Source organism: Urocitellus parryii, chromosome 1 (genome assembly GCF_045843805.1).
Source record: "Urocitellus parryii isolate mUroPar1 chromosome 1, mUroPar1.hap1, whole genome shotgun sequence".
Classification (NCBI taxonomy): domain Eukaryota; kingdom Metazoa; phylum Chordata; class Mammalia; order Rodentia; family Sciuridae; genus Urocitellus; species Urocitellus parryii.
The window spans coordinates 42,703,446-42,775,534 of NC_135531.1; the positions used below are offsets into that span (position 1 = coordinate 42,703,446).

The 72,089-nt window shown below is 38.2% G+C and overlaps 2 protein-coding genes across 2 annotated transcripts; one reads left to right on the forward strand and one right to left on the reverse strand.

The window, feature by feature from the left end:
* Positions 1 to 21,955: 21,955 nt before the first annotated feature.
* Positions 21,956 to 29,499, reverse strand: Esm1 (endothelial cell specific molecule 1). The gene is made up of 3 exons (XM_026385946.2): positions 29,036 to 29,499; positions 25,599 to 25,748; positions 21,956 to 23,434 (listed from the first exon to the last, which is right to left on the reverse strand). The coding sequence occupies exons 1-3, from the start codon at positions 29,334 to 29,336 to the stop codon at positions 23,334 to 23,336; spliced, it is 552 nt and encodes a 183-aa protein (XP_026241731.1). The 5' UTR covers positions 29,337 to 29,499; the 3' UTR covers positions 21,956 to 23,333.
* A 20,953-nt stretch (positions 29,500 to 50,452) lies between these two features.
* On the forward strand, positions 50,453 to 60,737 carry Gzmk (granzyme K). Its single transcript, XM_026385950.2, has 5 exons — positions 50,453 to 50,563; positions 50,812 to 50,959; positions 56,489 to 56,639; positions 57,377 to 57,646; positions 60,344 to 60,737. The coding sequence occupies exons 1-5, from the start codon at positions 50,503 to 50,505 to the stop codon at positions 60,503 to 60,505; spliced, it is 792 nt and encodes a 263-aa protein (XP_026241735.2). The 5' UTR covers positions 50,453 to 50,502; the 3' UTR covers positions 60,506 to 60,737.
* Positions 60,738 to 72,089: the final 11,352 nt, after the last annotated feature.

Below are 72,089 nucleotides of genomic sequence, written 5' to 3' on the forward strand. Positions count from 1 at the left end.
TAGCTTTAGCCTTCCTCTCCACAATCAAGTGTCTTTCATTTTATGAAAATTGTTCATGGGGACATTTATCTTGCTTTCTTATGTCATGATATCTTTTTTATTTTCCCAATATATGTGTTTATAACAGAAGAGATTACTTAACCGTGAACTTATTGAGCCCTTTTAATGATAGTTTTTGCCACTTTTATATTCAACAACAAATAAGCATATTCACGTTTTTTTTTTTTCAAGAAGTAACATATTCCTCTTACATCTTAGTGCTACTAAGGGAAAAAATGTGAACTGGGAGCTCAGTTTAAATTGTAGAAGATAACTTTATTTGGATTTTTGAATGTTTTTCTTCTGTTAAAGTTTTTGTTATCTCTGGAGACATTTCTTAAATGTTGGTGGCAATGTGGTTACACAGCAATTTTGGTTCTGGACTATTAAGTTATAAATATATCACATTTAAAAAAACATTCAAACACAAAATTTTAAAAACTGTTCTCTCAATACACTGTTTATGGAGTAAATACTAGGCTGAAAATTATAAGTATAAAGTTAATGACTAGTTTAGAAAGCCACAAAAATATATGCCAAATCTCCAATTAAACTGGAGGATAGGAAATTCAAAATATGTCTATCATTTGGCCAAACTTTTTCTAATACACCATTCCTTTGGCAAAACTCCGACTGGGGAAAATTTGAATGTACTCAAAAGAAATATGAAAAGACTTTATTTATCTTTCTATTTGATAACAAATATATTTCAAGATTTTACTTTTTTATTTTTTCTTCTTTCACATTTTTTTGCAAAGTCAAACAAACGCTCCAAATCAAAGAGCAGAATTTGGAGCCAATGACGCCTATCTTTTTTTCAATGAAGAACTTTATTCTCCCCTAGGATTTCTGCTTTCTTTATTCTGTTTAGCTTCACACTCTCCTTCTCCCTAATCTGGAATCTTGTTAAGGAAGACTCTGTAATTTTTCATGCATATCCAATCAAAATTAACAAAGCCTGTTGAAGATGACTGAGAGTATCAGGAATCCACATGTCTGTGGTCATGAAGCATTCCTGACATTCCTTCAGTACTCCTGAAGGTTAGGCCACCCCATGGGAGTGCACCTCCTGTTTGGGGTTGTTCCTTAATGAGTCTGCTAACCCAGTACCACATTTCTACAGTTACTATAGCTGTGCAGTGTAAAAGGGCCCACCTACAGTTCTTTGCCTTCCTAATAGATGGACCACTTCCAGCAACTAGAGATTTCCCCAGAGAGAAGATACCTGCCAGAAATCATCAAGCAATTTTAGATGTGCTGTTTAGATCCCTAGAGCCCTGGGGTAAAGATCTTTGTCCCAGACCATCTAACCTGTTGTTAAGATCCAAAACCTACTATATTTAGAAGAGTTTTAAGGACTATAGAATTTTCTCAACATGAAAGAGTATTATTGAACAATTATTTGCATTTATCCAGCTCTGGATATAATAAACAGCCCTGCCAGTTATGAATATGAGGTCATCTCACTCCATAAAAAATAGCCCAATAGCTCAGACATCCTCACTGTTTCATTCCTGGAATCTAGTTACCTTGGCAAAGTTCAGAGAACACTTTGTCACCTGCCATTTTGTGTCTGCTACATTAGTACACATGGTTGTAATTGAATTCATCAATATACTGAACTTTCCTTATGTCTTTGGAAACAGAGATATCACATAATAAAATCAAGATGCATTTAAAGAGGTCCACAGTGATTTTGTTTTTTAAGGGGGTAGGGGTGGTAGTTCATGTAGCTTAGGAAAAGTATCTCATCACACAAAAATCTCCACAGGAGGACAGCCCTTAGAGTCATCCCTGCTCCATGGGACTTAAGTCTCAGTTTTGAAGGTTGTACATTTGACTCTGCTGTCCCTGAAATGCTGCCAGGCTTTAGAGGACTGGGTCCCCTTCTCAATTCAGAGTAAACCAAGGATTTAGTTAAGATGATTTGTGCCACAATTAATAGAAAAAAAAACACAAACCAATTTACAATAATTACAATATAATCTCCATCTGTTGAAGATTAAAAGCTGAGGCAGAGCAGGCTCCGGCTCTTTTCCTCTACCGTGGTCTTTGTCTCTGCTCACTTCTCTGTGTGGACTTTGTCCTCAGGCTGGAACAAGATGGCTGCCACGCCATCTTGACTACAACCAATGGAGAATTGCAGCTTTTCTTTCTTATAACCTTTCATAGGACTCCTCATTACCACACTCCTAGTAAATAAGTTTTTCACATTTCATTTGGTAGACTTGGGCAATTTATTCACCCTCAATTAATATTTGGCAAGTAGAACAGGATTATCATGAGTGGTGTGTACACTCATCAGCATTTTCCTCTGAACTGATATTAGGGTCATCTTCCTCGAGAGTGGTTACTTGGGAAAAATGGGATTTTACTAGAAATTGAGAAGGGGGATATGGTTTCTAGGTAGACAACAAATAGCATCTAAATTGCTGATGTTTTCATCCAGAGAAATAAGGAGAAATAAAACTATTGAACACCAAGCATTAATTTTTCTGGTCAGTAACAAATTCAGATTTGTAGCCACAGTCTCTACTGGGTTACAGACCTGTGTTGCTAAACATCTCCATCTACATGATCCATAGATTCTTACCATGTCTAAGACAGAATTCATCTTGTTTCATTCTCATTCCCCAATCTACATCCCCTCAATCATCAAAACATCCTTCTACATTCTCCTGGTACTCAAAATCAAAAATAAAAGCCATCATCAAATTCTTGCCACCTTTGATCTACATCCAATTGCTCACCAAATTCTGTTGGTTCCAACTCTTCAGTATCTGTTAAAAAAAAAATTAAGGACCAGAGTAACACCAGTGGTCCTCAAAACTGGCTACCTGCCTTCCTTTCTGATTTTCTTTCCACATAGACCATTATCACCATTGTCACCACCATTTCATTCTTTGCTTCCACCTGCTTTCCACAGAAGAAAATCTTGATCATCCATATAGTTCCAAAGATTTTCCACAATCTATCTTGAGCCTTCCTCTACAGCTTCATCTTCAATTCCTCCATCTTCTACACTGATTAGTCATAAAAATTACTTGAAATTGCTCATGTGCCCTGTTCTCAGAAATCTCCACGCCTTAGCCTTTGCTCTTCCCTCTTCCTTGTATTTTCCTTACCTATATTGTTCCTTATCAACCCTATAAAGCTATTAGAGATGCTTCCCTGAGACCTGGTGAGATGTGTGTCTACCTCCCTTCAGAGCTTAATCCCACTCATTTTTCCTCTCTGTAAAATTGTCTTTCTTCTCAACCGTAAGCTTCCTTTTTTCATCTTTATAGATCTAGTATCTGGTTCATAGAGTTGTTAGTAAATTTATTGAATGAATAAATCAGTAAAAAGACATCTTGTAAAAAGCAGGATTTTCACTGCATTCAGAAGTAAACACTCACTGCTTTTCTAACACGTGAGTAACGTGGGACCAGGTTCATCAGGGATACAAAATGATCTCCCCTGTTCTTTGAGGAGTTTATGTTGTTTGGGTTAGTAATGCACACAAATCACAACTCAAGGTAAATCTTCAAACCCATCTTGCTGCTCTCAAGTCTGTTTTACAAAAGAATTTTTCTATTTTTACCATTTGGACACTTTGGATATTCCATCTAGAGTTTCTTTTACTTGGCTTAAAATTAAATTTAGGTACTCATGATGGAATTGTGGTGCCTTTTCTTTCTCTGGTTCCTGTCTATTTTTTGTCAAGAACCCATGGGTGAGCTATTGCAGTATCCAGGAGATGCACAACCCTGAAAAATATTTTTTGATGATGCCTAATAGCAAATAGCAATAGATTGCTTGGGCATTTTCCTGTGATCTCAGGAGCTACCTTTAAATATGAAAAGTTATTTCCATTTTCCCTTTTTTTACTCCTTCAGATTAACAAAAACCCAAGGACCTGGGCTCTAATGAACCACCTATGCAATTTCCTTTTAATTTATTTTTTTCCCTCAAATTCAAGATACTATGTTTCACTTTCGTGTTGAGTTTTTTTCCTCAGAAATATTTTTATCTTCTTTATAGTTTAATCCAAACACATCATAGACCTGCTCCCTGGAGATATGGAGCTTGATTTGGCAAAAGACTCTTTCTAAAGGCTTAATCCAAATGGTAAAAGAATAACCTCTAGACATATAAATTACAAATGTGGTTCCTCCCAAATGATGAATTACACAAAGATGCCCCCTCCAGGAAGAGGCATTGCAAAAAAATTATATACTCCAAGTAAATGATCATGAAAAGGCGACTGTTACAGTCTCCACTGGGTTACAGACCTGGTCTATAATGAAACCCCAGTAGCCCCAAGGTGGATGCTTGTCTCAGCCTAGGTTCCCTGGGAAGCCACTTGCCGTAGTTTAGATATTGAATGTCCCTCCAAAGCCTCTGTGTTAAAGGCTTGGTCTCCAGCCTATGGTGCTATTGAGAGTTGTGGAATCTATAAGAGGTGGAACCTAGTGGGAGAAAGTTAGGTGCCCCCAAAATATGGAAGTGTGCCCTTGAAGGATAACTTCCAACCCCTTTTTCTTTCCTTCTCCCTTCCTACCCACTCCCCTCTGCTTTCCAGGCACCATGAGGTGAACAAACCTCCTCTACCATGTGCTACGGTCACGATGTGCTATGCCACCACAGGCAAAGCAACAGCAATGACCATAGACTAAAACCCTTGAAACTGTGAGTCCAAATAAACCTTTCCTCTTTTAAGTTGGTTGTTTCTGGTATTTTATCACAATGATAGAAAGCAGACTAGCACCCCTACTCTGAGATTGAGATTGGCAAGCAGGTGGTTTATTAGAAAATATTCTTAAGAGTAACACCTGTGAAAGAGAATGGAAGAAAGGGAAGGAGCAAGATGAGCAGAGGTAAAATGTGAGCCGTGATGCAATCTCCACAGGGGCCTCAGGGGAGCCTGCTGGAAGTTCAAAGCCAGGGGAAGACCATTCCTAGATGTTCTGAGCTGGAGCATGGGAACTGGGTCTTTAGATTCCCATGTTGGTTAATCTCTGGATGCAGGCAGCTCTGTAGAAAGACTCCCTCCAGCAGACACAATCCTAAAAGGGGAAATGAGGGCATCTGTCTGCTCACAGCACACCCAGAAAATGGGTAAGTCCTTCATTCCTGAAGGGGTCTCTGGGCAGAGTGTGGGAGCTTTCACTGTAGAGCTGTATAATCATAGTCCCTCATTTTAGCTTTGGATGGCCCTCCAGCACTGCCTGTCAATGTTGTCCATATTAGCGTGTTCCTTGCCTCCAAGAGCCATGACTGTCTCTGGGATATGTCAGCACCACAGCAAGTAAAGACAGCCTCTATATAAACTTGCTCAATACCAAGTGAATACCAAGACCCGCAATAGAAGTACTGCGCAGAGAAACCGCAGCTGAGTGTGGGGAACCTGACTTGCAAACTCAAAACAAATAAATCACAGCCTAAGTGTCTTGGAAACATAAAGGAGAAATGAAACTCAAATCTCAAGTGTCTTGGCCAGGAGGAATTCTAGGGAAAGGCAGGATTTCCCATTTTTCTAGTGGGGAACTGAAGAGACACTCATTCTAAAAAGAAGCCAAAGCTAACCAGGGAGGCTGGAGGAAGGGGAAGGTCTTCACTCAATTGCTGGCTGAGTTGGGTGAGACAGAGACCGAACTGGTCCCAAGGAGGTGCAGCTCAGGGACCAAAGAAAAAAGAAACCCTAGTTGAGGTAGGCTGTCAGATGGGGTAAATTCTGGGTTATTCTTAGAATGAAGAGAGTTCCTGGGCCATGCACGTGAGAAGGAATATAGAAAATGAAGTTTTGTGTCTCAGAGGCTGAATCTCTAGGCTACAACACCAACATCCACATTGGATGTTTAGGACCACAGTAGGAGCCCTGAGAAGGAGCCCGGATGCTAACAAGCACTTGAGATTTAGTATTTCATAAAATACTATTTTATGGATTGTGACTCCAGCCCAGGTCATGTTTAGTATAAATTACTACCCAAGCATATCCCCAGGCCAACATTTGTCCTTACATTTCAGATATGAAAACCTCAAATACAGAGGAAAGAGCTCTGAGGGATAAAATCAGGATATGTAGGAAAGTAAAGATATGCTTGAATGAAAGGGTAGGTGTGTGATTTCAGCAGGAAAAACACAAAACTAGCGTCAACTGCAGCTCTCAAAAGAAGGGGCCTCTTCCACTAAGAGAAGCCTATGGGTTCATGCCCACTACCACTAGAGACAGCAGTGTCTCTCTGAGGTGTGCTTAGATTCTGAAGATGGAAAGAAATGAGGCAAGCCCAAATATCGCCATCGCATTCTGCCTTTGTGTCTCTTTTTCCGATGGCACTGGTTTCAAGGATCCAGAGGTTACAGTTCTTGTCTGTACAGAGACATGTGGATGAAAGGCTCTGTCCTGCCTCTCATGGCCACCATTAGCAACAGCCCATTTCTAGCTTTGATCACAAGCACCAGCTAACACAGAATCACACCCTAGTATTGTGAAGATAGCCTTTCACGTCTCGCCAAAGGAGGGCTCCATATGGTGTCTCCGATGACAGTCTTACAAGATCATTGGAGTTTAGAGTTTATACTGAGTTAGTAAATCTCAAAGGAAAAATCCTGCTGCTCTTGACAAAGTGGAAGAGAGCGAGTTCCTGGAACCGTCTTTAATCATCTATTACTTTTCTCAGTCAATTGTAGACCACACTTGTGAAGTTGAGGAGGAATCCACAGAAGAGAAACGTTCCCATGCACAATTCTCTCTGATGTTCAAGTCACCTTAAAAATAAAAAAAGTCACAAATGTCTGGGTCCTTACTACAGGCCAAGCATGTGTTTCTTCCCCCAGACAAGTGGGACACCAGGTTCCTCCCTTCATGGTGTCATGAGAAGACCAAGCATGTGGGCAAATGACACAGGCGCAGCTCCCCTGGACGCCAGCAGAGGACATGCATAATGCTTGGAAAGCAGATCAGAGAGAGGTTTAGCCAAGACTTGGAGGCTAGCAAACGTTTCCCTAAGAAATGAACGGTTGGGTTGAATATGAAGAATGACTATGAGATACAGGACAGGAGTCAAGGGGACATAGGCAAGAAGACAAGAGGCACTGAAGCCAGTGTGAGTGATTAGGGAACGCTGGATAAGCACAGTGGGAAATAACTTGTATCTGTCCCAAAACCCAAACATGCAGCAAAGCTAGAGTGTCAGGCACTGTGACAGGGAAAGAGATTTAAGGTCAAGTGACAGTTATGTTGTCACATGTGCTGTCTTGTGTGTCCAAATTGTGTTACATGGGAAGCCAGCAATGTAGTATATATGCTCTTGAGTCCACCCAGCATATTCCCTGGACTCAGCCCTTCCCCTCTCAACCAGAATGGGCAAGATCATTACAGCTCAGATGGGTACAATATAATTTAAGACCCACAAGGTAGAATAATAAGAGTTTTACAACTGAAAATGATCCCTAGAGATCAATTAGCTATACTCATTTTTTTGGAAGAGAAAAACAAGGTCCTTGAGATTGAATTACTTGTTCAGGCCCCTTGTTAGTTGTGCAATAGACCAGATTCATGTCTCTTGGTACCTAGGAACGTTCTTCCTCTCAAAGTCAGATGCCTCCATGTACTTCCCTGGAAATGCCATGCCGCCTGTCAGGTGTGATTTGGCCATTTGCCCCACCTAATCCCTCCTATTAGAGACTTTTCCTTCTGGCTACAGCTCTTCACCTCCTCCCTTCATTTGGCACCATATAACCTGTATTCTACTTCACTACAGGACAGTGCATTTTGAGAGTTGGAGCCCTAGAATTAATGAGCATTGTCTCTGCTGCTCTACATTCTGACACCCTTCCCACTGTCCTTTCATTTCCAAGTCCTTCTTTCCATGGAAAATTCTTTCATCACCACTACCAACCCTGAACTAGTCACTGATGCTATCTATCCCATCAGGGAACTTCCTAGGACTTTTCTGCTGTAACTATTGGGAAAGTTCTGCAGTATGCCAGACTAGATGGGCGACCTACTCCTGGGAGCCGAGGAGTGCAAACAGAACCCTGACAAGGGAAACGGAGCCCCTGGACTCAGCCCAACCTGAAGCCAGCTAGACACACCTCAGTCACAGGAGACAATACGGATGCTCAACTTATGATGGGATCTTATCCCAATAAGCTGAAAATATCTTTAATTTGAAAAAGGGTTGAATATATCTGATCTTCCAAACATCTTAGCTTAGCAATACAGTACACCATAAGAAGTCAGTTGTTTCCCCTCATGATCATGTGGCTGACTGGGAGCTGTGGCTTGCTGCCACTGCCCAGCATCACAAAGAACACCATCCTACCAACTGATAGTCCTGGAGAAAATAAAAAATGGAAATTCAAGGTATAGTTTCTACTGAATGCATACATTTTTACACCATTGTAAAGTTGAAAAATTCTAAGTCAAACTGTTGTAATTTGGAAATGATCTCTTAAATTTCATTAAGGCAAATCTAAAAATTTACTTTTGTCTTGAATTTCAGAATCACAACCCTGGCAAACCATACAATCATATTTTATGTAAAATGGTTTTTATATTGGGCTTCACCTTTTGATGTCACCTTGCCACCAAAAAAAAGTCTTTGAACATACAATGAAAGAGCCACGGTAGATGAGCTTTTTTTCAAAAGACAAACAGTAAAACTTTGTAGTAATGCAGCCAGAGGCCAGGTTTTAGGCAGCCAGTGTGTTAGAAGTCAGAAGATAAAAAGGTTATGTAGGTCTTAGGACAAAGTCACTGCTGGAGCATGGCAAACCTGTGCAAGCCTCAAACTGCGTAGAGGAGCAGGTCAGCAGAAGAGAAGAAAGGAAGGAGCAGGCTCCTGGCATTACATTAAGGAGTCCTCATTAACATTAACTGGAAAACATTAGGAACCCCACGTAGCCACAGATCAATGGTCCTTTTGCAAGCAGGTTTTGCCTTCTCACCCTTCATCAGAGGCGAGGTCTGAACCTCAGCGCTGCCACACACTGCCATCCTCAGCAAGTTGCTCTACCTCCACAGGCTGCAGAGTGCCCATCGAGAAATGGATACAAAACTAGTATCTGCCTCATGGGGTTGTTGTGAGAACGGAAAAAATGAAGACAGGTAAAGTAATTAGAAGAGAGTTTGTGCAGATTAAATTCTCAATAAGTGTTAGCTATTATAGGAAGTATGCTGTCTTGTTGTTGTTGCCTAAGCAGAAGAAGCCAATTGATAAAAAGGAAAAAACGGTGACAGAATCCCGGAAAGTAGTGATCACCTCGCTGATTCCCACAGGCCAGCCATACTTTCTATCTCATTATGATACCCACCTGTCCCTCCCTACCCCCCCCCCTTTTCATTTCAGTCCTTTGGAGTGGATTTCCTACTTCTTGCAATTGCACAAACCTAGACAAAAGCATTGTGTCTGCAGAACACAATGCAGCCCAGACCAGATGGCACTACCTGGTCAACACCCTGGGTTGTTCTGAAGCCATGCCACCCTGTTCCACTCAGGATATGAATCCTCCAGTGTGTCCATGCTGTGTATGCTACCTGCCCATTAGTCACTTAGCAACTGAATCAATGATTAAATTGACTATTACAGTGTTGCATGCTTATGTTTAGATAACCTCTATTTGACTTAATAATGGGCCCCAAAGTGCAAGAATAGTGATGCTGGCAATTTTATTATAGTATATTGTTAAATTATGTCATTTCATTAATTATTAGTTACTGTTGTTAATTTGTTACTCCACACAATTTATAAATTAAACCTTGTCCTACATATGCATTATAGGAAAAAGCAATGTATATATTGGACTCAGTCCTATGAATGACTTCAGGCTTCCACTGGATGTCTTCAAACGTATCCCCAGTTGTTAAGGGGGAGCTACTGTACTCTTTCCTCTCAAAATTCATCTTCTGCAAAATAACTTAAAAGCAAATACCTCTCTGATAATAGGCACCAACCTCACCCCTGTTTTTGGACCAGGAATTCTGGTCCAGTAGTGTGTGGGAGGGTAAAAGGGAATCCTTTCAATTTCCACCTTCATAGAGCAGGTAAATCATTTCCTTTACAAGGATCAGGCATCCAGGATTGCCATTCGAATCCAAAGTTGTGTCTCACACTCTCTGCGCTGAGTTCTATTCATAGAAAACCTTGGCCTGGCTCCAGGTCCAAGTCACATTGTTTGTGTGGAATGAGGATGTACTCTGCTTTTTCAGAATAACAAGCCCATGTTTTCAAGTCATTAAGGGAAAAACTTCCCACAGCTTAATGGGCAGAGTCCCCTTCATCACACCCAAGGTGTGTCATTCCAAAAATCACAAATAAAATGTGCCCCAAGAAGAAATCCCAAAGCCACACACATTCCAGCTCCCTTGTCAGTAAACAGGGTGCCTGAGAAGACTTGCCCCGATTCCCCTGGCTCCCATCCTTCCCCAGGAAATGCACTCCCTCTTGTACATCTTCTCTCCTTCCTTCAAAACACCCAGAACACTAAACAAGGGCAGCAAATTCACCCTCAAAGAAAAGAAAACAGACCCTAGATGAGTTGATAACTTTGGGCCCAGATTTTTTTTTTCAGTTTTCTCCCATCAAACAGTCAAACTTCACTAAGGCAAGTCTAAAAATTTGCATTTGTCCTGAATTTCAGAATTACAATCCTGGCATGACATATAATCTCTGTAACTGCCATCAATCCATGAAGATGGAAATCGATAAAACTGTTACCCCATCAACCACAGTATGTCTCTGAATATTGATCTTACTTGAATAGGAACAATACAAAAAGACGTAGTTAATTGATTCTTTTTACTGCCTGGAAAATGATCACACCAAAAAATAAAGACAAGTATTGACTCAATGTGGTGTTTTACAATGAGTCAAGGATCATAGGGTTTCCGTCTACTCTGGAAACTCTCCCACCATTCCTGTTGTATTTATCTCACCTGGGCCCTGACACTTCCCTCTAATCCTTGTCTTTCTTCTCTGCATGTATCAGAGTCAGTTCACTTGGCTTTCATGGATCCTGCTGCACCTCTTCCTGCAATAGCAGGTGCTCCAGAGTTTTGGTGAGGTCCTGGCTTCTCCGCTGTGTCTGGGTATTGCTCCTGCAAGCCCATGCAGACTCAGAGATGGGGGAGCAGAGCTTGAAGGGCCTCTAAAGTCTGTCTGCATGTAACTGCTCCCGAAAGCACAGGTCATATAGGAAAGGGACAGCACCATCCCGGGCACATTTCCTAAGAGTGGCAGCTTCTCAAGAATTTTCAGACATGAGGTTGACATGATTGAAAAGATGGCCAAGGGAGCAGCATGGAATGGGTAAATGAAGTATTAATGACCATTGTCTTACAAATTTAATTTGACTTAAGTTTAGACCTACAGAAAGTATCAAGAATGAAAGCAGGGGAATCCCATACCCTTCATGTAAATTCCCTAAATATTGACCTTTTTGACACATTTATTTAACCATTGTCTTTATATAGATAGATAGATATAGATGTAGACATGTATAGATATATTATTTTTCTGTGCCTTTGGAGCATAAGCTGCAGCCATTTAGATGATGTTAAAAGGAAGAAGGATTTAAAAATATACTTTAATTGTAGAGTCACTGATGTTAAATAACTGGATTTTTATTTTTTTAAAAAACATTTTTACCTTTAAGCAATCCTACCTAATTTTAGGCCTTTGACATCAAATAGTCATATGAGATTTGTAAAAACATCAATGATCAGATGATGAGACAAGTAAAGCATGACCTCTTCCCTCACCCCACCCTGAGCCCTTGCTTCACATGGCCCCTCCATGGTCCCACTCCCCACTGAGGAGCTTCATCCAACCCAAGGACACCTGAGGAACACACCTTGTTCTTCTCCCAAAGTGCCAGTGACATAAATAACCTACGTGAGCCCCCATTTCCTAATTCCACACCAGAGGGTGAACCCCTGACTTCCCCCCAAAGCTCCTTCCTGCCCAAATGCTGCTCCCAGTGGTTGTCAAACTACCCCAAAATATGACCGCAGGAGATGAAAGCATGCCTCCCCACATATGCATCTTGTGCGTAAGGACTGCTTTGTGCTGATCATTTTGGGAAATAACAGACACAGGATTGGCTCTGAAAAGTTGCCATTATGTGAGGGAAATTTCCATGTATAAGGTGTATCTCTGTGTGAGGGTGACTTCCTTACTCTCTGTGTAAGGGTCTCTTCCTCTCTGCAGTAGGAAGAAAAGCCTGGCTAAATCACAACAGACTCTTCCATTTAACTTTCTTTCTGGCAGTGCTAGGGATCAAACCCAGAGAGCAGCACATGCTAGGCCAGTGCACCCAGCCACTGAGCCACACCCCAGTCCTCAGTGTGGGCTCTCAATCAATAGGGAAGGCACTGACAGCTCTGCACATACTTTTTATGGTCACCTTCTCCCCTTGCTTCAGCAAATGATGTCATTTAAGCCTGAAGTCAAGGACAACCCTTGAGATCTACTCTAGAGATTTACTAATTTCTGAGGATTACTTTCTATGTACACATGAAGTATGTGTGTTAATAAACTTCTGTTTGTTTTCCTTGTTAATCTGTCTTCTGTAAGAGGAAGACCTGGCTACGAAGTATGAGGAGTAGAGAGAAAATTAATTTTCCTTTTCTCTACACATCCTGGTTTTCACCAAAATGGTATGGCCCATATTCACCAATATATCATTGGCCAGACAGAACTCTGAATAGCTTTGGCTACATTAAAAAAAATGAAATCCACCTACAAGGGAAAGATATCAGCCACCACTGAGGTCTACTCTAAAATGGGCCACAAGACTTGAGGCCAGTCTCCCAAAGAAGAGTTTTCAAGAGGCTTGGAGCAAGATGTGGCACCAAAAGATGATAACAATCACCACACTTTGTCTCAGAGATGCCCTAACAAGGATGTCAACCAGCTCAGCCACCTGCACCTCCCAGGCTTCCCTGCATTTTCCAAACCAGTTAATTCAAAAAATATTTTGTTTTCCATTTTTGTGAGGCATCCTATGTCCTACCAATAAATTTAAGTCAGTTGTTTTTTTTTTTTTTACTTGCAACCAAGGAACCATAAACTACCACACATGATTAAACTCTGCAATTATGTGTTTCAGTTTTGTTTATCCAACCTCTGCGTTTTCTCTGTAGGGTTCCTTAGAGACAGAGACCCTGTTTTTTACCTCACTGCTCCTGCTGTTACCGTGCACATTGACACATCGACACATCTACAGTAAGACTCACTGTGCAGAGAGAAAAGGTCTACTAGCTCTAGACATACTGGGCTTTTTTCATTTTTAAATCGGAACATTGCTTTTATTAATCCATCAGTTCATTTTCAATTCCTCCAGATCCTACTGGAGTCATGAAACAATTTCATGAAAATGGTATTCCAAATCTACTTGTCTCTAATCTCCGATCCAAACAAGAGCTCTGATACATTAAATAACTAGAAAGTAAACCAAGATCCTGGGTTTTCTAGGTTGTTTTCAAACCAAGAACTTATCTGTTGCCAAGACTATCAGGAGTTCCTGAACTGGCCAACATTCCTTGGGTTTCCTCTGAGAGGTGGAATTTTTTTAAAAGGCAGCTTAAAATGCATTATATAAGAAATAAAGGTATGAACAAGTCAAGGGGAAGCCAGAAAGGAAGCGGGCCAAGTCCCAAAATAAAAGGCAGGAATAGAAAACTAAAAATAACACACAGGGAAGTGTGCCACATCTGTAGGGCTCCCTTGCAGTCTCCTGAGACATTGTACCTTTTTTTTTTTTTCTTCAGGAGCATGCTAATAATTGTTTAGAGATTTAAATAGAACTCTATTATTTGCTCTTTAAAAATAGTCACTTCTTTTGTAGAATTGTGAGAGTTTCAGACGATGTTAATTGAATTTCACTCATTGCTATGTACCTTTTATGGATATAAAAGTTTGGTTAAAAATTGCTTTCCTTTAATCTGTTTATTCATCTTAAATAGAATGCATGAAATATTTTTTAATATCTCAATCTTGCAGCAATTAATAGACAACAAAAATTTGTAAAAGACCAATGAAGTTGGCTTTTATAACAATACAAATTATCTACCGCTGTCAATTGGAAGGCTTAATGTGTGCAGACGCAGTGACAGAATCTAGTGGCATACACAGAGCACCTGCAAAGATTCTCATATCTTTGCCCAAAGCCATGATACCCATTTTACACAGAGGACTTTGAGGGCAATCAAGGTTGAATGACATACTTGAGGTCAATAGTTATCAATTAACATCTGGCTCCCTCTGACTCACAATTTTAGGGTCCTTGTCCTTCCATGGTACTTTAAGATGATCAAAACTACCTTTAAAATAGGCTAACTAAGGGTAGTTAGCTCAGAGCCATCAATACAATATTTATTACTTCCTTAATCAGTCCTGCTTATTTTGGAATAATCTTATGCTTCTAGGTATAAGATTGATCTTCCACCACTCAATCAAATCTCTAATTATTAGAGATTACAGGCGTGCACCACCAGACCCGGCTGCTTTTTTTTTTTTAAGTGATAACTTTATTATAAAGTTTTCCCTAAAACATTCATCCTCAAAGTATTATGACAATTACTTTTCTCCCTTAAGAGAAGTACTTCATGGCAGATTTTAAGAAAATGGGTATCTCTCACTGGGAACTGCCTATATAGAGGTCGTCCACGTCAAGTTTTCATAATTACCTCCAAGTTGTTAATTCCTGTTTTTTCTAGACACAACAAAAACAGGAAATATTTACCAACTTCACAGGTGTCAGGAAATACTTTTAAAACCCTAGTGGCTTGAGCCACCTGCTTGAAGCACATAGCATTTCTGTGCATAGGTGCAGAAGGTATATTGTAATTTAAAATGTGTACATTTATTGTAGAGTCTAGAAGTCCCAGTAAATTTTAAATGGAAATGGTGCTAATGAAAATTGTGGTCTTATTCCTGATTTCAAAATTTCCCCATGAGTTATGTTTGTTGTATTTTATTTACATATTACAAATAATATAAACATTGTTATAAGCTTTATTAGAATAAAGAAGTTTTCTTTAAAAAAATAAAAATTTAAAAAGCACACTTTGATTTGGAAAATTTTATCCACACCAAGAATTCCTAAGCTGTGCTTCTGTTGAACCAAAGCTTTTTATTCCAGAAAAGAGCTACCATTTGTGCAAATGTGCTCTATAAGAAAGTACGATTATCCGTATTTTCTGTTTAAACTCCTATTTCCATATTTAACAGAGTTTCCAAATGATAAAGTACATCTCAAAACAACAGAAATATAGAATTTTAGTAATAATCACTTAAGTAGTAAATCACAAATTTGTTTTCATGATGCAATTTTAATTTGCACAAATGGTAAGAACTTTATTCTTTTTTCCAATTATAAAGCTATAAATTTTTCACAAAATAGCTAGACATATAAAGAATAGGTATCCCTGTTAACATCTTGACTAATAGTCAAGAATTTGTTTCTTCACAAAAATTAGATCTATTTTTATGGCTTTATAACATTTTTTCCCACTGAATATGCAGTATAAATTTTCCTCGGCAAACTCCACTGAAGTATCTCACTGAAATCACCATGTGTCTTCATGTATCACAGAAAACTCTAGAATGTGTGGGCTGGGGTTGTAGCTCAGTGGTAGAGTGCTTGCATTGCAGGCAGGAGGCACTGGGTTCAATCCTCAGCACCAAATAAATAAATAAATAAATATATTGTGTCCATCTACAACTAAAAAAAAAAAAAAAAAAAAAAACTAGAATGTTGATATCCATAGAGTGCAATGAATAATCCAGACAGGCAGACCTTCCTCTGGGATATACCTGACACTCACATTACCACTGGTTGAATTAAAAAACATACTAAGAGTCTGTTCCCTTTATTCCCAAACCTGTTTGTGCCAGTTACATAACTTAATTATATATTATATAGATCAAAAGCTAGCAATTCAATAAGAGTATTGCTGTTCCTACAAAAATGAGGATGAATGTTTTAGGGAAAACTTTATAATATAAAGTTATCACTAAAAAAAAAAAAAAAAAAAGCAGCCGGGCGCAATGGTGCACACCTATAATCCCAGGAGCTCGCTTGAGAGGCTGAGGCAGGGGGATCCTGAGCTGAAAGTCAGCCTCAGCAAAAGCAAGGCCCTAAGCAACTCAGTGAGACCCTGTCTCTAAGTAACATACAAGATCGGGCTGGGGATGTGGCTTTAGTGGTCGAGTGCCCTGAGTTCCATCCCTGGTACCCCCAACAAACAAACAACAAAACAAAAAACAGCTACTCTCAAATCAGGGGAATGGGGAGTCATGAAAATCTAGAAGTCTGTACCATGATTGAAGTTTAGTCATGAAAAGAATTGTGTGCTCCATTTAGTTGCCAACTCCAAGAAGCACTTATATTGTCTGTCATAGTTTGGATCCCAAATGTCGCCCAAAAGCCCTTTTGTTGAAGCCTTAGTCCCCAACCTGGCACTATTGGGAGATGGTGGAAACTCTGAAGAGGTCAAACTAGTGAGAGCTGTTCCAACCACCAGCAGAGTACCCTCAAAGGTGATGGCAGGGCTCCAGTCTCTGCCTATTTCTCATCTCGGCCATCAGGCGAATGGTTTATCTATTCTGTATGCTCCCACCACAATGTGCTGCAGTCCCTACCCCCACAAGCCTACAAGGAAAGGATCCATCTGCTCATAGACTGAAATCTCCAACACTATGAGCCCAAATAAACCTTTTATATTTATGAGTTTATTTATCTCTGTTTTTGTTACAGTAACAAAAAGCTGACTAACACATTGTCCCTCTAGCTTTGGAGTGAACACCTCCACATTAATCACTATACATGCACCTCACCATTTTTACTGACTATACCATATTCAATTCTCAGTTATATTGTCATTTCTTCAACCAATACTGTATTGGTGACTTTTTCAACTTTTTTACATTTTTCCAATACTCTAAACCATTGCAACATTTGTTGTATATACATTTTTGCATGCTTTAAAAATCATTTCCTTAGGATAAATTCATAAAAGTAGACTTGTAGGGCAGGGGATATAGCTCAGTTGGTAGAGTGCTTGCCTCTCACGCACAAGGCCCTGGGTTCAATCTCCAGCACCACACACACACACACACACAAAATGACTTATAAACAAATCAAGGTGTATTGTTGCTGCAGAAAGTCTTCATTGTTTCTTACAGATAATCCTGAGCTTAGAATGGTATCTCTCTAATCTTAGATGGGGGATAGAAACAAACAAGTGCCCTCCTAGTAAATATGGTTTCCCTCTTGCTGCAAACTAATTGCCCTGCCTCTTTCCCATACAACCTTTTAGAAAAATGCTCACCCACCATGCAGTTCACACCATTCAATTAGGCTTCCATCCCTACTGTGATCACCAGAGAACACTTAAAAACTCTTCAGTTCTACTGTTTTCTCTTGATGTTACATGACATTACTTGTCACTCTTCTTGAATATCTTTCTGTGAGAACACATTACCTGATTTCTTCTTAAGTCTCCAGTTCTTACATCTCCATCTTCCTTTTATGATCTTCTACCTGACCCTGCTATCCCTTTAGTTTAAAGTTTCTTTGACATTTATCAACCCTTTCAGCTGCTTAAATAATTAAAGATCTTCTTTTATTAATTTTTTATTTATATATGACAGCAGAATGCATTACAATTCTTATTACACATATAGAGCACAATTTTTCATATCTCTGGTTGTACACAAAGTATATTCATACCAATTTGTGTCTTCATACATGTACTTGAATGATGATGTTCATCACATTTCACCAACATTTCTAACCCCATGCCCCCTCCCTTCCCCTTCCTCCCCTCTGCCCTATCTAGAGTTTGTCTATTCCTCCCATGCTCCCCCTCCCTACCCCACTATGAATCAGACTCTTTATATCAGAGAAAACATTCAGCATTTGGTTTTTGGGATTGGCTAACTTCACTTAGCATAATCTTCTCTAACTCCATCCATTTACCTGCAAATGCCATGATTTTATTCTCTTTTATTGCTGAGTAATATTTCATTGTGTATATGTGCCACATTTTTTATCCATTCATCTATTGAAGGCATCTAGGCTGGTTTCACAGTTTACCTATTGTGAACTGTGCTGCTATAAACATTGATGTGGCTGTGTCCTTGTAGTATGCTGTTTTTAAGTCCTTTGGATATAGACCGAGAGAGGGATAGCTGGGTCAAATGGTGGTTCCATTCTCAGTTTTCTAAGAAATTTCCATACAGCTTTCCAGATTGGTTACACCAATTTGCAGTCCCACCAGCATGTATGAGTGTACCTTTTTCCCCACATCCTTGCCAACACTTATTGTTGTTTGTCTTCATAATAGCTGCCATCTGACTGGAGTGAGATGAAATCTTAGAGTAGTTTTGATTTGCATTTCTCTAATTGCTAGCAATGATGAACATTTTTCATATATTTGTTTATTGATTGTATATCATCTTCTGAAAAATGTCTGTTCAGGTCCTTGGCCCATTTATTGATGGAGTTATTTGTTTTTGTTTTTGTTTTTTTTTTTTTTGGTGCTTAGCTTTTTGAGTTCTTTATATATCCTAATTAGTGCTCTATCTGATGTGTGAGGGGTAAAGATTTTCTCCTAAGATGTAGGCTCTCTATTCACCTCCCATATTGTTTCTTTTGCTGAGAAGAAACTTTTTAGTATTAATCCAACCCATTTATTGACTCTTGATTTTAATTCTTACACCAAAGGAGTCATATTAAGGAATTTGGGGCCTAATCCCACATGATGGAGATTAGGGGCCTCCTTTTTTTTTCTATTAGATGCAGGGAATAATTAAGGATCTTTAAAACATTAAATGTACAACTGATTAATAAATAAAGCAAAGTATTCTTTTGTAAGGCCAAAAAATGATTGTCGTTCATACTCTTCTAGGCAAACCTAGCTTTCCCTGTATGGATGACTCTTAAAGTATGATCCCTGGATCAACAGCATCTGTATCACCTGAGAACTCGTTAGAATATTCTTGGGCCCCATCCCAAAACCTACAGAACCTGCAGTTTGTATTCTAATAAGGCCTCCAGGTGATTCTGATGCATGCAAACATTTAAAAACCACTACTCTATATAATGCACCCTTTTAATGTGAGGCATTAGTTTAATGACTAGGATAACTGAGGGAATCAGAAATAATGAATTCTACTTTTAAGTAGCTGTGTAATGTTGAATTACATACATGGATCCTTTATTCCTAAGGAGATCAGGGTAAAAGAAAGGACTAAAATGCAGGATAGAAATAGAAGTCCTCCCACATCGCTTCTCACAAGAAATGAGACCCTAGTTTGGCTACATGGGAATTACCTTACCCCTTTTGCTACCACTGGTGACGTTCCCCAGTACCTGAGGGGGAAGTGCTCCCTTTGTTGCCCTGGACAATCTTATTTGCCAGATTCACTGACTCCAGTGGAGACCCCTACTTTTCACAATCACCTCACATACCAACAGGCAGGATAGAGGGAGGCAGGGGAACTGGCAGATGAAAGGGAAGGGAATACTTTCTGCTTCTTAAGCAGCCACTGCTCTGGTGAAGGCAGAGGCCTGTTACTTGTGTGCCCTGGAAGGTTCATCTTCTCTCCAGCCCCTTCCTCGCTCTCTCTGTTTCCTAGCCTCCATGAGGTGAGCAGCTTTCCTCCAGCCATCCATTCACCCATCCCACTTCCCTTCTGCCCTGCTCTCCTCCTATCTATCTACCCACCCATTCACCCATAATTCTAGAAATACTGGTGTACCAGCTTGATTTCGCTCCAATATCAAATGAGGTTGGATCTCATCAGAGACCACCAATCCATGATACTTTGTTTGTTTGTTTTGTTTTAGGGTTTTTGTTTGTTGTTGTTGTTGTTTTTGTTTGTTGTTGTCATTGTTGTATTTTTGGTTTCTTCAGTATTTCCCAGAATGGTCCACTGGAACACAGAAAGAAAATCTCAGAACTTCTATTTATATTTCTTAACCCATCCGTTTGAAGTTTCTAGTTTGGGTATGTGAGTGAATCACACACTATATAGCCTTTTGTTACTGGCTTCTTTGACTAAGCATGTTCTGTATTATAACGTGAATTCAATGTATTAATACTATCATAAACATGTAATTTAAAAATGACATTCTCAAAAAATCAAAAAGTGTACAATCAGGGGCATGGAGAATACAAATATTTTGGAGACCACAGCTATGAAGAATATGTTCAAAAGACCACAAGAGCAATTGAGGATACACAAGTACTCACTTTGGGAGTAAAGAGCAAGAAGAGGCCCAGTCACAGTCTTGTAAAGCTGGACATCTAGAAAACATGGCCACAACCCAGTGCAGATGGGGCCTACCTTTGTTCCACGTTACTGTGTGTTATGGTTTGGATATGAGGTGTCCCCAAAAGCTTCTGTGCGAATGCAGGAATTGTTAAGAGGTGAGATGTAGGTGGGGCAATGGCTGGAGGAGGTAGGTCACTGGGTGTGTGCCCTGGAAGGTTTATCCTCTCTCCAGCCCCTTCCTCGCTCTCTCTGTTTCCTAGCCTCCATGAGGTGAGCAGCTTTCCTCCACCATGCCTTTCCAGAATGATGTTTGGCCTCACCTTGGGCCCAGAGCAATAGAGTCGGCTGTCCATGAACTGAATCTCTGAAATAAAGAGCTAAAATAAACTTTTTCTCCTCTAAGTTGGTCTTGTCAGGTATTTTGGTCATAGCGATGAAAAGCTATCTTATACACTGTCCAAGGTCACACAGTGGTTACTGCTGAGCCAGGAACACAGGCCAGTCATGCCCGAGTCTAGCTCTTATTTTACTGCCCACACAAAGGAACATGGAACTGGAGCCTGAACTTGAAGCCAAGACAGCAGATTCTTTAAGTAACCTCTCTGCCTAAGAGCATGTCCTGAAACTTCATCACGTATAGGTGAAAGTAAAGATTTCAGTGATTTGTTTTAATTGAATAAGAAAATGAGGAACTTTCACTAATATAACTTTGTATCACATTCATACCATGTTTCTTCCAACCTAAAAAAAACTGAATGTTTTTCCTTCATACAGACATAACTTTTTTAGCATATTATCAGTTCACTTAAAAGATTTCATCATTTGCCCATAAGGCTGGGTGAAGGTATGACATACATGGATATAATACTCTCAAACTTCAAACCTGGAGTTACTCTCTTCTTTCACAGGTACAGAATGGTTTGTCTTTTGGCCACATTTTTAAAAGTACAACCATTTTGAAAAATATTAGAAACAATACGAAAATAAAATACTAAGTAATGATTGTGAGTGAGAACACGAATGAGATACCAAACTGTAGAAATGGAAATAGGTTGATATTTTTAGAACTGTAACCTTCAGCTAACAACTGCTTGATATTTACTATTAGAGGTTTCCTCACGGAACCTAGAATAAGGTGCAGTAGCTGTTAAATGGCAAGGTTTCTGCCTTCAAAGAAGTTGAAATCCAGGAAGAGAAAACAAAACTAAATATATTCTTACATTTAGTATTTCAGTGTTGTATGAAGGAGCCATCAGTGACCTGGAAATCATCATTTCAGGTCCTAGATCTATAACTTCCTTATAACATCAGAAGTGATGGTGGTGGTGGTTTAAAAAAAAACCCACAGGGGTAGAAGTAAAACTCTGTAAAATGGATGAATAATATATAGGAACCTACTCTTTAGAAAGATCTAAAGAATGAGTAGACCAAAGATGTGAGGCAAAGAAATAAATATTCTAACCTCTTGTTTTCATGGAGGATGTTTATCTGTAGCAGAAAATGCAGCTGAAGAGCTTATCATTTAATATGCATGAAAGAGTTCTTATTCATTATATAAATAAGATTTAACAAATTAACGAAGTCAATTGACATGGAACAGCTGTGTCTTTTCATTTTATTGAACAATAATAAACTTGTCCTTTTAAAACAAAACCTAACAGCTTATACTGCTTACATTCAAAGACCCTCCCACACGCACATTCACAACTCTGATGAAAATATAGGTAAATAGGGAAATAAATCTTAAATAAGTTCTTTACTCCAAATAAAACACTTCTGCAAATATTTCCTAGCAACATCTAGTACAACAGTCCTGTTTGTGCTAAGATCCTCCCAAGTGTACTCCTATTTCCACTTATCAATCAAGTTTGAAAACAAATATGAAAATACACTATATTTTTAAGTTGATGTTTCCTGCTGAAATTGACTTTTCAGTTCCAACCCTCCTAATCAGTTATTGTCTACTTTAGATTTTAAATACATCTAAGTCATCCCACTGTCTTTTAAGTAAATTCCCTCTGTTGCTCACTTTTTGATATTTTATAAATCCAGAGTGACTAAATTTTTCGTTTCTCTTGTACTAATTACTGTTACTATGCAATAGCTATTAATAATATATTTTCCAGCCTCAGATGTTTGAAAGCCTTATAGAGTTACACCTTTATTGCAACTATTTTAAACAAGTGGTTTTATGTTCATTGCCCCCAGAAGGTGATGAATATGAGCATGGAGGATGACTTGTATTAAACATATTTGTTTATAAAAATATATAAATATTTACCTTCATCCCTCCCCACCCCCCAGCAGGCAAAACACTCCCTAGTACTATCTCAGATGAGGCATTCTTTAAACACTGATGGAAATGTATTGTTGATCCTCTGCCCCAGAACCATCCTTTAACCCACCTGAGTGCTGCATTGGCAACAACCCCAATTCAAGGTCAAATACCCACAAGTTTTAAACATCACACATCAGGGGTTTTCTAGTTTGTTTGTTTGTTTATTTTTTAATTTCACCCCCCACCCATCCTCCCAATTAAATTAGGTTCTACTGAAGCTACCACAAGGAAAAGCTAAATATTATAATCCCCACTCTCACTCCCCTCCCTACCTTCTCTTGCTTCTGCCTGTTCCTCCTTTACGTATCCTAACATTAATGTACATCCAAGTCAAACAACCCGCCATGGGGTCACTGTGGTCTTCACCTTTGACTAGCTTTCTCTTTGACCTGTCTCCATATAAGATTATCTAAATTGCATTTTTTAGTTCTTCATTAATACTATACACACACATTTAACAAATCTATATGCATTCAAATATTTAACAAATATCTAAATGTGTTCAATCATATGCATTTTATGGATTGTAAGTAGCCTACTTTCTTTTTTCTGAATCTACCCTGAATCATACTTGACCTCCAAAAATTATTTATCCATATGCTATAATCTAGACAATTTTTTAAATGTTGGCTGAGTGTTGAACAATCATTAAAATAGAAGCTTTTCTTGAAAAATCCCACCCAGGATCAGCGTGGATTCAACCATTTCATTACAGGGGACTGAGCAGCATTATCTTTCACAGTTTCTTCTCTGACAGCATTGCCATCTCCAGATGCCAAGTCAAGCTCTGAAATTAGAAGGAATACAGATAATATCCACATGGCTATAACTCAAAGACCAAACACAATTTTTTTTGTTTTTATTTAATTTTAATAGAGTCAAGATTCTGTGCTCTATATCAGTACCTCCTATCTAAAATAACACTTTTTGCATTATTTCTGTTTATAAACCTAATATTACCTGACATCTTATACATTATTTTTTTTCTTTATTTTTTTCTTTATTATCCCATTCTACGACTATAATTTCAACTCCATGAAGGAGGGACTTTCTTTCATTTTCTCTAACATCCCATCATATACAACAACAATTGGAACATAGTAGGAACTTAATAAATATTTATGGTATGAGCAAATACTGTAAAGATAGATTTCTAAGTAGGATTTTTATACTAACTTTAGAGAAGAGGGATTAACTTTGTGGTATGATTCCAGAAGGCAGATCAAAACGTATAATTTTTATATAGCTATTTCTTGCTTTACACACAAGAAAAGTTATAATATTTCGAATTTTCTAAAATGAAACTTTCTGCTACATGTCTTTGCTTCAGTGTGCACATCCTGAAATGAAATGCTATAAGAAGATGAGTGTGACCTAGGAGACAAATGCATATAAATTCATGATATATTTCAGATCTTAATCCCCACTCACCCAAGTAAAAAAATAAATTTTAAAAAGTTACTTGTGAATTCCCAGTCTTAGGATGCTAACAAAATAAACAAATAAAAAAATAAATACATCGGACAACTAGGGTAAGGAAGCCCATCTGCCAAGAATGTTGGAGAAGACAACCTCAAGCAATTAGGGAATGGAAGGGACCTCTGAGAGAACCTATGCTGGTAAACCTTGGAGTCATTTAATCTATTCTCAAAAGGTGATGCCCTGTAAACTGTAGCATTCAAATCCAGAAAGTCTCATGTAGGAAGTGCACAACTAAGCAGGGGGTCCCTGGGCAAACTGTCCACAATCTTTAGAACTTTCTGTTCTCCATCTTGAACCTAAGGTTTACCAAGATGAATTAATAATCTTTAAATACTCCAGATCAGAAAAAGGAGAAAACCAAATGCTTTTTCCAAAAAATGTCTAATAAGAATCTCAATATTTATTTCTGGTATAAAAGTGAAAATATTTTTGTGCTGTCTATCATGAATGTCCATCAAGCAAAATAGTATCTGTTTCCAAGGCATCTGTATTTTAAATGTTCTACAATAATTATATATATTTGGGGCATGGTGTGATATTTTGAGTGTATAATGATTAAATACAACTGGCAAACCAGTCACCTCTCATGCCAGGTTTTGGTGGTGGAAATATTTAATCTACTCTTTGCAATTTTGAAACGTATAGTGCATTATTACTTATAGTCACCATTCTGTTCACAGACAAATATGCTTTAGTGATACATGTCTTTTATTATTTTATTTGTTTAAATATGTGTCATTTTTAAATGGTCAATTTCAATTTAATAAAGCTCTATGAGCCAGGCCATTTATCAACTTGATAACCAAATATGTTCATGGTACCATCTTATTAGGTTATATATTCCTTATATTCTCACAACTGTGTAAGAAATGTACATGACCTATAAGCAGCATGTGAGCATAACTACAAATTCATTCATTTCCCAAATTTGATTTACAGTTAGTATTTCTTATCTTCTCCCAAATCCGTAAAAATACATCCTTGGAATGCTTCCATTTAAATGCTTCCAACGGGTTAAAAAAAAATGTTCTCTATTTTTTTTAATCTTGGCTCTTAAACCTTATCCAATAAATTCCTCAAAGTACATTTTCTATGTGAAGTTGGTTGGGAGAGAAATAGTTTTGTCTAGTAAATATATAAAACAGATCACTGAAGAATTTAAAGAACTTTACATATCTCAGTTGGTTATTTTTATTACAGATTTTTTAGTAATTAATCCTATGTATCCTCCATATAAACTGGGTTAACTTTGTGAGAAATTATAGTATATAATCTCAAAATTATTAATGGGATTATTTTAGAAAATAGCAACAGCAACCAAACTCAACTACCACCCACCTTTTCCTGAGTACAATCAAGGAAACAAGATCACTCAAATCAACGTTTTATTCTACTCACTGGCATTTTTTAAGTTTTAAAAACTAGAAATGAGATTACTGTTGCCATGCCAGACCAGAATCAATTCTTACCTGTGCTTGAAACAAATCTCCGGGAAGACTTGGTTGATGAATATGGGAAGAAAGAAAATTTCAGACATTTGCCGGTCACCCTGTCACATATGCCCGACTGGCAGTTGCAGGTTTCTTTGCATTCCATCCCGAAGGTGCCGTAGGGGCAGTCTGAGGGCAGAGGAAGGATTAGAGAGGTACCCGCTCATGTGTGTGTGCATGAGCCTCCATCCAAGCAGCCCTGCGTGATTGCCTGAGGATTTGAACCAACCTCATGAATCTTGAATGTACAATGAAATCCAATTCTTGAAAACCCAGGCTTTGAATCAACTTTTAAATTTACAGCTTTATAAAATTCATGAATTACTTTATAAAATGTGTAAAGTCATAAATTTTATAACTTTGGGTTATAAAAGTGAAATCACACAGTAAGATCAGACAATGGATGTTCCCGGCTTAGTGTAATGATGTAAAGGTTAACTGAAGACAGCTACACACAGCCAGTCTCCTTGGACCTGTCTTAATTCTGTTTATTTTCTGCTTAGATGTCAACAGACAGATTCTCACAGGTTATCTCTGTAGTAGCTCAGTGAAGATGGGAAATTAAAGGCTGGTAGAGTGCTTGCCTAGCATGTACAAAGCCCTGGGTTAAATCCCCAGCTCAAAAAAAAAAAAAAAATTGAATGGACATATACATCAGCTCCCCAGAGTTTAAAACATGTCATGCTGTCTTTGAATCCACTGTATTCACTGACAAGTTACAGTTTTAAATGTATAGCAAAGGTCTTCAAACTAACCAGGGATAAGAGAACTGTCACCTCGGCTCATCAGGAAGCAATCAACCCCCAAACTGCTTCAACCCTTGTAAAGTTCCTTATCTGTCTGAATAAGCAGTACAACCAACCTAACTCCCCCAGTTATTAGGAGGGTTCACCAGTAAAATTCTCAGCCAAACTAAGATGCAAGATGCAAAATGAACAAGAAAGTTTAGCTTTTATAGACTTATCAAGAACTGGAAGCCTTTAGAGCTTCACTGTTTTTATACTTCGCCTAAAATACACTACACTGAGATAAAGAAGAGAGTCATTTGTTAAGAAGGCACAGTTAAATGACATAAACAGCATCTCAACTGGTCTGTAAAAGCCAGCAGAATAAATGTAGACTGTATATTCTCCTGGCATGAAAATATAAATGTACAATCACATCTAGGTAGAGAAACAAGTTGTGAGGTATCTGGATCTTTAGCAACCCAATAATCCCCAGAATGATCAAGATGGATATTAATAAAATACAATTTTAAATTTTTTTTTAGTTGTAGATTGACACAATGTCTTTATTTTATTGATTTATTTTCATGTGGTGCTGAGGATCAAACCCAGTGCCTCACACATGCTAGGCAAGCACTCTACTATTGAGCTACAATTCCAGTCCCATTAAGTACATTTTTATTAAGATTTAGGAGTGCTCTTTTCACCATCCTTCAGATTACAGAGGATCCTGCTTTTGTACACTGTCCTCTTGCTGGGAAGAAATCCTTAAAAGGAATCCTGAGAAAACCTCTAGGAGAAAAGAGCACAGGATTGGAATTTAATTATGCTTGCAGTGAAATCGAAAAATAAAAGTTTAGCCAAATTTTCAGTTACACTTCTAATGTATCCCCTGATATATCCAACAGTGCTGGATGCATAGTAAGTGTTCAATAAATATGTGTTGGCTACCTAATTGTTATCTGAGCAGCCTAATAGCAAGCATTTGGATATTTAGAAAACATTTGGATATGCAGTTGAATTGTATAGTTTTATGGGTATTCTATAGAAAAGCTAAGGGAGGGAGATTTCCTACAACAAAATGGAACATCTCTACCTAGAATATCTAAGTCTGACCTGTTCTCGTTATATCCAGCAGAGAGAAAAACAGAATTTGTCAACAATCTGAAGTATGCTAAAAAGAGGAATCCAAAAATGAATTTTTAAAAATGTGTCTCATTAATATCATCCTCAATCATTCAGTAGAAATGAGAGTGCTAAAAATTCCAAGTACCTTACAGCTTGATTCTTATAAATTGCATTTATACTAATGCAATTGTACATGTATCATCACATTTACAAAAGGCATTTCTATGCCAAGAGAAAAAGCAATCCACTGTATATACTGGCTATATCATAAGCATGATTGTGTTAACCACTTCCTCCCTAATTTCCTTATGTGAGGTACTGTTTTCTTGACTGATAAGCACCGTGATTTGCAGAAAATACAGTTCCTACTCAGTTGAAAGAAACAGAAGTGTATCTGTTCACCAAAGAAAATATTTACTCAATATTCTACGTCTTACTGGTTATAAGCAAAAATAATCTAAGCACAAAAACAAAATTCTCCCAATAGCCCAAGAATTTATTTTCTAACCTTTCATAGGTTTTACAGATTAATGTATTCACTTATAAATTATTTTCTAAAAGGAAGGAAAATTAATGGATTAGCTTAACTCTGGATGATTATCTCAGAAAAGAATACAATTGGATTAATACATAAGATATGAAAATTTAGAAATTTCTCAGAATTTTGACAAGTTACCTTTATTGTACATCTGATATTGTTACAACATGAGTTGTGCCTTTGTAAAAGCTCTTAAGGAGATTATGAATGGAGCATTTTTAATCACCATTCTTTTGATTTTAAACATTTTTAAAATTTTAAACATTTCGAACTATAGTCTTTAAGTTTTAAATAAACTCTACAAATGCTTAACTGTGTCATTTAACTATAATTTCAATCTGATAAAGTTTCCCTTTAAGTCTATAAAACAGCTGACCTTATTCTTTATAGACTTTCAATTTTTATTTTTCTTTACTGTTATTTTTGCTTTTCTTAGACCATCTGCTATTTTCCTAGTTAACCAAAATCTTTATAAAGTGGGATGAGGTTTGTTTTATACTCCCAGAGATTCCTGCAAGAAGGTGAGGTATTTCTTTAGATGACTTAAACCCTCCTTATCCCATCACACACATTAGCATTCGTCAGAAAGATTCGAACTGGAGCTCTCCTCTCCACCCTGTGTACCCTTTTAAGATCAAAGACTCACTAAATCTGGGGACTAGAAACCACTCCAAGAGGTTATCTGGTGGGACCTCTGTAATCTCTGTCTTGACAGGAGAGAGCACCTAAAAGCATTCATAACAGATTACTTGTTAAATTTCTAAAGTTTTCCAGAAAAAGAGGTAATGCATCTTCCATTGCAACTTTCTTAAATATCCTAATCATAATGGGTACAGTGCTACATTTCATTCCATGCTCCCTGCACACTGGTTTCTATGCTGGGTGTAGTTTTCCTCCCAGGACAACACCTGTAGGGGACCTGCATCTTCCCTCTTCATCCTGAAGAGCAAAGCCACCTCACCTCCCAAACTACCAAGAAGCCCTCAGGGAGCCCTGGATGGAGGAAGCAAGGGGTCACTCTTTACCTTTGCAGATACCAAACTCTTCACCAAAATCATCCTCCTCACTGTAAAACTGACACCTCAGCCCCGGGCCACACTTCACGCCATCCATGCCTGAGACCGTGCGGTAGCAGGTTTCTCCCAGCCCTGCAGCGCACACCTGGCAGCAGCCACAGTCATCCAGCACCATCTTCTTGCAGTGCAAATTGCTTCTGCACTCACTACTGTCACAATGTTCTGGGCAGTCCACGGCATACTTGACACTCCAAGCCACAGCCAGGTGCACAGGTACAAGGAGTGTGGTCAGCAGCAAGAGGCTCCTCATGTTTCTCTGTGGGCTCAGGCTCGGCTCCGAGTTGTGGTCTTTGCTGGTAGCAAGCAGAGTCCAAAGTGGTAGCTGAGTCTCTGCCTACACGTTTATGAGTTTTATACACTGGGTTGCCCGCATGCTTCCCCGTCATCAATTTCCTCAACCCAGCAGCAGCGCTGTCCTCCTGCCAGCCTCTCTTGTTTTAGTTTATGAAATCCAGGATGAAGGGTGGATTAACACACTGCTGCCATCCAGGAATTGAAAAGCCCAAGCTGATGTCATCTGTTATGTTTAGATGGTTGTTTTGCATGAGGGCTGAAAAACTCACTCACATCCGTCTCAAGGGCTCAAGGACGTCTGTGAAGGGGGAATAATAAAGAAGGTTGCACACCCCCCTTCAGGACAGGAATTCTTCTGACACCGCATATCACTTGGGGTGTAGCTTTGTCTCAGAGTCTCTGTAGTTGGGAGGAAAATGATATCGACATGAATCATCAAGACCGAAGAAGCTTCTGTAAAAGAAAAAAATAATAATAAGCATTTGGTATTTCCCCTCAATAAATAGCTATGAGATCATTTGGAAGAAGAAAGGGTTATATTGTGCCTTTTCAATACTTAGAAGAAAGAAAATATTTTGATAGGGATTTTTTAAAGACCCTCTCTTCCTTCCTCCTGCCCTTCTCCTCCGAATATTATTTCTAAAGCAATTTGTGTCACATATGTCCAAGTCTATCGTGGATGTAGCTGTGTTTCTTAGTAAGATGTGGAACTGCAGCTGAGAATTTCCTTTAAAATCAACACGAAAAGCCACAAGAGAGGTAAGATCTTACTGGTGCTGTTTCTGGCTTACTCCATTCTGGAGAAACTTATCTGTTGGACTTCTCCTGACCCAAAACTCCCTGGAGAGAGGCTCATCCATCACTGAGTCTGCTCGACCAATGATCGAGTCTGTCGGGAGCCCTTCCCTCACCTCCTGGCATCTATCAGAGCCCTTGCTAAAAACCGCCAAACAAGGCAGCCAGCCCAAGGAAACAAACGAGCCAGCAGGGCAATGAGAATAAGCTCCAGCAAGTCCCGAGAAAGGAAAAACATTACCCATCAGGAAGCAAGGTCTTCATGCTATGGAAGGTCACAGGGCATAGGTCCCACTGCAGAAAACAGAGGAGGTCTCTTGAAATATTGACTGGACCAGGGCTTTATTGAGCAAGGTTTGCAGCACAGAAAGAGCAAGATGGAAGAAAACAGAGGGGATTTCTTACACCAACCATGTGTTGGATTATAAACCCCCTTTCCCACTTGTCAAAATAGAAACAAACCCATAGTCATCTGGTAAATAAATGACCCAGCAAAGTGGTCTGTTGAAATTAGCTGTGGGAAATCTACGGGACTCAGCTTCCTCTCTTGAGAATTGACAGTATTAGATTAGTCAACCTCTGAGATTCTCCAAAAGACGGGACAGAGAGGCCTGGTCTCTACTTTTGTGAATAAAATATTAGTGGGTGGAGGGAGCAGGAGGAGTGCAGGGAATTGAGGAAGTGGGAAAGAAGGCAAAAGTTTTAGCTTCCAAATTTCCCAAATTTTCCAAGACCATCTATTTTGAAATTCTTTATATTCATCTCTTTATATTTATCTTTAAATTCATCTCTCCAGAAACAAACATGTACATAATGGGTGGAAAACTGATTGACTGTTTTCAATAGTGGATAATATTTATTGAGCATATATTATGTATCAAACCCTGTTCTTAAACATTTCACATGTTTCACTTGCCCCTCACCACACTCTTATAAAGTAATTATTATCATGTCTACTTTTTAAATGAGAGGTTGAGTCAGAAAGAGGTCAAATAATTTGCCCCAATTCTGCCATAATGTCAGAGATTGATCAAACTATCAATTTAATCCCAAAGCCTCACAGTCTCTTGCTTATTATAATACAATCAAGTTTCCATGGCCAGTATCTCCAATGGTTCACAATTTAGGTTGATCCTAAGAAAGGTTTCTTGTTCAAACTTTGTTGAACACCACTTTCTGAGGAGAGAGTGGCTACCTGAAATAGTAGTTAATAATAATACCTACCTAACCTTTGTAGAATTCTTACTATGGATGAGACTCTATGCTAAGCACTTTATGTAGATTACACATTTAACCTTTAAAACAACATCCAGAACTAGGTACTATTCTTATACCCATCTTTGAGATAAGAAAACTGAGCCCTGGAGAAGTTAAGTAACTCATCCAACAGCACATAGTGAATAAATGGTGAAGCCAAGACTCCAGCCCTGAGATGAATGGGCTTGGAGACTAGAAAAAGGATTTCAAAATCAAATATATACAGATGGCAAACAAGTGGCCCAGATGGGTAAAGTGGTGAGCAATACAAGGTACGATTCACAAGGCATGGAGTGAATTTTGTACACCTGAAGAGCATACAAAGTTTTAAATATTTTCCACTATGGACAAAGGGAAACCAAATTGATACTGCCTTTGGTAAATGACAACTAAATAGAGAAGATGAAAATTGAGAATATGAAACCCATAACAGTAAACCAAACAATGCCTAGATGAAATAGCATCAGTAAAGTTCATCAATGACAGAGCTATCTCAATTCATAGTATCTAACAACTGACTCATTTTAGGAAAACCTTCAATTCCTTCTAAAACCCAGCAAAATCCCTATGGGATTTTTATCCATTTTTTTTCTATCTTCCTATAACCTCGAGCTCAGATCAACCAATTCCATTAAGAAAATTAGGAATTAATAAAGGGATAGGAAGTCAGCACATGAATAACCAAGAAGCCAATTTAATTTTCAGCCTCCCCCCAAAATTAAGGTAAAAGCAAAACTTGGTTTTGCTCATGGTTGACTTGCTTTGTGCTGGGAACTGGCCCATCTCTCAGCTTGCTCTGCCTGTACAGCAGTTGTACAATAAAGAATTAAAAAAAAAAAAAGGACAAGTTTTCAAATTCCAAAAATTTAGCCAGGCTCAGTAGCACATGCCTACAATCTCAAGAGCTCAGGAGGCTGAGACAGGAGGATCGTGAGTTCAAAGCCAGCCTCGGCAACTCAGCAAGGCCCTAAGCACCTCAGCAAGACCCTGCCTTTAAATAAAATACAAAAAAAAAAAGGGCTGGGGATGTAGCTCAGTGGTTAAGCACCCCGGGTTCAATGCCTGGTACCAAAAAAAACTTCCAAAAATGTAAATTCAAGGGGCTGAGGTTGTGACTCAGTGGTAGAGTGCTCGCTTAGCATGTGTGAGGCACCCGGTTCGATCCTCAGCACCACATACAAATAAAATAAAGATATTATGTCCACTTATAATGAAAAAATAAATGTTTTTTTTTTAATGTAAGTTCAAGCTCTAGTGGGGTTACACCAAACCATCTCTAGATTCACAGGACATAGCAAGTGGTCTTCTGAATTGGGATAGAGAAATGATAAAACCAAATCTCTATTCAATCCAGCATGCCCATACATTTAAAATGCAGTGATTTTTTTCCTTAAATTTGGTATTGTGCCAACCAAGAAAATAAGCCTACATAATTACGCTGATATTTTCTACTTTAATTTGCAAAAAGTGATTGATTGCAACCAAATGCCAAGGATTTATTTCTGATAGGCAAAGATGATCCAGTGGTAAAAGTTCTGGGTAGGTTCCAAACCCTCAGGAGATGGTTCATGGTCAAGCTGATTATATCACATTAACTGTGCCTTCCTAACAACCCATCTCTACCCAATGAGTTTGATTTAAATTGAGTTGCAAAGGCAGCCTTGAAGGCAAACATTTCCAAGGAGCAAGAACAGATGTTTACAAGCAGATTTTTGATATGTGACACCTTTTAGGTATTTCAGTTTAGTTTTTCCTTGTGTGTGTGTTTGCATCCGAAAGTCTTCCTGCTCTTGACACCAGCTGTGACATTTTGGTATGTGCCTAGTGCAAGGTCTAGCATATTTTAGGAGCTTAATACTTAAGAAATACATATATGTAACCAGCTTTTCTCAAAATCATTTTCAGACAGCACAAGTTGAAATGGGCATAAATATGTTCCCCTTCTTTGTCTTTCCACCAAGAGAGATAAAGGGAGCACCTGCTTCTTAGGAGGGCAGGGTTGACCTGCAGAGCTGAATATTTCTCTGTGGGAAGAAAGTACAGGTTTCCAGAAATAGCAGAAGCCAGTGGGCATTGAACAGAGTCTGAGCAAAGATTGTCAGCTCTCACACAACTAACCTACTTGGTCCTCTTGACCTTTGGGGATTGGCAGTACCATGTGCCACCTGAGAAGTTCATGGGAGCCCTCAGAGTCAAGGAACTCTGACAAAATACATCTGTCGGAGGGCAGAGGATCATGGCAGGAACAGTAATCGGTCAAAGGCTAGGGCCTGGGGAGTTATAGACACAGCTCTGCCACTAGCAAGCTATGTGATCTTAGGCAAGTCACATGCCACGTACCTTAGCCCTCTTCTCTCTCTCTACCTCAATAATGAATTAAGAGGACCAAATAGTGCAACAGCCAAGAAAGTATCATGACCATTATCATAAGAATCTAATTTTTGAAGATTTGCTGCATTCTTAATAAGTGAACTTATGTCTTGGAGTAAATATTTCTCCAAAAGAAATACCTTTACAGTTCTCTAAGTTTCAATTTTTTTAATAAAGACAATTTTCAAAACTACAGGCAGTTTCCAAAACCTACATGTGTTCAGAAGAGTCAGTGAAGTGCACCTGTTTGAACCGGGCCTCCTGCCTGGGTACAGGCTCTTGGATTTGTACTAAGAAACAAGTCTACACTTTGGGCAGCTAGGGCACCCTCAGAGTTGCCCTTGGGACCCACAAGTATAGAGGTCTACAGGTGAGTGTGATAAGGACCTGGCATCCACAGTGTCTGCTACAAACCTCAACCCAGAATCTCTGGGCACTCAGAGAATTTTGTCTCCATAGCCACATCTTTGACTCCAGTGGAATCTGGGTAAGTTGCCAGATTCAGGTTTCTTTTTAACCCTGGTCAAATCTAGAAACTTCAACTTTGGGCTACATTGCTAGGAATTTGTTTAGAGCCAGGTGGTTTAGACTCAGGAACACATGAGGAGCTCTCGAGTTGTCTCCAGATGTCTTTCCCCCTTGCCCCAGTTCTGGCAAGCTCAAACATAAAAAGTGTCTCGGCAAGTTTTTCTAACAGCTGGTCCATTTTCAAATTAGGGTTCTGGATTTATGAATCCATCTGCAAGAGATTTCAGTCACGGAGTATCCCTCTACCTTCAAATATTAACCTATATCCAAAAGTGCCATGCACTGCTCTGATACAAAAAGAAAAAGAAGAAGAAACAACATGAATTGCAAAAGGAGCTCTGAACTCAGAACCAGAAGACCCAAGTTGGAATCCCAGTTCCACCATCAGTCCTGGTGAGATACCAATCAGCCTTCCTGATTAACATGAAGCCCTTTTTCTCCAATAAAATATAGGAAAGAGAAATGCATTCCCTTTCTCAAAAAGATGTTTTGAAGATGGAAGGGGAAATGTATATGTGAAAACATGGTTCGACTCTAAATGACCATGCAGGTGTGAAACACTGTTACTTATTCTATAAGACAATTTATACCTGAAAGAAAACAGGCCAATGTGTATCTGCCTCAAGCGAGACTCACTCATTTCTCCATTACTCTCACTTTTTACAAAATGATCCAGTTTTTCATTCACTTAATTCACAGAAAACCACAATGACCAAGTTTCAGCATTCTTCCTTAGATAAACTCGCCCACTCCTCTTAGGAGCCTGCCTCGCCCTGTTCCAGTTTGACATGACTAAACACTCACAAAACTCTTTTAGGTTAAAAGAGTTTTTTAAAACGTCGGTTTCCTAAAGTATTAGCTTAGGCATTGGAAATCAGTTAAACCTTAGAACTGTCTAACACAAGAGAACACAGAGTTAATAGGCCATGTTAGAAGTTACTACTAAGAGATTTGGAATTTTTACTAGGAATTTTTAAAAGATGGATTTCTGATTACCGTAAGAATCATAGGAAATGATTCTGCTACTTTGCTTGTCTAATACGTGGCACTTCCTTTGCCTAACCTTCAACTGACCCCTTTTATAAGTAATAAAATATAAATCAGGACCACCCTCAGTAGACTCATCAGCTTGTCTAGCAATGAGAGCATTAGCCTTTTATATGGCATGTGGGCTAAATAAATAATCAAATTTTTTTTAAAAGGCCAAAGTTAGTCACTTGAAAAACAGAAATAGGAAGGATAACTTCCAAGATCCTCATTTAGGACTTTTTAAGGAACTGGCAGTTTCAGTTTCAGCTCTTTAATCTGGTGTCTAAATCTCAACTCCTTTATTCCTGGGATGTTCACAATGAAGGGCCACACAGTGACTTTCTTAAAAACAAAAGTAACTTGCTTTTTTTTTCTCTCTCTCTCTTTTTTCTGTCTGCCATGGACTTTAGGAAATCCCAAAGCCCAAGATCTGAGAGCTTGAGCATACATGACACTTGAGGGTATCGTGAAGACAGGGCTCTGTTCAGTGGTTCTCAAAACAGTTCCCCAGATCACCTATATCAGAGCAACCTGGGAGCTTGTCCAAAAGGCCACAGCCAGGGATTCCAATTTGATGGGTCCAGGGTGGGCCTGGGAATGAAAATTTTTTACAAATGTACCAGCTGATTCTGAGAAACTGAAAACTTTAAGAAACCTCTAAACTGGTTTTCCCCTTCACTGTCTTCAAATTAGTAGAGTTAGTACTTAAGAATTCTGAAGATTTTCAACAGGAAAAGCCTATTACCTTTGAGGGATTGCCTAGGATTTTTAATTGTATCATGCACATGAATTTTTCAGCATGTTTCCCTGATTCTAAGGTATATATCTTCCCATGTCAGTGTCTATGAAGTTCAGATTCAGCCATCATATTGTAGGTGTCATTGACCATGTGCACATTAGAACTTGCAGGTTGGGTACCAAGCATTTGGAAGACTCTCAAGGACCCTAGAAGAGCTATCTTTTGAGAAATGCTACATTACCCATGGTCTTATGATCCAGAGGCCAAGAGTCTGTAAAAAAAGACATGGCATTGGCAAGTGATTCAGAAGGATCAGCTATGAATGTGAACCATTTTAGGAAAATTTTAACAAACTCATTTAATTTACATATTTCCTCTTATGAATCCATGTCCAAACAAGCCTAAAAGAGTGCTTTCAATTAGTAAAAATTCTAGTGATATGAAAGTATTATGTCAGAGTCTAATGGAAAGAATATTTTCCTTGTTTAATGATACACACAAAATACTGGCAACATATTACCTGATGACATCTTAGATTCAATGAAATGTGGTAGTTATCAGTTTGCTTACCAGTAGAATATGTTCTGTTTTATTAATCTTTAATCCCCTACTAGGACACTACATGATGAAATTTAAGACCTTACCCTTCGAAGTTGCCTGACAAACATCATCCTAACTTAATCTGACTAGAGGTATTTTTGAGGTTAAAAAATACGTGCTGTAAAACCCAAGTTTAATATCCCACTCTCCATTCCACAGTGTGCACACACAACCCCAGCATATGTTCCAAACAGTCGATCACCAGCCTGCTGGCCACAGTCTTCCAGACAGCATGCTGAGAACGCCTTCCTTTGTAAATATATTTAGGAAGTACTCGCTGAATAAAACACCAAACAATGTTCCCAAGAATAAAAGGAATCCAATGTACTTTTGGATTTCTGTATTCAAAGTGTTCTCAAGATGACAAATCAAAATTTCCACGTAGCCTAGTTTAGAATGTTGGTCTGTGGGAGATTTACTATTATTACAAATGCAATGTTGGTGAACATTGACCCAGGCTGTATTTTAAGTATTAATGCCTTCATTTTGCTAATTTTAAACAATGAAACTTTAAATAAGGTCATGAATGACCATCTTCTAAGAACCCTATATACAGGTAAGAACTTGTACTGAAAATAAGAAAATGTAGGGTCATCAGATCCTATCAGGGAACACTTGAAGGACACTGTGAAGGGCCTGGAGAGGAAACCATTGAGTAAAACCATTTGAAGGGCGAGGTGGCATGCTTGTCAGATGACATCTCCCTAGTTGCTGAAAACATACACACATTCACAATCAAAAACCAAAAAAGCAACACGGACAATAAAAATAACGTGAGGAATTCACTCTGTCAAACAGTCCTCCATGGTAAGCTGTTAAATGTGTTCGTTTGTGATTGGAAAACAACATAAATCTGCTACAGGAAGACAGACGCCTTTCCCCTTTGAGGGACAGGACACAAGTCAGAGCCATTCACATTCAGTTAGGAAAGCTGAAGACCAAGACCTAAAGCAAATGCTTTCCTCTGTATACAGTCCTACTTCTAGGGCGATTAGAATATATGGGTAACCAAAGACCCTCAATACTTGAAAAGAGGAAGTAGGGAGGGCCCCAGAAAACTTCTCAAGTCCGAAGCACTTCAAAGTTCTGAGCCCAGAACTAGAAAAGGTCTGATTTAAATTAGTTCAGGGAGAATTGTTTACTCAACTGCCAAAACAACCAGAGCTTTAAAAATGTTAGATAACTTAGAATTCTATGATTTATTTTTTAACTAAATATTGTCTAAAGCTTTTTAGTTTTTTCTTAATCTTGTTCTTCAGCAGTTTTATGACGTTCATATTTACAGTTTAATAACTTGAAGATTTCTTTTTGTAGAAAACAGAACAGATCAGATCATAGGCAAATTTGGCCATGTCTTAGTCCATTTGGATTGCTGCAACAAAGTACCATAGACTGGTGACTTATAAATTGCAACTACAATTTATATATGACAGTTCTGGAGGCTGGAAGTCTAAGATCAGGATGGCTAGATTCTGGGGAGAACCTTCTGGGCAGTAGACTACCAACTTCTATTTGTAGACTTACACGGCAGAAGAGGGAAACTACTCCCATTTGTGAGGGTTCTGCCCTTATCCCCTAATTCACCCCAAAACTCTACCTCTTATTATTGTCATATGGGGGTTGGATTTGGGGGAAGCCCAACAGTCAGCCCACTGCAGTCCATAATCAATGGCAAATGTAGCCCCGACCTGTTCCTCTCCATTCATCTGCTTTAACTCTTTTCCACCCATCAAAATACTTTACCTTTCAAGACTAAAATGCCAGGGGCTCTGTGATCCCTTCAGTAATTTCCTTCAGGCAAGATTCATCCCTCATTTCAACTTTGCATTCTGGGAACCTTCTGGTTCCCAGGAGCAAAAACTACCTTGAGATCCTTGTCATGGTCCTCACAATGCCTGGCTCAGGTGCTATATAAACAAGAAGCTCACAAAGTGGCGCATTCTCTAGGAAGAAACAGACAAACTTTAGAAAACAGCCCTCCAAATGACGGTGAATGGGATAGCCCTCCCGCACCCCAGCTTCCTCCCACCTGCCCAAGAGTTCAAGGAGTGATGGTTACAGAATGAGAATGTCCTCTCTCTCCACCCTCTTTAAAAATGAACATGCATATTCAAGAATCAGTTTATCTGCTCACTTTCCCTTGTCCTCCCCACCACAGATTCCTGCACCAAGCCCATCACTCCCTGTGACCCCCCACTTTCAGAAATTAAAGGGGAGTAGAAGCCACAGATTAATTTCACCATATAAGGCATACACCCTGGGGTCAGACCACCTGAGTTTGAATCCCGAGTATAAAACTTATTAACAGTCCAAGCTGAGTACAATGTTTAAATATCTGAGCCTTGATATCCACAGATACAAGAAGGGACACGTGAAAATCCCCACTTTCTAGAGCTGGACCTGTGCACTCAGTGCAGCACCTGGTAAGTAGTGACCACTCAAAACATGGCCTTTGGCTGGGACTCCAGTAGACACCCCTGCTGCCCTGGCTCTCCATGACCCTGTGACTCCTGGCTTCCTTAGAGCACCTAACTGGATGGACACAATGGAAAAGAAGATATAAAAGGTCCCCAAGAAGTGACAGAAGCTCAGATTGTGTCTTCTACCTACTAAACCTTTTGACTCAATTTTCTTAGGGTGGGAGATGGTGGATAAAGCTTGAGTTATACAACAAAAATCAATTTTATCTCAAACTGTTAAAGTAGTTTATTTTTATACACATGGCCTTGTGCATGTGGAAAGAGCCTGCAGCATTGATCCAGGGTTCTAGGGGCTCTAGGGACTGTAGAATCCAGACAAGAGGCTGAAGGCCAGGAGTGGGCTTTATTTATAACCATCTGACAGTTTCCAAGGGAGTGAAACAACAAGACCTTGTGTGAGATGAGTCATACGGACTCTCAGGATCAGAGAAGTCACAGAGGATCAAAGAACGGATGAGCCTTCCAGCTCACTGCCCCTCTGAAACCAAAAGATGCATTTCACAGAGCTCTCTATAATCTGTTCCAACTAATTTTCAGGGATTGAGTCTAAAGGAAGATTCAGCAGCAGACTTAGTTGCTATAGCCACTTGGATCCCTGACAACGTGGGCTTTGGTGGAATAAAAAAAAAAAAAAAAAAAGCCACATTTTCCCACAATACCTTCCCTCAAACAAAATGAATGAAAGCCCAAAGCCTTATTTATGATGGAGGGATGAAAGACATAGTTGAACAATTTGCAAAGCATTCAGAAATAAATACGGACATCATTGAGCAACTTGCAATGCACCACAAATAAGTATTACTAATTTATTCAAGTGTACTTCTGTAACTGTGTTTTTCATACACTTTTCTATTCGTATTCTCTGTCCCATTATGATGACTGCCCACTGAGCCACGGCTGAGGTATGACAGTAATGTCAAACATGCTGGATGTCACACCGTCCAATATTTATCCAATTCATCTTGCTTTGCAAAGCAATGTAGGTGAGGAATGTACTATTGGTTTGGCCTCATGAGCTGACATGTGGTTGGTTGATCAAAGGAGGTGCTGGATAGAGGTCTGGGGAATGAGAAATGGACACACATCTGCTCTGGGACCCTTGCTGCCTCCCCTACTATTCTGGCCACCTATCTAGGTATCTGATAAATAAGGGAAAATGGCTCAGTGGTCCACGTACACTAGATTTGACAGAGCAGAATCCACTGGGAAGATAGAATTGGTTCCCCTGTGGCCCATCTGCAGCAGTACACAGAAGCCAAATAGAGATAAACTTTGGGTTCCAGCTCCTGCCCTGGTGTGATCAGACTGGACACAAAAGTAACATGAACTTCAGCAGTATCCCACCACCTCATCCATATATTCTTGGGAGATGCTGGTCTTTCTTGGCATAATGGAGGCTGAGGACTGACCTTATAGCTCAGAATATAAGCTAGTTGCAGAATTCCCTATGTAGGGAGCATCAGCCCGTCTGCTAGCATGAACACAGAATGGCCAGGAGTGATTAATGAAAGCACTAAGGCATCCACTGGATACCTCTTCTCTAGGGAGGCCAACCTGCTCACCTCTAACAGGTGAACTCTACCAAGTGTAAGCTGCTTCATACAATCACATACCTGCCACCCACACTGCCTGTTTGGGCTGTGTCTATGGCTAGACAAAGAAAGAATTTGGAGTTTCTCATCTGAGTACAAAGGATGGCTTTCTAAGGTATCAAGTAACCATTTATTCCATTTTCCCTGTACACATCACAAATCCAATCTCTCCACTTTGCTGCCCTATTCTATTCCCTCCATTCACACTCCTTCATTCAGGGTTGCTTTCTTTCTGACTTCTGGATGGGTTTGGCCTGGGAGGCAGGTGCTGCAGAAGATGGGAGGAGGAGAGGGGGACCATGGCACTTCTTCCTGACTCCTCCTTTGCTCTGGCCTTCATCTCAGGCAGGGGCTGTATCATTGTTCATGCTTACAGCAGCTGTTGGGAAGCCCTGCTCGACAGCACAGCCCTTGCTGGACTGACTCAGCTTGCTGGGCTAACAGCAGCAGCAACAGCTTTCTGCTGAGACATCTCCCTGGGTGCCTTGAGATCCTTAATTATTCATATACCTCTGTGAGAAGTCCTTTTATGAAAGTCTCTTCATTTGAACAACCTGAGTGAGATTCAGTTTCCTAATAGGATCTGATTGGAACAGGCATCTTTCAGCACTAACATCCTGTGATTCTACACTTGTGGTCCAAGCAGGATGCAAAAGCAACATCCTGAAAGAAGTACAGTATGGGCACTAGAATCTTGACTTCCACACTCAGATGGGTTTTGATCAGGCCAGAACATAATCCCATATGAGCTGTTTCTCTAACTCAGGTCCTTAAACTATAACAGGATCTTGGGATAATAATTAAATCCAATTATGTCAAGTTTACTAAACAGTTGCCTTGAAAAAACATATATATTAACATATAAATATATATACACATACTGAAATAATATTATGGTGAGGGTTCAGATACAAATTTTGTGTTCCCTATGAAGTAGAAAAAAGAAACAATAATCCCTGTTATAGACTCAAGTGAATTGTATCTTTTCTCTTACTTCAGTTGTCCTCATTGTACTGACTCTTCTATGTATGTTACATGTGGATCTTGTTTAGTGTTCAAGACTTAATTCTCTTTCTATAAAATGGATTTCAGCAGGGTCTGAGCCTTTATTGCTAAATCACTATGGAGTCTTGTCTTCACTGCAATTCACTTGGCAAAATACTGGCTGCCTTATTTCTTGTTTTCCTATAGGTAGAATAGTCTTTACTCAATAAGTTTAAAATATAGTTCAAGATGCCAATCATTGCCTACCTATAGTTGAAAACTGAGAAAAGATATTTCTCTCAGAAAAATCATTTTTAAAATAAAATGTAGGTTTAATATATATTGGTTTTTGACCCAGAGAATTTCTATCAATTTTCTGGTCCTTTTCTCCAAGGGTGATATACATAATCCATCTCACTATGGGTCTCTTCTATCTCTGGGTCTCTTCTGATACATTCTCAAAACAACATTCTAAGAATAAAAGGCTTAAGAATAAACAATGAAGAGTGTTCTAGATGTCTGGGTTGAAAAGCTGAGGTTTCTGTTAGGAGTATTTTCACTCTTTACTAAATTAAAATTAGTAAAGATCTCTGCATTGTCTAAAACATTTTGAGCACTTTGATTTGAATCCCACAACAAGCATCTTGGCTTTCATATGGGTTGATTTCTTTGCTGGCCTCTGATACTGCAACCTGATGTCCTATCCTTTACCAAATAAGTCACGAGGACACTTTTATAAGACTCCTGACTCCATATGACATTCTTCTCAAAACAACGTAGGAACACAAGAGAAGTGTCACTCAGGGATGAAGCTTCTTTCTTGACTTCATGCTATCTTACTGCTCGACTTCCTATGTTCTTGTCATTTATTACCCCGGAAATTGTGTTTGTGTGTGTGTGTGTGTGTGTGTGTGTGTGTGTGTGTGAGTGTTTGTGTACACACATGTCTATAATATAATTTCACGAATGAAAACCCAATACCATTCCTGCAGTTCTAATTCTTTGTGCTCTTTGCCTCTTCAAAGAGGTGTTTAAAACTCAACTTAGTGAGATTGAATGCCCAACTTTAAAATATTTCTCTAGTCACCTCTCCACACAGCATACACACATTGGACAGAAATCCATTCACCTTGGCACTTCTAGTGTGACAATTTTATTGTCCCCCAGCAACATCAGCTTAAAGACTGATCTATGATCCAACAATATACTTAATCAAAACATTATCCCAGAGCCAGCTTCAATTACATACCTCAGAGTAAGTGATGCCTGTGTGGTGAGACCTAATAGGAATAAGGAATATTCTCTTATCAAACTGTCTCCATCCCTGTCACCACACCAAATGCCTCATCAGCCTCATCATTGAAGATGCTTCTTCTGAAGCCTCAGAGACTTTTTTAAGTTAAGAAATACTATGTAAAATGAGGGTGCAAAGAAAAATGGAAACACCTTAAGATGCTCTTCAGCAATAAGACTTTGGTGGATATTTGCTAACAATAAATCCTTGCCCATGTTAAGAAACATTAGGTAAAGAGCAGAGATGGAAGGGTCCCCATGACCAATTTCACCTGCTGTGGAATTTGGTATTGATCCTTTCTAATGATTACTTGGGGAAAATTTCAAAAAGCATAGAGAGAACTAAAAGACATATACTCAAACTTCATTGTGTTTATAAGAGAGAAATGGGCAGAAGTATATTTTGAAACATGTTCTTTCCTGTTGACACATGTTCAAAGAATGTCTGGAGGAAATACTAAATTAAAATACAGACTGATTCAACTATTGGCATCAAATCACTTACAATGAAATATGGTTGCTATCTTGAATACGAAGGAAAATAAAAGAAGCTTCCCAACATTATAATTTTGTTGATGAAAACAATGAAAACCTTAATTTAGAATCTATTTCATGTTACTTTGATTTTAGCATTGTGAATTCCCTTAGAGACATTTACTCAAAGTGACTCTATTATGTCCCTGGTTCCTGAGATCGCTGGTGGAAAGAATATAGAGAGGAAAAGACTATAATATTTAAAGTAATGAATTAGTAACTATAAATGAATAACTATGAATACTCCTCCTGTAATGTTTTTAATCTTCCTCATAGAAAGTCAGGTAGCATAGTGGGCAGATAACAACTTATTAAATCTTGACAAAACATATTATATGCATATATATTATATGGAACAATTCTCATGCCATTCTATTACTCACAGCAAGTTTATAGATATGCAATCTTCTCTGCAGGGGAGCTGAATAAGATCTTAAAGTGCAGCATATACCACTCCCATCTTGCTAACAGAAGGTATTTTGTTCAGGTCTCCATTCCTCATAGAAGATGACCCCAATTTAGTTTGATATCTGTGTTTGAACCAGCCCAGTGGGAAATCCCATTCTCTTGCCAGTGACTGACTTGAGGAAGACATTTGATCTTGTTGTGTCCAGTGAGATATGTAAGAAAGAGGTGTCAGTGCACACCTCTCACTCCACTAGATTCTATCACATATTTACATGAACACTAGCAAGCAGGGCTGGCCCCTTCTTGAGAGGTGTGATACCTGGTACCATGAGGTTAGTAAGTATGAGGGCTGAAGATGCACTCTTGCATCATGAAAGCAATGCTGAGACACTGAACTAACCAATTCTGGTAACACCTTATTCTGAGGTTTTTGTCAGATGAAAAATAGATTTCCTCATATTCTAGTCCCTCTATATGAGGTTTTCTGTTACTTGCATCTAAAAGCATCCCTTTCTGGTACAAAGTACATAGGCACAATCCTCAGGAAGCCAACAATCTCATCAATGAGTAAATAAATAAATAGGGAATAAATAAATAGGGAACTATGACAAGTACTGTAATAATATTGAGCAAGATGTTAGTTAAGTCTATCACTTCTAAAGATTTCCTATGCTTTGAAAAGAGAAGAAAGCACTTTTATGTGAAGTACTCAGGAGGCATTCTGTGAAAAAGGTGGGATTTCTGCAAGACCTGATTAGTAATACTTGACCAACACAGAGAGAGTGGGTAAAAAAAAAAAAATCTATTTTTACTTGATAGTAAGGAGACCAGAATACAGAGGTAAAAGAAAAGTTAATGGAGTAATATTATAAAAAGAAGTCAGGGTAGAAAAAAAATCCATTCTTGGGTTGATAGCTAAAGTTTTAGGAATGGGGGATTATATACAGTATTCTACCATTAATGGAATTCGGTTCTCTTGATACACCTTAGGAAATGTGCTATGGTCCAGCAAATTTAAGACAATTAGCATAATATACTATAGATATTACATACTATCCCCTTGGGTATTAACATTACCTCTTAGCTTTTAAAGGCTCTGAGAAGTCCTGAAGTCCATAACTAGCCCCAAACTTGGTTTAACTACTACTTTATGTTTCCCAAACTGCTTGGACCATAGAACTTTTTTTCCCAGGACAATTATTTTCCTCACACTTACAGCTAGTGATCCATGGCACAAACTTTGGAAAAGTTTGGGTGAAAGAGAATAGAAGGGACTTAAAAAGAGAATTTATAGAGCAGGAGGAAGAAATGGAAGTAAAAAAGCCCACAAGATTCATTGGCAATGGATTTATGCCATGAGAAATAAAAACAATTTATCATTAAGACAATAGAGAGAAAGAATTTGATCGTGAAAGAAAGAAAAGGGAGGGCTGGGGATGTGGCTCAAGTGGTATCGTGCTCACCTGGCATGCGTGCGGCCCGGGTTCGATCCTCAGCACCACATACCAACAAAGATGTTGTGTCCACCAAAAACTAAAAAATAAATATTAAAATTCTCTCTCTCTTTCTCTCTCTCTCTCTCTCTCTCTAAAAAAAAAAAAGAAAAAAAAGAAAGGGAACCATAAGTCAAGGAGCAAACATGTTTAAGTTTTCAATATCTTGCATGAATAGGTAAGTCTATATGCTTGCAAAATTAAATCTTGTATGTGCTATTTGAAATTACCATAGAGATGGATAAATAAATGGGTAGATGGGCAGACTGGTGGAAGAGTTTCTATTCTTTCCTTTATGGATATATTCCTTATCGACCAGAAAAAAAGATCCAGCAGTTAGATAAAAAGACAGAATTTTGATGATAAGATGAGGAAAAAGTAAATAGATGGTAGAATATAGTGGAGTGAGAGACAATGTTGGCTCAGGAAAGATGAAGAATGTCTGAGAGGGTTATTGTGGCTAGTGATGTAGATAATGAACAAAAAACGAGTGAAAGAATTTTGAAAGCAAAATGAACTCCCTGCTCTCAAGCTAGTGGCTAGCCATCTAGGTGCTATGGTTTTCTCCAGAAATACTCTAAACTAGAATCTGAGAAAGAAATTATAAGAGTAATACAGGTTTTGGCAGTTCCGTGGTAAAAGGTTAAGAGGGCAGGGAAACCTGAAGTTGGCATGTGGACCTTTTTAACCTGATTATTTATGCAGACTGAAAAGAAGTTATATATGTCCAGAAGAGAGTTCTTAGACTTGGCAAAACCACAAGGGAGACAGTTATTTGAAATTCAGGTGAGAACAGAAAGTTTGCACTCTAGATTTTGAATAGGTGAATTAAGGAGGTTGTCATAGGAAAGAGGGCTTAGTTCAGGATCTAAAAGAAACAGCAGGATGATTGTTGTCACAACCCACCAACAGACTCGTCAATCAACAGTGAGAATTTAGTAGATTATGCTTTTGTTGATAGATCTCTTCTCAGCCTTTGGTCTTCTTATCAGTACTTGCCATGATAGTTGTATCCTTCATGTATCAAACTTAATACTTATTAAGCCTTGCAAAAATGTGAAATGTGCTTTCTCTTTTATGATATAATCACCTAATTATTTTTAATATTATATATAAGTTAAGTCTCTAATAAGGAAAGTTAACTAAAATATTCCATTTGTATTTATATCAATTTACCTACATTTCACCCACTTATACTCTCATCTTTTTCAATTGATTTATAAGGGCTCTCTATATATTAAAGGTATTACCTTTAAGGGAAAATATTTCAATACAAATGACAAACATTTTATGATGTTTTTAGGTATTGCTTATAGTGGTTTTTTTTCTCTTACAGAGGTTTTAAAGTTTTATATGGTCTAACTTATTAATGGTTTCCTTTATTCCTTCCCTCTTAAACATTTTTAATTAACCATTTCATTTAATATTTATCATGAGTTTGTTTCCTTATAGAAAACATTTGTTCCAGCTGAATCAGCAGTTAGATAAAAAGACAGAATTTTGATGATAAGATGAGGAAAAAGTAAATAGATGGTAGAATATAGTGGAGTGAGAGACAGTGTTGGCTCAGGAAAGATGAAGAATGTCTGAATTTGTGATAAAAAGTAGGGTAAGGATTTAGAGGTCGGGTGGGGATGTGGAGTGAACATACACACTCGTATATGTTTGTGTGTACTTGTCATATTTCAAACTGCATGTCAGTTTCTACTTTAATTCATTCTCAATTAAAAATTATGAAATACCAAATCAACTAATCAATAATATGAGTTCTAGAGTGGCCATAGCAATTACTGTTTCCCTCACTGGTGCCTTTGATTATCCTCTTCAAAATACCTACTATTTTGCCTGATGTGACTTCATTTTATGAACCATTCTGATTAGTTTAAAATTCCACTGCTTTCAACATGATCAACATGTTCCTTTCAAAGACCTGTTTCTATTATAAAGAGACAACATCATGTTTGGCATGGACACATCACAATATCTGAGAAGCTCAAATATAAATAGAAATTGTCCATTATAAGGCTTCCCATTCTCAAATGTGTCCTTCTTTCCTCGGCAATATTTCTTTCCCTTCCCTTCTTGCCTCCACCTGTCTTCTGGCTTTTATCCCCTTGTCCTTCTCTTGTTGTTTTCCCCTTAACTTGGCCTACATATTGACCCATTTCCTCCCTAAAACACCACTAGGTTCATATCGTCCCCTCCTTCCTCTCTGCAAGGCCATTGTCCCAAGAAGCCAGAGTTTGGGAGAGAGGTCAAGGCCAAAACCTTCCCTTTGCAGGCATCCCTGCTCACAGGATTCTCAGACTTGTAAGGTCTGCAGGCCAAGCTCTGACACTGCCCTGGAGGGCGTGGCTTATGAATCTGATGAAACAGGTGTCGGAGTTGTTAAAGAAAGGCAGCCCCAAGGAATCCCTAGGTGACCTTCGGAGCTTTGTGACAGTGGGTCTATAAGGGTCTTCTGAAAAGCAGGAGGATCAAAAACAACATCTCTAAGAGCAGTTAACACATTGCAAAGGAGAACCCCGCAAGGGTACCCAGGAGGCGTGAGCAGCCTTGCACTTGCTCAGCCCGGCCCAGCTGCTGCAAAAACCATCCAAAGCAAACACAGCTCTCCCCACAGCAGACTCAACAGAACAAAAAACAACACCCAGATATAAATTAGATCGAGGAGCTCATCATGTTACACAGCCCACTGTCTTCAAATCCAGGATCTTGAATACAATAACAAACGATGCTATTAACTAACACATTGGTCTAAAGCCAAAACCAAATAACTCATTACTATAAACCAACATGATTCTCAGAATTTTCCAGGTCAGCTACAAGAGTTATGAGACTATCTTTTCAATTGAACTAAATCTCACCCATGTCTAATTGCAGGGTGCAGGCTAAATCCTTTTTCCCTTCTGCACAGCCAGCTTGTCTGCTGGAGCATCTAAGCCCTGGGGTCTTCTCAGAGTAGGGCAGGCATGTGTTCAGGTTGAAAGAAACATGAAGCCTGAAGCCAACACATGAGGGTTTCAAGGCCACCTGCTAGCCCAGTGATCTTAAGCCAGTCTCTGAGCTTCCGTTTCTCTATCCAAAAAACAAAATGACAGCTATCTCCCTGGAAATACAGGTGCAAATGTTTAGGAATTTGTAAAAGGCTATGGGGATGTTAGTGCTTACTATGGAGAAACAAGCAGCTGAGAGATGTTTTTAACCATGCCCCTACCATAAAGCTTTGTCTTTTCCACAGTTTATTTCTTCCCTATAGTTCAAATCACTTATGCATGTCACACACCGTCTTTATGTTCCCAACATAATCACTGGGATTATAAAGGAGCTAGTATCATCACATGCACCTGACAACTTGAAAAGGTGCACAAGAGGAATCCATCCAGGACACATCAACTGTGATAGAGATGACTTGAAAATTCAATGGCACATTTGGCAGAACCAAGAAGTTTGGTTTATTGTGTCTGTGGCTTTCCTTAAGCTGACTCCTCTCTGTCTCACCTTTTGGTCTTTCTGGCAGGAAGTCACTGATCTGTTTTGGTTTTGTTCATTCCTTTTAATATTCAGAAAGCTTTGCCGTGGCTGCATACTTATAAAACAAAAACAAGCTGCTTATCAAATTCTGTGCTCTGGAAGTGCACTTATTAACATATGAGTTTCTTCAGGTCAGGCAAGGCATTTGTTCCAGATCCCTTGGACAAATTAGCCTCTCCCAGCTTATTTCTTCAGTTATAACGTAAATATAATCATTGTCCTGCCTTCCTCACATACATAGACATGAAGATATAGTGATCATGTAAATAGAATTTTTTTTGAAGTAACTGAAAACATTTTACTTATATAAAATGTATAATATACACTATGATGTTATTTAATATTATTCCTACTTTCTTGTCCAAGGAAACAACAATTTGGTAGGAGTCCCTTACGACCTGCCAAGCATAACAACTCTGGATTTTAATTCTTTATGAAATAATAATGGAAGATAGATGGCATATATCTTAAAAAAAAAAAAAGACTGTTAATTCCGTGAAAATTTTGGTCAGTGTTTCTAGAAAGTATTGGGATTCTGATGCCAGATTTATTCAAGTATATTCATTTTATACTGTCTGTGGATCAGTACCCCATGTGAACAGAACAATGTAGAATCCTAAGTCCGTAGATACTTTTGTAGTGAAGGAGAGCTCTCATTTAATGTCCTGGCAGTGCATTGTTGTCTATTTTTAGGGAGAAGGATGAAATGCAGTTCCTCAACTTTTGAAATATATTATTCTTAAGGCCCTGGAGAGGCACATGGTCATTTTCAGTTAAAATGAGTAAAAGAAAGATTCTGAATTTTAAAAAAATAAATAAATAATGTTGCCAATGTTTCCCCTTTAATAATATTATTAAATCTCCAAAAAATGTAACTAAAATTCAACCAAATTTGGTCATATTAAGAAGAAAAGGCAGGACTAGGAATAAGTTTGCTGCAAAACATATGGGTTGCTCTGGATGACATTCAGACTTTAGCTAAGTCACATTGTAAAGTGACCATGACCTACACAGGGTTCTATGTCTCTTCTTCTTAAACCTATGTCCACATGAAAAATAGTTATTAAATGTGATAGGCACCATTTTATGCCAGGAAAAAAAAACAGTAAGTATTGCTTTAGAACAATGATCATCTTCAAAGTCTGCCTGCAATTTTATTAGGTTCTTATGGCTTGGATATTTTTTATTCCTTCACCATTTATGACATGAGGTCTCTTATCCAGATACTGGAAATGGTTACCTCTAGAAATGAGTTCATTATCATAGTAGCACACATATCCCTCCCCCAAAGCACTAAAAGTACAGGCCTGAAACTCCCCAAACTGAAATGACACTTTTAATATTTAGGTGTGAAACATCTTACTTCTAGAGCTCTGTGGTGAGAAAATTAAAACTTGCAAGAACAAAATTCAGTCTTCAGAACCTTCTTTGTTCACCAACTGGAAGGAAGTATTTCATCTAGGCTTCTCAAATACAGGGCATTAAAATGACTAGGTATTCTTTGTCTCTGTTTTTCTTAGTAGCTGGGGCTCACCTAATTCCAGAGTGTAAGTATCTCCTATTCCTACCACATGCAAACATTGAGTGAATTTCTAGCAATTATATTGTTACATTATAGATAAACAGATTTTCACAACCATCTTATGTTTTATACTATTGTATATCAGTAAAATCACAGTAACTACTAGGTAAAATTGCTATCTTTTAAACTTTGAAAATGTAGTGATTGTAATCAGAAGAATTATATGTAAATGCTTGGATCTTTTTTGTGAAATCTTTTGTTTTGCTTTTGCAGATTTCAGTATGGAAATTATTGGAGGACAGGAAGTACCACCTCATTCCAGGCCCTTTATGGCCTCCATCCAGTACAATGGCCACCATACTTGTGGAGGAGTTCTGATCCAGCCACAATGGGTGCTGACAGCAGCCCACTGCCACCCTCGGTGAGTCCCTCCACATTTCCATGTGCCTATTTCTCTTTCAAGTTGGCTAGAAGAGGAGTTTGACTCTCCTAGGTGAGAGATCTGAACTGCCCTTAGCTTTTGTGATGGCTGACCAGCTGGTGGAGTTTTGGTGCCCTCCTGTACAACCATGTTTTCTGTCCTGGGTTTTCCTTTTGGAGATAATGGAAAGTTTGCTGCAAAACATATGGGTTTCTCTGGATGACATTCAGATTTCAGCTAAGTCGTAATGTAAAGCAACCAGGACCTATGCAAGGTTCCATATCTCTTCATCAGGCAAGATATTAGACAAATCCAAGTCCTCAATCTAATGCCTCAGGAACACAGCAATAATGGAAGCAGCAGTTTTCCTGGCCTCTCTAGACCATACTGCTCAGGGGGAGATCAGAAAGCTAGCTTTCCCTGTCTTCTTCATCTTCCCCATTTTACAAGTGGGAATTAATAATCATGGTACAATGGTTCCCTCCTTATCTGTGGGGGATATATTTCAAAATATCCCTCAGATGCCTGAAACCTCCAAAGATACTGAACCCTATATGTACTATTTTCTTCTATATATTCATACCTATGATAAAGTCAAATTTATAGATTAGGCATAGTAAGAGATTAACACAACAATTAAATAGAGAAATTATAACAATATACTATTTAAAAAGTCACTTAAAATTTATGAATTGCTTATTAAGTTTAAAATGTTAATTTTCCAGCAGTTGACCACAAGTAACTGAAACTGCAGAAAGCAAACCTGTGTATCTATGAGGGGAGACAAACATACCCTGTTTCATGGGGTTTTGAGAATTAGATAGCACCAATTTAAGTATTTTAGCATGTTTGACACATTTAATAAGCACAAATCTATTACAGCCAATAATGTTAGTATGAGAAGTCTGATTTTCCAGTGGATGTTTGGACTCCTTAGTTACTCAGGCCCGTCACTTAAACCAGACATCTGGGGCCCGCAGTTTGGGAAAAACATCCATAAGAGGTAACAACTATCCTGTGTGTGGGCTGGTGGGGGGAGTTTATAGAGGGTTTGTACAAAGAGAAAAATAGTGAGTTATTTTTCAGGGTTACTTAGAATGAAGGCTTTTCTGAAGACAGAGAATAACCTCCCAAAGTTCATTTCACACTAGGATTCTCTTGCTTTGGTTGATAAAGTTCAAAACCCATCTTAGGATACTGCAATCATCTCAGGAGGAAAAGCAGTAGAAAATTAATTTGGTATTTGTTATTTCATTTGTGTTTTGTTGTTTTGTTTTTTCTGATTGATTGCATGTTTGTTTCCTTATGTTTCTTGCCTGGATAAGCTGAGATGGAGCCTCCTCCTTCCTAAGAAGCTTTTCAGCCCTTCACATGGTTTGCTGCCATGGCTTGCTGTCTAGGCATCAGCTATGTCTAAACAGAATACTTGAACTGATTTGTTTCTCTTCATGCTTTGGGGTGTTGTCTGATGATCCCATGTTAATGGGGCTGTTTGAGCATAGAAGTTTTGAAGCCTGAAAACAGGAGAACTTCTGTTTTATTTCTAAATAGCAAGTCACTGATTTCCAGTTTCATGTGATTCCCTCATTTAAGTGGGGTTCTTGTCTTCATAAAACTCACCCCTATTACTTCTGTCCCTCTTTTCCTGACTCTTACCCCCTTGGGACCAGTGAGGCAAAGAATGACTATTAATAAAAGCATGCACAACTTCAAACATACTTATGGTACATATTCAGATGGACTATAAGCTCTCCCCGCTCAGAGCTTAACTTGTAAATGTTCAACAAATTCTGGATGGAAAAAAGGAAACAAACTGGAGGATTTTTTGTTTTGGTTTGGTTTGGTTTTTGTTAAGCCTGAAACATGATGTGTGAAGAACCATAAAGTACTATATTGAGTGAATTTTCAGTTTTGTCAAGTGGACTTAACTCAAGAGAAGTGGATTCTCAAATTTGGGGGGGGATTATTTTTTAAAAATTAAGAAAGAGTGGAGAGAAATCCTGGAGTTTAAAAAAGATTGCTAAATATCATTTTAAATGGCTGGCTAGCTAGCATATAAAGAACTCCAAAATATGTAGATCAAGTTTCCTCTACAGGACACTTGGGTGTAAAAATGTAGGCAGATCAGTGCTTACAAAAATATTAAGGCTTATGAAATTCCAAATATTTATGAAATAGTTCAATAGTGGCTGCCCACAAATGTACTCACACGTATCCTGTGGGAATGGTTTACTAACCTTGGGCCTCCCTCTCAGCAAAATAGCAAAATGGGCCAAATCTGGGAGTGCTCTGTTCTTACCACCCTCCATTCAGCTCCTTCCTTAGTACCTGAGCCCCTAGTACCTGAGCCCCTTTATCAGTTCCCTGTCAAATATAAAAGGAAATGGGTAAAAGGTTTTCTGTATACGCTCATCTTCAGCATTTTAACTTACTAGCAACAAAACTCTCACCAGCTGTTGTCCACTGTCCTCCTAGGTATCCTCTAATGCCACCCTTCGTTGCATGCTTCCCCCTCTCTCAACTGCTCAGGATGTTATTAGGCAGAACCTTCTCCATCTCAAACACTCAAGTCTCTCTCCCCAAGTGAAATGACTTTGGCTTCCAATCAACTGACTCCTGATCCAGGCTGCCTGTGCAGCCTGGAGCCTCCACCTGATATCTATTTGTCAATTTGTCTTATCCTCAAATTCCTCATCATGAAGTGGAGAATCATCACCTACCTCATGGGGCTCTTGTGAGGCACTAGGGAAAATAGCACAGAGCACAAGACCTTAATAGACATTATCAAGTATTATTATATCATTATCTATGCCTTCCATGACAATAATTAAGGGGCTAATCTGATGATCTGCTTGTATTCATGAGATGAGACTGGGAAAATCTCAAGTCTCTGAAGCAAGAGAGACCTCCAAGACACGGGAACCCTGCCTTTGCTGCCAGGCCTCTGGAGTGGGTCTAAACATAAGTACTTCTCAGCATCATGACATGCTGACAGAGGAAATAAGAGGTTTGACGGGGCCTTGGCATGGCACTTAATGAGGAGTTGAGGAAAGAGCACTGGAATTGGAATCATAAAAGCTGGACTGGGGTCCTGATTCCCCCAGTTATGCAATGTGACACTTTAGAACAGTCAGAGAACACCCCTTTACTAGTGAGGAATATACCACTCAACAGTTTTAACAACTCCAAGAAAGGTATTGTTAGGATCAATTGAGACAGTGTTTCCACATTGTGAGCAGATGGTGAAAAAACATTGTTACAAGCAATACTATGGTTCTGCTCTATGTGTAATTCTGTTTCAGATAAGTTCAGGGTGGGATTCAGGAAGCTCCATTTTAAACAAACAGCTCCAGATGATTCTGATGCAGCTCTGAAGACCACTCTTGGAGAAATCCTAAACTGTTCAAATAAATGACACTTGTATTATTAGTTATCCTCTATGTGAATTCCAGGTTTAGCTAAAGAAATGGAGTCCTACAACTCAAGCAATTTCAGGTATCCAACGGACAGAAAAATTGACCTTGTTGGACAGAGTCTACAGTTGAAACGTACCTAGAAATTGAAAGTTCAGAAAGCACAATGGTCTGCTTGGGTTGTTTTTGGTTTTAGCCTGTCCCAGTGGAGACAAAAATAATCAAAACATGTCCAAAGCAATAGCTAGTTAAGGAAATGAGTAAAATAGGAAAGAAAACAAGAAATTTTCTTGACAGCCCTCCCTTCATCAGAATCCATCTTCCACACTCGGGATTTGTCCTTCACAGCCTTCCTTGTATGAGTTGTTTATGCAGATACCCACTTTTCTGTGAGTGTTAATCCTGAGGATTTTATATCATCTTCCCCTCCAAAGTTCTGGGGTTAGTGGGTATGTTGAATTTGAATTTGAATCAGTCCTAAGAAATCCAATCTGTATCCTAAGAGAAATTTCATACCCATCCTGATTTTGCAATAGGCAAACTTTTCAACAAATAGAACTGGAATTCCCAAAATAAATTCTTTTGGTAGAAACCAAGAAGTGGTAATTCCAGGCAGTCACAGGTCTTACATGTACAAAATCCTTCCCACCAGAGTCATGTGCACATTCTCCCAACCTGAAACAGTCATTTCTTCCTTTGTATGTTTCGGTGCCCTTCTTAATTTTATGAATATTTAGCAATCTGTATGTATATGTGTTTTCATTGATGTATTTCTTGATCCCTTTTCAAATAGCAAAGAAATCAATATATGCAAATGAATAAATATAATTATTTTTATAGCCTTCCTTGTACCAAAACAGGATTTAAGATGGCTTCCAAAAAGATGCACATTGCAAGAGGCTGTATCTGTAGCATACAAAGGTTCTGAAATGTTACCAAAAACTACTTTAAAATCATTTCCATTTTCACCAGTGGCTATAAATATAACTTTATAAAACATACAAGTAAATCAGAAACACTAGTATTAGAATTGTGTACAATCAGATTTTTTTTTTCAAAAAGCAAAACAAAAAAAAAAACAAAAACCTTTGTTTCTTCATCTGACTCCCTGGCTGTACCCTATAAATCTCCACAATGGAATCACCAATTGCTACTAGTCTTAAGATATCTTCATTTCAAATAGGCAAGTATTTCACCTTGATGAAAGTTTTTCTTTCTCATCCAAATCATGTTTCTAACTGCGAAGACAGGACTTTTGAGCATATTTGACTGCCATGTATTGGATCTCCTGATGCCTGAGGTGAGATGTCAACATAGAGATGAACATGTATAGAGCTGAGTCTTTATCTTAATCATTTAAACACCTAATAATGGAAAAAGGAAAAACTTCTGGAAGCTGGGCTTGGTGGTGCATACCTGTAATCTCAGAAACTTGGAAGTCTAAGGCAGGAGAAGCACATGTTCAAGGCTAGTCTTAGCAATTAAGTGAGCCCCTGTCTCAAAATAAAAAGAACTGAGAATGTAGTTCAGTGGTACAGGGGTACTGGGTTCAATCTCCAGTATTGGGGTAAAAATTTCTATAGATGAATGATAGTGGTGGATAAACAGCTATATATACACATACACGCATATTTTATGTATAAATCATTTATATATTTTTAAATGGCTAAAATGAGATATTTTGATGTATGTGTATATATTGGCACAATAAAAAATCCCTTATTTTTTTATGTTGGCATAAATCTCAAACCACAAACTCAAGATGTATAATGTCCTTCATTTTTACATAAATGAACACAATTTTATTGTTAACTTGCTCTAAGTCAATCAGGAACTCACTAGTTTTTTTCTCACAATCAAGTCCAAGTTCTGATATTCTTTAACAATGCTGGGGAATTGGGGTTGCAGAATGGGGTTGCAGGCATATCATTTGGCTCTTGATGTCTTTCATTCATGATGGGATCCATTGATACCTCTGCTACTCTACCTAATCCTAAACAGGTTATGTTGGAATATGTGCTTGGTTTTGTGTCTATGACTCTCTCTGCCATCTCTGCTCCCCATCGGAGGATTTGGAAATCATTCTGTTACTGCCATTCTCTGCTTTCTTTTATAGGTCGGTCAAAGGCCAATTTCCCACAGTGGTTTTAGGAGCACATTCTCTGTCAAAGAATGAGCCCTCCAAACAAACATTCGAGATTAAAAAATTCATACCATTTTCAAGTCTTAGATCAAATTCTAAATCAAATGACATCATGCTAGTAAAGGTATGTATCATTGTCTGCATCAATTTCTCCAACATTCTTATACAGTATAGTTCAGTTAATTGAAGGATATACAAGGAAGCACTCTGATAGTACCCTTCCCATATTTGAGGTAATCATGATAAATTCTGTAAGGACTCATGTTACTCTATTCATCACCTTAAAAGAATGGGTCAGGGATGCAGTTACATGAGGAAAGCCAACTCTGAATCTCCATATGTAAGAGAGGAACATCCCCACAAGCCCAAGGATTCACAATAAAAGCTTTTTCCCAAATGCTTTTCTCATGAACAATTGGAAAATCAACAGTCATTTATACAAGAGCCAACCAAGTGACTTCACGGACTCAGAAGTGAGTTACAGCTTAGTCTAGACCATACTTTGTCTAGTCCAAATTTGGTCTAGACCATACTCAAGGGTCCTATTCAGCAGAAAACAGCCCAGCCCTAAAAGTCATGACCCGCGAATGTTATTTCACAGAAATCTATCCAAGGCAGGGCAAAGGCCACTTGCTTGAGACTGGGCAAAATTCCCTGAGCATCAGTAAATTCCACAGGGAATAGAAAGCATGTTCAGGAAAGTAACAACCACAAATGCAGCTGCAGGCTACCACCAAAGTAGATTCAAGAAGAAGGGATGCCCTTCTAAGACAGAGGGACCACACATTCAATGCACAGGCTAGTAGCAGAATACTGCTGGGAAACAATGATAATTCATTCACTTTTTTTTCTATCTGTCAGCTTCACGGGGCCGCAAACCTCAACAAGCATGTCCAGTTGCTCCACCCAAGATCCAAAAGCTATATTAGATCTGGCACCAAATGCCAAGTTACTGGTTGGGGAGCCACTGACTCAAAAGTTTTCAGCATGTCTGATACCCTTCAGGAAGTCACTGTTACCATCATAGATCGAAAAGTTTGTAACAGCCAAAGTTATTACAACCACAATCCTATTATAACCAAAGACATGATATGCGCAGGAGGCACCAGAGGCGATAAGGATTCCTGCCAGGTAAGAGTCTCTCATTCAGACAGGCATCTCCAGAGTACTGCAGTCAAGACTATGTGCCTACTAGCACTGAGGAGAGGCCTGGAGAACACAAAGCCACACTTCTAGAAATGTACTCTTCATTTCTACCCTCTGTTCTTTCACATATGCCAATTTGAATGGGAAGAACTTTCCCCAATGCTTAATAAACACTCATTAAATTGTTAATCAGGAAAGTAGACTGTATCTGACAATTTTTACAGGTGTTTTAGTCAGTTATTTCACTGCTGTGACTAAAAGATCTGACCAGAACAATTGTAGAGGAGGAAAAGTTTATTTGAGGGCTCATGGTTGCAGAGGTCTTAGTCCACAGAAGCCCATTACATTCCTCAGGGCTTGAGGTGAGGCTGAACATGGGAGACAGTGGTGGAGGGAAGCAGAATACATGTTGATCAGAAAGCAGAGAGAGAGATTCCACTCTCCAGATACAAAATTTATATACCCCAAAGCCACGCTGCCCCAATTCCAGCCACACCCTGCCACTTCAGTTAATCCCTATCAAGGGATTAATTCACTGATTGGGTTAAGACTTTCACAACCCAATCACTTATCCTCTGAACCTTTTTGCATTGTCTCACACATAAGCTTTTTGGGGACACCTCACATCCAAACCATAACAACAGGCCACTTATGAGGGGTGTTAGCATCCTGAGAACATCCATCAACCCTGAGGTCATGAGTGGTGATTAGAAGATGAAGATAACTCACCCCTCCACTTCAAAAGCAAAACAAACAAAAAATCTTTTAGATCAATCAATGTGGAGGTCTTATAAGACTCAAGTACAAAATGCTCAAATATACAGTATGTGTTTCTTAAATAATATTGACTGCCTTAGTCTGCTTGGGCTGCTATAGCAACATAACTGTGAACACCCTGCAACAGAACCTGAGTGGCTTATAAATAACAAAAATCTATTTTCACAGTCCTGGGGACTAGAAAGTCCAAACCAAGGTGCCAACAGATTTGGTTTTTGGTGAGGGCTGCTTTCTGCTTCCTAGATGTCTTATTTTCACTTTAACCACACATGGTGGAAGCAATAAAGGGTGTCTCTCGGGCCTCTTTTGAAAGGTCCTAATCCCATTCGTGAGGGCTTCTGCTCCATGACCTATGACTTTCCAAAGACCCCACTTCCTCATACTATCACTCTGAGGGGTGAGAATTTCAACATGTGAGTTTAAGGACCAGGGGAAGAGGCCATAAACATTGAGACCATCACACTGATTAACAAAAAGGAATAATACTCATTATATTTTTCAAAACCTTTTGTTTATAAAATTGGTAAGAAGAAATTGGATACATGTTTACAGGTGACTAATATGTAGCACAGATGGATTGTTAATTTTTAAAAAATTAGAATGCAACATTTGCCATATTAATTATTATTGGATAGAGGGTTATGATCTCTTCAAAGATCCCATGTAGCTGTTCTACCCTAAGAACATGAGCCTCCTGACCATGTAATTATGGCTGACCAGTGGGCAAGGCCAAGCAGTTTTCCATGTGGCCACAGCCTAGGCTGAGGCTGTTCTTCACATTTGAAAGCCAACTCTTAGTCTAAAAGGCCACACCACCCTCTTTATAACTCCCACTTTTCCTGACAGAATTCAGTTGCATGTTTTGTTGTTAGAGTAAGTCCTCAAAAATAATTCTTTTCAGCAAGTGTATATATCCATGTGAGAATACAAAATAATAATGAAGAAGACAGTCCTTGCCATCTAGATATTTACCGCACTGTAATACTCTTTTCTGCTGGTCTCAATGTTACCTGGATTTCAGGTCCATGAGCACCAAAATGAAATTCACAACTTAGAAAATTTCTTTTATTTCAGTGAATTATTTCAAACTTCTTGTCCACCCACCCACTCCTCAACAAATAAAACTCAATAATCACTGATTATCAAGGAATATAGGTATTCATTGACATAGATGGAGAAAAAAGAGAGACATAGTGAAGACATACAGGCAAAGTCATAGTCATAGAAAAACAGAAACAAAGAGACAAAAAAAAACACAGTCCTAGAGAGAGAGAGAACCTATATTGAGTAAGAGGCTATGTCAGGCAATTGCAGGGCCCAGAGAACCCAAATACTCAGATTAGAATATGTTGGGCAAGAATGTTTTCTCTGATATAAGGAAGCTGACTCATAGTGGGGTAGGGAGGGGGAGCATGGGAGGAATAGATGAATTCTAGATACGGCAGAAGGGTGGGAGGGGAAGAGAGGGGCAGGGAATTAGCAAGGTTGGTGGAATGTGATGGACATCATTATCCAAAGTCCACGTATGAAGACACAAATTGGTATCAACATACTTTATATACAACAAGAGATATGAAAATTGTGCTGTATAAGTGTAATAAGAATTGTAGGGGCTGGGGATGTGGCTCAAGAGGTAGCATGCTTGCCTGGCATGCGTGCAGCCTGGGTTTGATCCTCAGCACCACATACAAATAGAAATGTTGTGTCCAACGAAAACTGAAAAAAAAAATAAATATTAAAAAATTCTTTCTCTCTCTCTCTCTTTAAAAAAAAGAACTGTAATGCATTCCACTGTCATTTTTTTAAAAAAAATCAATTAAAAAAAGAGAATACGTTGGGCAATCAACAATTGGTTAAAAAAAAAAAAAACTTCAATAGCTTCTCACCACATTTCCTTCTTTCCAGGGTGACTCAGGTGGCCCCTTGGTCTGCAAAGGTACCTTCCATGCCATTGTCTCTGGAGGTCACAAATGTGGCATTGCCAATAAGCCTGGAATCTACACCCTATTAAATAAGAAATATCAGGTTTGGATCAAAAACAACCTGGAACCACCTCGAACATATTGAGATTGTAAATAATTTTCTTGGATCTTCCAGTTACTTGCTCTGTTTTGTCATGTGCTCACAGATCAACATTATCTTCAGATGTATGTAGATACAGGTACAAAAGAGCTAAGTTGGGGTACATTTCTGGAAGACTTATTTTGTTAAGGAATGAAGCTCTTTTTCATGCACATCACTAATGTATTTTTACCATGCTGATTTCATCCTAAATAAAATTTAGAAGATTCTTCATTTGTCTTTTATGGGTATGAAGTAATTTCCAAGCCTATTACACCCACACTCCCCAAAGGACAATAAGGTAACTAAACAAGACAGTAATGCTACCACCTTAAACAGGTTTATGTTGTGATTTCTGCTGAATTGTGCTAAATTATTCAGTGTTTTATAATTGTTGTAAGAATACTTAACATGAAATCTACCATTTTAACAGATTTTCAGGTGTACAATAGAGTATTATTAAATATAAGCACAATCATTTACAATAAATCTCCATAAGTTGTTCATCTGGTGAAACTGAAATTTTATACCAGGTGAATAACAACTCCTCATTTTCCTCACCCTCAGTCCATGGCAACAATTATTCTACTTTAAGCATTTATGAGTTTAGTTATCCTAAGTTGTATTTTTAAAATCATGAAGAGTAAATACAAATACCCAACTCAAGAAATGTCATTATACTCTAGGTCCATGTATGACTGCACATATGGTGCAATTCTATATCATGTACAACCAGAGAAATGAAAATTTGTGCTCAATTTGTGTAAAATGAACTGAAATGCATTCTGGTTGTCATATACAACTATCTAGAACAAATTTTAAAATTTTTTTAAAAATTTTAAAAATCAAGTTTTATACAAATATTTGAGTAGTATTATTTATGTCACATTTTTTTCCAGAAAGTGTTAATGCAATATACAAAAATATCTGCAACAAAATAAAATGTAGACTTAAAAATAAATTGGTAAAAAAAAACAAAATTGGCACAATATTGGGGTAAAGGGGAAATGAGAGTACGAAAGAGGAGAGGAAGGCAGAAATGCTCATGTGGCACTCAGAGTGCAATTAAGTTTCTTCCTATACATTTGTTAGCAAGATTCACATTTGGTTCTATGCTTTAGCCCGTGCAAAAATGAAGAATACAATCAGCTATATGAATTATGGTATCCAGAACAAAATAAAGTGTTTGCCAAGAAGTATGGCCTCTGGTGCTAGAATTGAGACTAGAGAGAACTTTCTCCCATGGTCCTTCTAAGAAGGACATTGGGATTAATGTATGCATCATTAAAATATCACATGGTTCCCTATAATATGTACAACTTTTATGTTCAATTTAAAATTAGTACAGAATAATATTTTAAAAAGGAAATTGCTGTGTTTCCCATATCCCTCCCACTGGCACCAGAATTCCCTGACATCCAGATTGCCTTGACCTTCTGTTCAGAAATTAAGATGGAATAGTCTTGAGGTGGGCCTAAAAATCTGCATTGTTTAAAAATAACTCCATTGGAACTTTAGATAGGGCAAAGGGGAAAGAGGGGATGAGAGAGGGCAAGGGATAGGAAAGATGGTGGAATGAGATGGACATCATTACCCTAAGTACATGTATGAAGACACGAATGGTGTGACTCTACTTTAGTACAACTAGACATGAAAAATTGTGCTCTGTATGTGTACTATGAATTGAAATGCATTCTGCTGTATGTATAACAAATTCGAATAAATAAATTTTTAAAAAAGAGAAAAAAAAATAACTCCATTGATTTAAGTCAGGGTGTAGCAGAAAGAAGCTGCATACCAAGCGGCGCTGTAACTCAGAACCAAACAGCAGGCATACAGCTTCTCAGTGAAGTGATGAAAGAGGGATTTCACTAAAATTCAATAAAAAAGTGGTCTAGGGACTCTGAAGTTTGGGTACAATAAGCAAAGAAGAAAGAATACATCAAAGCCAATGTGGCTGCCTCTCAGGCACTGCTGGTGCAGATTCACTACGAACAAAGGGAGGAGGAACAGATTTAATATGGAAAAGCCTGAGATCAAAAATTCTGCCTAATATTAGCTGATCCAGACGCAGCACTGTGCCCTGGTCTGTCGGGAGCTGCCACAAAGGAACCAAACGCCCTTTAATCTTGATCGATGAGAATGTGGCAAGTCAGCCATGGGCTGTGTGTGTGTGTGTGTGTGAACTATGAGCAGTGAGCACAGGAAGTGACTGAACTGACATTGTCCCTCTGTTTGGGCGGGCCTCACTCTGGTCTTTTCACTCGTGACCCTCACACAACTCGAGATGAGCATGGCCTTCCTAAATGTCAGTCAATATGCTGACAGCACACATCACTAGCTAGACTCAACCCCCTGAAATCTGACCCCTTGCCTCATTTGAATGGCTTCTCCCCAATAAAAGGGCTCAGCATGTGCTTCTCTTTCCCTCTCTTTCCATGGACCCCTGAGGTCAGAGGGGCCGTCACAGACCCAAAGAAAAAGGTATTTCTCTGTCTCTGTGTGATTATTTCATGCCAGCCCAGTTCACCTGGAGTGACCTGAAGTGTTTAGTAATGGGATGAGACATTGGTACTTGAACACTGTGCTCTGTATCTCAACTGACTGCAGAGAGCTGAGGCCCACAAATCAAGTCACAGCAGCAACTGAGAAACTCAGAAGATCAGAAAGAAAAAACAAACAAACAAAAAAAAAAACTGCCACACTATCCAGGCAGGCAGGCGGGCATCTAGAGTGTGACCTAGGCTGTGCCTGGTGAAACCGGCACTGAATAAACTGTACCCAGGAGGATTTAAGTTGGGAGGAGAAAGGGGAGCCTAACTTGCTTCTCCTTGTATCTGGTGGCTCACATAATCACTGAAGTGACCAGAATCTGAGCAGGTGGAGGTGATCGCACTCAGGAACTAAGTGTGGGAAGGCTGTGCTCCTGGTCTACACTGAGTGGAGGATCAGCCAGGCCTCCCCCAACACCACTGGATTTCTTGAAAGATTCCTGAGAACCAGACCTGCATCAGAAATTGGCTCCTGTCTAGCCCTAGGGCTGGGTCGATTTAATCTCTCCAAAGCAGGCACCACCCAAAAAAAAGCCCCTGAGGCCTGATTAGACCTAAGCCCCACCAGCTGGAACTCCCCTCACAGAATGCTGCAGAAGCCAAATGACAGTATGCCCTAACCCATCCCACCTCCTAATGGTAAGAAGGGAAGCTGAGTCTTATATCAAACAACTTCAATCTTAGGCGACTCCAACTGGCAGCTCAGAGAACAAAACAAAAACAGGAAGAGGTTAACAATCCCCACCCTTTGTTCTATCAGTACATAACTTAAGAAGAATGGAAAGAAAAACTCGGTGTTCACATAGACAGTGACCACCCAATATAGTCAACTATTTTGACCATCTCAGTGGAGGGTTCCTTCATTCTCAAGTCAAGTCACAGCAGCAACTGTGTACACTAAGATTTTTTTTTTTTTCTTTCCATGTGAGCTTGCACACACATGTGAATTCTTGCTGTGCTGATTGGTTCGGGTACATATATAGATAGACTTATTTGCTTCTTATTCTCTCATTTTTAGCATTTTTAATGTGATCATTTTTCTTAGCATTTATTTTCCTAGCATTTATTTCTCTTGGTCTTATCTTCTCCTGGCAATGGCCAAATTTTATTGTTCTCTCTCTCCCCTACTACTTTGCTTCCTCTATTTTTCCCCTCCTTCTGCATAAACATCAGCAACTACATCTCTTCTGCATTCTCTCTGTTCACTTCTTGATATTGTAAACTCTTTTCTAACTTCCTAACACATTTTCTTTTCCCCTAATTAACTGTTCTTTTTTTGCTACCTTCCAGAAGTAATTGGTTCATATAACTCCTGCCCTCCACCATTAATGCTAAAACAATCATTACTGCTGTGGATGATACAGTTAACACCTGCTGTTTGCTTCAAAGCCAGATCTAGTTAGTTCCTGGTTATTGTTTTTATTGTTGACAATTGCTGAACCCTCCATTCCTGTTTATTGGTGGTAATTAATGTTGAAGACGTCACAGTAGGAACTGGGTATTTACTTTAATGCTGCGTATTGTTTGCAACAGTTGCTACTATTGTTTATTTTGCTCCATTCTGTGAGATTCTGGGAACCTACAGAGACACTAAAAGTTTACAGGTTAGAGACTCTGTGAATGAACTAAACATTTCCTGACATTACTGAAACTCAAAGAAGTGAGGAGACAAAAACCCCAACCAACAACAAGGACCCAAGGAGAAACCATCAGATGTCACCCCTTGGCATCTACTCATACATCAAAACTAGAGAAAAGTCCCAGAACAAATGAGATAATTTCACACAAATGGACATATGCCAACAAAAAAAAAAGTAGGGAAATCCACCTCACAAGTTCAAGACCTCTGAAAACATGAGGAAAGAGAAAAACAAATATTCCCCAAAAATCCACAATCCCCCAATAAATGATCTGACTGATATAGAGGTGGATGAAAAACCAAAAAAAAAATATTACTTAAAAAATTGGTTATCAAAATGTTCAATGAATTAAAAAAAGATCTAAGAAAGGAATTAAGAGAGCAATTACAGGAGATGAAAGATCACTTTAATAAAGAGACAGAAATAGTGAAAAGAAGTACTTCTAGAAATGAAAGACATACTGAAATGAAAATCTCACTTGAAGACACCATTAGCAGATTAGAATATGTAAAAACTAGAACCTCAGCCCTTGAAGACAGAATATCAGGCCCTGAAGACAGGGTATATGATCTTGAGTACACAGGATGCAATATAGAGGGGAAAATATAGAATAAGACTATAATATACAAGAACTCTGGGACAACATTAAAAGACTAAACTGAGAATTATTGGGATAAAAGAGAATATGAAGATACAAACTAAAGGCATAAAGAATATTTTCAATGAAATACAGAAAATTTCTTTATCAGAAAGGAGATAGACATCCACATACAGGAAGCTTACAGGGCCCCAAACAAACCTGGCCAAATGAGAAGTTTGCCAAGACATATTCAAAATGCTTAAGATAGAAAATAAGGAAAGAATATTAAAGCCACAAGAGAGAAACATAAGGTCACATTTACAGTTAAACCTATAAGGCTCACTCCTGATTTCTCAGTTCAGACTCTAATATCAAGGAGGTCCTGGAATAAGATATTCCAAGTCCTAATAACTGCCAACCAAGGCTACTATACCCAACAAATCTCAGTTTTAAATTCAAGAGGGAAATAAAAATGTTCCATGACAAGAATAAACTAAAAGAATTCATTGGGCTGGGGTTGTGACTCAGAGGTAAAAGTGCTCGCCTAGCACACGTGAGGCACTGGGTTCGATCCTCAGCACCACATAAAGTAAAATAAATTCATTTGTCCACCTGTAACTAAAAAAAAAATAAATTTTTTTTTTAAAAAAAGAATTCATGAGTACAGCACTACATAGAATACTCAAAGATAAGCTGCACACAGAGGAACTAGAAAACAATTCCCAAAGCTCCCAAACAGAGGAAGTTCAACAAAAGAATAATCCACTAATGAGAATCAAGACAGGATAAAATGCAGCAAAAATAAAAAAAAAAAGACAGGAAACCACAAACACATATTTATGCTAGTGCTGAATGTTAATGGTTTCAACTCCCCAATTAAATGACACATATTAGCAGTATGGATCAAAAACAAGATCCAACTATATGTGATTTACAAAAGATTCATATTATAGGCAAAAACATTCACAAGCTGAAGGTAAATAAATATGGTCAAAAAAACAAGCAGGGGTAGCTGGAATAGCTACTCTCATATCGGACAAAGCAGATTTCAAGCAAAAATTAGTCAAAAGAGACAAAGAAGGCCACTGTATCCTACTAAAGTGAAAAAATCCAACAAAAAGATACAATGAAAGTAAACATTTATGCCCCAAATATCAATGCACCCAATTACATAGAAAAAATACTCCTTGACATTATATCCCACATAGACTATGATGCAATAACATTCAAGGATTTCAATACACCTTTATCACCAATAGACAGGCCTTCAAAACATAAAATCAATAAAGATATCTCTGACCTAAACAACACTATTAATCAAAGGGATTTAATGAATATCTACTGAATTGTCTACACCAAAACAGCTGAATTTACCTTCTTCTCAGCTGAACATGGAACTTTTTTCCAAATAGATCCTATTCTAGGCCACAAAGTAAATCTTAGCAAATACAAAAAAAAAAAAAAAATAAAGATAAAAGCCCAAGTATCATATCAGATCATAATTGAATGAAACTAGAAATCTACAGCAAGAAAAATAATAGATAACACAAGGAGATTGAACAATACTCTCTTAAATGAGTAATGGATAAAAGAAATGAGAAAAGAAATTCTTAGAAATGAATGAGAACAGAGATACAATATATCAAAATCTCTGGAACACTAAGAAAGTAGTTCTAAGAGGAAAATTTATAACACTAAGTGCCTACATTAAAAAATTAGAATGATCCCAAATAAATAAGATTATGCTCTACATCAAGTCCTTAGAAAAAGATGAACTAACTAACCCCAAAGCCAACAGAAGACAGGAAACAATTAAGATCAGATCCAAAATCAATGAAATTGAGAATAAGAAAATAATACACAGGATCAATGCAATGAAGAGTTGGTTCTTTGAAAAGATAAATAAGATTTATAAACCCTTTAGTCAAACTAACCAAAAGAAAGTTTAGAAGACCCAAATTAATAAGATCAGAGGTGGAAAAGGAGATATCATCATAGACTCTTCAGAAATTCAGAAGATTATCAGAAGCTAGTTTGAAAATTTATACTCTAATAAACTGGAAAATCTGGAAGACATTGACAAATTTCTAAACACTATGACCTTCCCAAATAGAATCAGGAAGATATAGAAAACTTAAACAGACCAATATCAAATAATGAAATTGAAACAGCAATCAAAAGCCTTCCAAAAGAGAGAAGCCCAGGACCAGATGAATTCTCAGCTGATTTCTACCAATCTTTTATAAAAGAAATAATACCAGTCTTTCTCAAATTATCTCATGATATTGAAAGGAAAGAAACACTCACAAATACATTTTATGAAGCCAGTATAACCCTGATATAAGAACCAGACAAAGACACCTCAAGGAAAGAAAATGATGGACCAATATCCCTGATGAACATAGATGTAAACATCATTAATAAAATGTTATCAAACCACACCCCAAAATGTATCAAACCAACACCATGATCAAGTGGATTTCATTCCTGGGATGCAAGGCGGGTTCAACACATGCAAAACAATAAATATAATTCACAACTTAAACAGAATTAAGGACCAGAATTACCTAATCACCTCAATAGATGCAGAAAAGGCCTCTGATAAAAAAAAATATACCCATTTGTTTTAAAAATGCTGGAGAAAGGGCTAGAGATATAGCTCAGTTGGTAGAGTGCTTGCCTTGCATGCACAAGGCCCTGGGTTCAATCTGCAGCAACACACACACACACACACACACACACACACACACACACACGCTGGAGAAGCTAGGGAACAAAGGAATTTACCTCAATGTCATAAAAGCCATTTATGCCACACCCAAAGACAACACCATACTAACTGAAGAAAAACTAAAAATATTTTCTCTAAAATCAGAAAAAAGACAAGGCTGTCCATTCTCATGACTCCTTATTCAATGTAGCCCTTGAAACATTATCCAGAGTGATTAAGCAAGAAAAGGAACTCAAAGGGATACAATTAGGAAATGAAGAAATCAGACTATCTCTGTTTGCCAATGATATGATCCTATCTTTAGACAACCCAAAAAAACTCCACCAAGAGACTTTTAGAGCTTATAAACGAGTTTAGCAAAGTAGCACAAAGTAGCATGATACAAGACCAACACCCATAAATCAATAGCTTTCCTATACTCCAACAGTGATTTAGTTAAGAAAGGAATCAGGAAAATACATATATATATATGGATTTAATCTAGCCAAGGAGGGAAAAAAGCTCTACAGTGAAAATTATAGAACACTGAAGAAAGAAACTGAAGAAGACCTTAGGAACTGGTCTTCTTGGATACGCAGAATCCTATCTAAGAAGGATAGGATAGACAGAATCAACATTGTCAAAATGGCCATATTGCCAAAAGCAATGTACAGATTCAATGCAATTCCCATCAAAATACCAACAATATTCTTCAAAGAATTGGAAAAAACAATTCTTAAATTCATTTGGAAGAATAAGAGACCCAAAATAGAAAAAACAACACTAAACAAGGAAAGCAAAGTAGTAGGCATCACAATACCTGATCTAAAATTACACTATAGAGCTGTAGTAATAAAAAGAGTATGGCATTAGCATAAAAATATACATGAAGACCAGTGAAATAGAATATTTCAGAAAAATCCACATACCTACAGCCATCTGATATTTGACAAAGGTGCCAAAAATATATTTGGAGGAAAGATAGTTTTTTTCAACAAATGATGCTGGGAAAACTGGATCACTACATATAGAAAAATGAAACTAGATCCCTCTCTCCCCCTGTACAAAACTGGATCGAAATGGATCAAAGACTTAAAAATTAGACCAACAAAATTACAATTGCTAGGAGAAAAATTTATTGTATAGATGCTGGCACTGATTTCCCTAACAAGACCCCCAAAGCACAAGAAATAAAAGCAAGAATCAATGAGTGGGATGCCATCAAACTAGAAATCTTCTGCACAGCAAAGGAAATGATTAGGAGCATGAAGAGAGAGTCTACAGAATGGAAGAAAATCCTGGCCAGCTTCTCCTCCACCAGGGCATTGAAATATACAAAGAACTTAACAAAATATACAAATAACTTAATACCAAAAACTAAATAACTCAATCAATAAATGGGCATAAGAACTAAACAGAAAATTCCCAAAAGAAGAAACACAAATTACCAACAAGTATATGAAAAATTTTCAACATCTCTAGCAATCAGGGACTTTGCAAATCAAAACTACACTAAGATTTCATCTCATTCCAGTCAGAAAGGCAATAGTCAAGAATAAAAATAATAATAAATTCTGGTGAGGTTGTGGGGAAAAGAGTACATTTGTACATTGTTGGTGGGACTGCTGACCAATACAACCACTCTGAAAAGCAATATGTAGATTCCTCAAAAAACTAAGGATGGAACCACCATAAGACCCAGCTATCCCACTCCTTGATATTTTCCCAAAAGATCTAAAATCGGCATACTTCAGCAATGTAGCCACCTCATGTTTATAGCAGCACAGTTCACAATAGCTACATTATGAAATCAACCCAGATGCCTGTCAATAGATGAATGGGTTAAGAAATACACACACACACACACACACACACACATACACACACACACACACACACACACACACACACACACACCCCACAATGGAATTCTACTCAGCCAGCCATTAAAAAGAATGAAATTATGGCATTTGCTGGTAAATGAATGGAAATGGAGAATATCTGCTAAGTTAAATAAGCCAAATTCAGAAACTCAAAGGTCAAATGTTTTCTCTCATATACAGAAACTAGAGTAAAATGAAAGAAAGGGGTAGGGAAGGACAGATGTTTAAAGAACCAATCAAATATAAATTAATAGCTGAGTGAAAGGATGTCTAGTAGAGTAGAGGAAGGAAAAGGGGAAAGAGAAGGGAGGGAAGGAGGGAAAATGGCAGGGATCATGAACTGAAATCAATTTCCATGCATGTATGGGTTTCTCAGGATGAACCCAACTACTACATATAGCTATAAAGCTCTAATTTAAAAAAAAATAACAGTTGATTCTGATAACAGGCAAATCTTGAAAGCCACTGACAATGAGGATCTTTAATAACATCTTACAATAAAAAAACAAACAATATGTGTTAAAGGATTTCTTTTTTGAAATAAAACCTGCATTGTGAACTGATGACATAAGACCAAAGAGCAACTCAAGTGAGATCACTGGAAGATCTGGGCTGTCTTGGACCATCATCATTCAGTGATCAGAGTAGCACAATTTCTAATTGGGTGGGGGAAGGCAGTAGGGAATAAGATTTCTCTTCCTTCAATAGTCAAAAGCCAAAAGAGTGAACCCAGCTTCTATATTTAATTTGGGTTTTAGGGGATAAACAGTGCTCGTTTCCAGGTGATGTTATCAAGTTCACTTATGTACATATAGAAATGGATGATTTTGTTTGCTTATTTTTTAATGGTTTTTAGAAACCATTAATTAGCACTATAATGTACTATGAGTAATTAGGGAAATGCAAGCACTGAGAAAAAAGTACTCTAACAAGAATTAAAGAATTGCTTTAATAATAAAGTAGGATAAGTTTTTAAAATATTCTATCTTATATCATTATGATTCATTAAAAATATTATGAAAAATGCAGATTATGAAATTTTAGACTATATTTTATAAGTAAAGAAAGTGAAAAACTGTAGATTATCTGGGCTTACCAGTAAAAACAAATGAAAATAACTCTTTATCTCTTTCCTGTAAATTTCAAATCCATGAAAGATCATAATAGGTCTATAACGAAAAGGACTGTTGAGATTTCCCTGATCCAGTTGAGGAATATCCTGAAAAGTTGTCACTAAAACCCGAGAACTGGTTTTGATTTTACACTCTATGTTGTTAACATACAATAGTCAAACCCTAGAAGATTGTCAGAAAGGAGACTTCTTTCAACAGCTATGGCAGAACTGGCAACTCTGAAATGGCAGGATAGACAGTATATTTTGACAAACAGTTGATGATGGATCCCACAACTGAAATGCATCCCTCATCCTTTCAGAGAAGTGGTATTTTGTTGAATATACCATTACCAACACAGCCTAAAGAAATATAGTATTTACTTTGGTATTTTAATTCAAAGAGTTCTGTGTTTGAGAGTTCAGTTGATTCCACCTGTGACCCCAAAAGGAAGTTGGGATTCAAACTGAGGCAAATACTCAGATCTTAAACTACAAAGATTTTAGAGGAAAATGATTTGTCATTCTGAGTCATCCCATTTTCTATCTTCTTTGTGGCTGTGGAGAGAGTGCATTTGCCTTCCTCATAGATATTAAGAAAGGCTTCATGCTTTATCTTATGCCTGTGCTTTTTAATAAAGTGACAGTACTAATCCAAAATATAATACATGAAATAAATCAACATTGATTCAGATAAACCAGTCTCCCAAGTGGCAAAATTAATTAGTTCTCCTTCTCACTTATAGCCTTTATATATCTCATTTCACTCTGAAATGATAAGAAAAGCAGGGCTTCCAGCCTGATTGTTTTAAAAACTCTTGATTAAGAGGATAGTCTAAGTCAATCAAAGAAAATCTTCCTTTTTGATTAAGCTCATTTTTTAGGAAACAATATAAGTATGGGCTGAATTGTGTCCCCGTCCAAATGCATATGTTGAAGTTCTAACCTTCGGTGTGACTGCATTTGGAAGTGGGGCCTGTAAGGACGTATTGAAGGAGAAATAAAATCAAAGAGTAAGACGCTGAGTCAATGAGATCAATGAATTATTGGAAGAAACACCAGAAAACTCATTCTCCCTCTCTGTTATGTAAAGAAAGAGAAAAGTTAACCTTTT

Coding starts and splice junctions, on each gene's coding strand:
- Gzmk (XM_026385950.2), top strand. CDS start 50,503: ATGACTAGGTATTCTTTGTCTCTGTTTTTCTTAGTAGCTGGGGCTCAC. Junction 56,640..57,376: donor ATGACATCATGCTAGTAAAG/GTATGTATCATT, acceptor TCTATCTGTCAG/CTTCACGGGGCCGCAAACCT. Junction 57,647..60,343: donor GCGATAAGGATTCCTGCCAG/GTAAGAGTCTCT, acceptor CCTTCTTTCCAG/GGTGACTCAGGTGGCCCCTT.
- Esm1 (XM_026385946.2), bottom strand. CDS start 29,336: ATGAGGAGCCTCTTGCTGCTGACCACACTCCTTGTACCTGTGCACCTG. Junction 25,749..29,035: donor AGAGTTTGGTATCTGCAAAG/GTAAAGAGTGAC, acceptor CTCTGCCCTCAG/ACTGCCCCTACGGCACCTTC. Junction 23,435..25,598: donor GAGATTTGTTTCAAGCACAG/GTAAGAATTGAT, acceptor TTCTAATTTCAG/AGCTTGACTTGGCATCTGGA.